Source organism: Lolium perenne, chromosome 7 (assembly GCF_019359855.2).
Source record: "Lolium perenne isolate Kyuss_39 chromosome 7, Kyuss_2.0, whole genome shotgun sequence".
Lineage (NCBI taxonomy): Eukaryota > Viridiplantae > Streptophyta > Magnoliopsida > Poales > Poaceae > Lolium > Lolium perenne.
The window spans coordinates 223970884-224042972 of record NC_067250.2 but is presented as its reverse complement, the minus strand read 5'-3'; the positions used below and the strand labels follow the sequence as shown (position 1 = coordinate 224042972).

The 72089-nt window shown below is 45.9% G+C and overlaps 2 protein-coding genes and 1 pseudogene across 2 annotated transcripts; 2 read left to right on the top strand and 1 right to left on the bottom strand.

Moving 5' to 3' along the window:
- The first annotated feature begins 24699 nt into the window (after positions 1–24699).
- Positions 24700–25804, top strand: LOC127315417 (BTB/POZ and MATH domain-containing protein 1-like). The gene has a single exon (XM_051345907.2). It carries the CDS (start codon positions 24700–24702, stop codon positions 25777–25779), a length of 1080 nt encoding a protein of 359 aa, XP_051201867.1. The 3' UTR covers positions 25780–25804.
- Positions 25805–30571: 4767 nt separating this feature from the next.
- LOC127315415 (BTB/POZ and MATH domain-containing protein 1-like) lies at positions 30572–31660 on the top strand. Its single transcript, XM_051345906.1, has one exon. It carries the CDS (start codon positions 30572–30574, stop codon positions 31658–31660), a length of 1089 nt encoding a protein of 362 aa, XP_051201866.1.
- Positions 31661–42654: 10994 nt separating this feature from the next.
- LOC127315414 (probable indole-3-pyruvate monooxygenase YUCCA10) lies at positions 42655–55376 on the bottom strand (annotated as a pseudogene).
- Between the last annotated feature and the right edge of the window lie 16713 nt (positions 55377–72089).

Below are 72089 nucleotides of genomic sequence, written 5' to 3'. Positions count from 1 at the left end.
ATTGCCCCCTCCCACGCCGTCTAATCATCATAAAAAGCAAAACCTCTTCCCTCCAACCCACGCATCATATTCCCACCCACATAGCTATTTGTCTGTGCTACTGAGCATAGTTGCAACATTTCAACACATGATGGGTCAAAGTATTAGAACAATGGCGCATCATTTTGGATAAACCAATGCAACAAAAAAGTTTGTACATGCAGAAAAATCCACAATAGTCGTAGCAAATCCCCATCCGTCATAGAAAACCCCCTGAAAAAAGACAAATAAAACATGCATGAGAGATCATTGTTTGCACTACCTTCAAAAAACATTTGCACTAACCTTGCAATATGGTGTTGGCAACAGTTGATCCATTCAAACTCGCTGAAGCCTCGGCCCAGCATCTCTCCTTGACTCAGCACACAACACACTAGAGACCCTCATATTTGGTCTCCTCTCTCCCATCCATTGCATGTGTTCACATCTCCAAGACCAACTACGGAGGAGAACGGGAAGTAGTAGCATGGGGTCAGACAAGGAGCCGGCCTCCGGGTGTCACAGAGGATCCACGGGAGCTGGGTTGGGGGCAGCGAGAAGCTGAGAATGCTGGTAAGAGAAAAGGAAGTGAGTGGAGTCGGCGTTCTCGTGATTACTACCCTTTTTCTAATACTCCCTCAGAACCTTAATAAGTGGTGTGGTTGTAGTCCGAATTTGGACATGTGTGCAATCATCAATGATGTGAAATCATCAATGAGAAACTCTTCTGGGGGCGGGTAAAGTACTTTCAGAGTGCTCAATTTGTTCGTGTTGACCTCAAATTTGAACTAAACCACGAGGATGCTTATTAGGGATCGGAGGGAGTATTAAACATCTGGTGCATGATAATAATAATCAAATCCAAAAAAAGGCTCGAGCATTATACAAATATTCAGTAGGTGATAGTTACAAATGTAAAATAAAAAAAATACATTATATAGAGAGGTATTAAGGTATGCCAAAAGTTCAACCATGCTGGCATAAATGTTTGGTAAAAAATAATGATCCAAACAACCGAGAGAAATACAATCAACATGCTCACAGCAAGCTACCTCTCCCCTCTTAGTATATAGGTTGTGTTCTATCCGGTTAGACCTCTATGAGTTGCATCAAGAAGCATGTGGGACATCTCCACCGTTAATATGTGATATGGATACAGAGTAGTGATGCAAGCGACGTCCACTTGCATTGAAAATAAGGGGCTCCTTACTTCTAATAGGGCATTCTAGTATTATATAACCCAATGCTCCATTCGGCAAACAAATACATGCCTTGAAACACAATATAATGCACATGACCGTCTATTAACAGTCACTCAAAAAAGCTAGTCCAACTTTACTGGCTTACTAATGTTAAGTTGAGGTTTTTTTTCTCAAAAAGGAAAACTTAGCAACCACTACAGTGTCAAAATTAGTATTAGCCTTATCCCAAGGTCACGGGACGGAGTTTTTTTCAGATCACACTATTTCTGGTCATGTCGAGTTGGAGAAAGTAAAATGAATGTTACTTTGTTCCTGAACAATTGCCTTCATGGAGTGATAATGAGAACGCCTATGCCTCGGTGGCATGTGTTTGAGCATTATATGGAAACAGATGTTCGGTATATGTGTCTCGGGACACAATTTTGCGTATGAAGGAGGCTCATAAGTGTTGTACATGTGTGGAAATGTACACGTGCAAAATTGATACAATCAACTCTCCGAATATGAGTAGGTAAGTTAAGTCCCATGGTTAAGCTAGGACTCACAAATTACTTCAAGTACTTATGTCGTGCAAAATAGACTAGACTTGCTTGTTAGTTTGTTTTTGGTTTTCAAGTACGTTCAAATTTCTCATGGGGTTTCTAACACGACCAGAACATGAAGCTCTCGCCTTTGCATACCCAACATATGAGAATTAGGAGTTCCCTAGTCATAACCCTCAAGGAATGAGGACGCGTGTTACGTTAGTAAGGCTTTAGGATTAAGCTAATTCACTATGAAGAACATGAATTCATCTCTTCACTTACCCAAGGAAACTTGAAAACCCTGATGCCGTTGTTTTTTATCAAGTCTTCCGCTGCTGAATTATGGGGCCTTTGTTGGATACATAATGTCAATATTGTTTTGTGTGCATGTTGTGAGAGAGTTGATGTCTCCACTCATGTTGTAATATGTGAACCTTTTGGATCCTGAGCCATAATGAAATATATTGGTTTGGACTTTGTTTATCAAGTGACATAATTCCTATTTTCTTGGGGATGGAATATGAGATAATTTATTGTCGGGTGAATCGAGTTGCCACATTACTCTTTGAGGGTGACCTCCTAGCTAGATGGTTCGTACCACAATGATCTCTTCGTGGAAGATGTTGAAGAGGACCGTGATACGTCTCCGACGTATCGATAATTTCTTATGTTCCATGCCACATTATTGATGATATCTACATGTTTTATGCATACTTTATGTCATATTTATGCATTTTCCGGCACTAACCTATTAACGAGATGCCGAAGAGCCAGTTGCTGTTTTCTGCTGTTTTTGGTTTCAGAAATCCTAGTAAGGAAATATTCTCGGAATTGGACGAAATCAACGCCCAGGGGCCTATTTTCACACGAAGCTTCCAGAAGACCGAAGATGATACGAAGTGGGGCCACGAGCTGGCGACACACTAGGGCGGCGCGGCCCAAGCCCTGGCCGCGCCGGCCTAGCGTGTGGGGCCCTCGTGTGGCCCCCTGACCTATCTCCTCCGCCTACTTATAGCCTTCGTCGCGAAACCCCCAGTACCGAGAGCGACGATACGGAAAACCTTCCAGAGACACCGCCGCCGCCAATCCCATCTCGGGGGATTCAGGAGATCGCCTCCGGCACCCTGCCGGAGAGGGGAATCATCTCCCGGAGGACTCTTCACCGCCATGGTCGCCTCCGGAGTGATGAGTGAGTAGTTCACCCCTGGACTATGGGTCCATAGCAGTAGCTAGATGGTCGTCTTCTCCTAATTGTGCTTCATTGTCGGGTCTTGTGAGCTGCCTAACATGATCAAGATCATCTATCTGTAATGCTATATGTTGTGTTTGTTGGGATCCGATGGATAGAGAATACTATGTTATGTTGATTATCAATCTATTACCTATGTGTTGTTTATGATCTTGCATGCTCTCTGTTATTAGTAGAGGCTCTGGCCAAGTTTTTGCTAGTAACTCCAAGAGGGAGTATTTATGCTCGATAGTGGGTTCATGCCTCCATTAAATCTGGGACGTGTGAGAAAGTTCTAAGGTTGTGGATGTGCTGTTGCCACTAGGGATAAAACATCGATGCTATGTCCGAGGGATGTAGTTATTAATTACATTACGCACCATACTTAATGCAATTGTCTGTTGTTTTCAACTTAATACTGGAAGGGGTTCGGATGATAACCTGAAGGTGGACTTTTTAGGCATAGATGCATGCTGGATAGCGGTCTATGTACTTTGTCGTAATGCCCAATTAAATCTCACAATACTCATCATATCATGTATGTGCATGGTCATGCCCTCTCTATTTGTCAATTGCCCAACTGTAATTTGTTCACCCAACATGTTATTTATCTTATGGGAGAGACACCTCTAGTGAACTGTGGACCCCGGTCCATTCTTTTACATCGAATACAATCTACTGCAATACTTGTTCTACTGTTTTCTGCAAACAATCATCATCCACACTATACATCTAATCCTTTGTTACAGCAAGCCGGTGAGATTGACAACCTCACTATTTCGTTGGGGCAAAGTACTTTGGTTGTGTTGTGCAGGTTCCACGTTGGCGCCGGAATCCCTGGTGTTGCGCCGCACTACATCTCGCCGCCATCAACCTTCAACGTGCTTCTTGGCTCCTACTGGTTCGATAAACCTTGGTTTCTTACTGAGGGAAAACTTGCCGCTGTACGCATCACACCTTCCTCTTGGGGTTCCCAACGGACGCGTGCTGTACGCGTATCAAGCAGATTTTCTGGCGCCGTTGCCGGGGAGATCAAGACACGCTGCAAGGGGAGTCTCCACCTCCAATCTCTTTACTTTGTTTTTGTCTTGCTTTATTTAGTACTTTGTTTGCTGCATTAAATCAAAATACAAAAAAATTAGTTACTTGTTTTACTTTACTTAATTCCATGCATGTTTTTATTTCACTAGTTAGGCTTAATGGAAAACAACAAAAATATTAGAGATCTTTATAGTATTTATCTTGAGTTAGGACATGAGGTGTTTGAAGAGAAAATTAAAAAACCTATGGAACTTTATATGCGTGATAATGGAAATGTTATTAGTATGAATGCTTTGAACACTATTATTGCTAATGCTATGGAAGAATTTAAGCTTGGGGAAGCTGGTTTTGATGAGCATGATATTTTTAGTCCCCCAAGCATGGAGGAGAAAATTTACTTTGATGATACTTTGCCTCCTATTTATGATGATAGTGGTATTTTGGTGCCACCTACTATGGAGGATAAAGTTTATTATGATTATAATATGCCTCCTACATTTGATGATTATGGTGATGAGAATAATAATGATAGCTACTTTGTTGAATTTGCTCCCACTACAATTAATAAAAATGACTATGCTTATGTGGAGAGTAATTATTTTATGCATGAGACTCATGATAAGAATGCTTTATGTGATAGTTATATTGTTGAGTTTGCTCATGATGCTACTGGACATTATTATGAGAGAGGAAAATATGGTTGTAGAATTTTTCATGTTACTAAAACACCTCTTTATATGCTAAAAATCTTGAAGTTGCGCTTGTCTAGTTTTCCTATGCTTATTGCATTATGCCTACATAACTTGTTTATTTACAAGATTCCTTTTCATAGGAAGCATGTTAGGATTAAATTTGTTTTGAATTTGCCTCTTGATGCTCTCTTTTGCTTCAAATACTATTTCTTGCGAGTGCATCATTAAAACTGCTGAGCCCATCTTAATGGCTATAAAGAAAGCACTTCTTGGGAGATAACCCATGTATTTATTTTTCTACAGTAATTTTGTTTTATATTTGAGTCTTGGAAGTTGTTACTACTGTAGCAACCTCTCCTTATCTTAGTTTTGTTGCATTGTTGTGCCAAGTAAAGTCTTTGATAGCAAGGTTCATACTAGATTTGGAATACTGCGCAGAAACAGATTTCTTTGCTGTCACGAATCTGGGCCTAATTCTCTGTAGGTAACTCAGAAAATTATGCCAAATTACGTGAGTTATCCTCAGATATGTACGCAACTTTAATTAAATTTGAGCATTTTCATTTGAGCAAGTCTGGTGTCTCTTAGAAATTCGTCTTTACGAACTGTTCTGTTTTGACAGATTCTGCCTTTTATTTCGCATTGCCTGTTTTGCTATGCTTGATGGATTTTTCGATTCCATTAACTTTCAGTAGCTTTGTGCAATGTCCAGAAGTGTTAAGAATGATTGTGTCACCTCTGAACATGTAAATTTTGATTGTGCACTAACCCTCTAATGAGTTGTTTTGAGTTTGGTGTGGAGGAAGTTTTCAAGGATCAAGAGAGGGAGATGATACAATATGATCAAGGAGAGTGAAAGCTCTGAGCTTGGGGATGCCCCGGTGGTTCACCCCTGCATATTTCAAGAAGACTCAAGCATCTAACCTTGGGGATGCCCAAGGCATCCCCTTCTTCATCGACAACATTATCAGGTTCCTCTAGTGAAACTATATTTTTATTCCATCACATCTTATGTACTTTGCTTGGAGCGTCGGTTTGTTTTTGTTTTTGTTTTGTTTGAATAAAATGGATCCTAGCATTCTTTGTGTGGGAGAGACACACGCTCCGCTGTTGCATATGGACAAATATGTCCTTAGGCTTTACTCATAATATTCATGGCGAAAGTTTCTTCGTTAATTTGTTATATGGTTGGAAACGGAAAATGCTACATGTAGTAATTGGTAAAATGTCTTGGATAATGTGATACTTGGCAATTGTTGTGCTCATGCTTGAGCTCTTGCATCATATACTTTGCACCTATTAATGAAGAAATACATAGAGCTTGCTAAAATTTGGCTTGCATAATTGGTCTCTCTAAGGTCTAGATAATTTCTAGTAAAGAGTTTGAACAACAAGGAAGACGGTGTAGAGTCTTATAATGTTTACAATATGTCTTTTATGTGAGTTTTGCTGCACTGGTTCATCCTTGTGTTTGTTTCAAATAGCCTTGCTAGCCTAAACCTTGTATCGAGAGGGAATACTTCTCATGCATCCAAAATCCTTGAGCCAACCACTATGCCATTTGTGTCCACCATACCTACCTACTACATGGTATTTTTCCGCCATTCCAAAGTAAATTGCTTGAGTGCTACCTTTAAACATTTCAAAATTTATCACCTCTGATTTGTGTCAATGTTTTATAGCTCATGAGGAAGTATGTGGTGTTTATCTTTCAATCTTGTTGGGCAACTTTCACCAATGGACTAGTGGCTTCATCCGCTTATCCAATAATTTTGCAAAAAGAGCTGGCAATGGGATTCCCAATCCCAAATTAATTAACAAAAAAATAGACACTCCTCCATGGCATGTGATTGTTGGACGGCACCCGAAGGATTCGGTTAGCCATGGCTTGAGAAAGCAAAGGTGGGGAGGAGTGTCATCATAATAAAACTAAAATAAAAAGGCACTCCTTCATGGTATGAGATTGTTGGCAGGCACCCGAGGATTCGGTTAGCCATGGTTTGTGAAAGAAAGGTTGGAAGGAGTGCCACACAAAAATAAAATAAAATGGGAGCCGCTCTTTGAAGGTTTGTCTGGCAAGGGGGTTAGAGTGCCCACTACCATTCGTTGACAACAACAAATACCTCTCAAAATTTTACTTTTATGCTCTCTATATGTTTTCAAAACCAAAGCTCTAGCAAAAATATAGCAATCAATGCTTCCCTCTGCGAAGGGCCTTTCTTTCACTTTTATGTTGAGTCGGTTCACCTATTTCTCTCCATCTCAAGAAGCAAACACTTGTGTGAACTGTGCATTGATTTCTACATACTTGCATATTGCACTTGTTATATTACTTTGCATTGACAACTATCCATGAGATATACATGTTACAAGTTGAAAGCAACCGCTGAAACTTAATCTTCCTTTGTGTTGCTTCAATACCTTTACTTTAATTTATTGCTTTATGAGTTAACTCTTATGCAAGACTTATTGATGCTTGTCTTGAAGTACTATCCATGAAAAGTCTTTGCTATATGATTCAATTGTTTACTCATTGCATTACCATTGTTTTGATCGCTGCATTCATTACATATGCTTACAATAGTATGATCAAGGTTATGATGGCATGTCACTCCAGAAATTATCTTTGTTATCGTTTACCCGCTCGGGACGAGCAGAAACTAAGCTTGGGGATGCTGATACGTCTCCGACGTATCGATAATTTCTTATGTTCCATGCCACATTATTCATGATATCTACATGTTTTATGCATACTTTATGTCATATTTATGCATTTTCCGGCACTAACCTATTAACGAGATACCGAAGAGCCAGTTGTTGTTTTCTGTTGTTTTTGGTTTTAGAAATCCTAGTAAGGAAATATTCTTGGAATTGGACGAAATCAACGCCCAGGGGCCTGTTTTCACACGAAGCTTCCAGAAGACCGAAGATGATACGAAGTGGGGCCACGAGCTGGCGACACACTAGGGCGGCGCGGCCCAAGCCCTGGCCGCGCCGGCCTAGCGTGTGGGGCCCTCGTGTGGCCCCCTGACCTATCTCCTCCGCCTACTTATAGCCTTCATCGCGAAACCCCCAGTATCGAGAGCCACGATACAGAAAACCTTCCAGAGACGCTGCCGCCGCCAATCCCATCTCGGGGGATTCAGGAGATCACCTCCGGCACCCTGCCGGAGAGGGGAATCATCTCCCGGAGGAATCTTCACCGCCATGGTCGCCTCCGGAGTGATGAGTGAGTAGTTCACCCCTGGACTATGGGTCCATAGCAGTAGCTAGATGGTCATCTTCTCCTAATTGTGCTTCATTGTCGGGTCTTGTGAGCTGCCTAACATGATCAAGATCATCTATCTGTAATGCCATATGTTGTGTTTGTTGGGATCCGATGGATAGAGAATACTATGTTATGTTGATTATCAATCTATTACCTATGTGTTGTTTATGATCTTGCATGCTCTCCGTTATTAGTAGAGGCTCTGGCCAAGTTTTTGCTAGTAACTCCAAGAGGGAGTATTTATGCTCGATAGTGGGTTCATGCCTCCATTAAATCTGGGACAATGACAGAAAGTTCTAAGGTTGTGGATGTGCTGTTGCCACTAGGGATAAAACATCGATGCTATGTCCGAGGATGTAGTTATTGATTACATTACGCACCATACTTAATACAATTGTCTGTTGTTTTCAACTTAATACTGGAAGGGGTTCGGATGATAACCTGAAGGTGGATTTTTTAGGCATAGATGCATGCTGGATAGCGGTCTATGTATTTTGTCGTAATGCCCAATTAAATCTCACAATACTCATCATATCATGTATGTGCATGGTCATGCCCTCTCTATTTGTCAATTTCCCAACTGTAATTTGTTCACCCAACATGCTATTTATCTTATGGGAGAGACACCTCTAGTGAACTGTGGATCCCGGTCCATTCTTTTACATCGAATACAATCTACTGCAATACTTGTTCTACTATTTTCTGCAAACAATCATCATCCACACTATACATCTAATCCTTTGTTACAGCAAGCCGGTGAGATTGACAACCTCATTGTTTCGTTGGGGCAAAGTACTTTGGTTGTGTTGTGCAGGTTCCACGTTGGCGCCGGAATCCCTGGTGTTGCGCCGCACTACATCTCGCCGCCATCAACCTTCAACGTGCTTCTTGGCTCCTACTGGTTCGATAAACCTTGGTTTCTTACTGAGGGAAACTTGTCGCTGTACGCATCACACCTTCCTCTTGGGGTTCCCAACGGACGCGTGATGTACGCGTATCAGACCGTACTTTCCCCTTCATCAGATTTGTGAAGAGGTTTTGGAGCTCGTCTACTCAAGGGTGGAGGACAAGCTAACCATAAGATGGGGCCCTAACTTCGCGGAGCATCTCAAAGTACAAGGTGACAAGGTATCAACTTGTCAATGCCTATGGATTGTAGGCTAGGGTTTAGTTGGAAGTAGAGGGTAAGTAGATCTCGAAGGTTTCAGCCGAAAAGTACTCGACGATTATGAAAACTAGGGTTTGTAGACAATGATTCGATCCTCTCTTCGTCCCTCGACTCCCCCTTTATATAGGAGGTGGAGCCGAGGGATTCGTGCTATACAAGTTACAGAGTCCGGGACGGTTTCTAACTCATCCCGCCAGATTACAAATAACACTTCCTATTACAACTCTTGACTTTCCTTGATATATCTTGGGCTCCCGAATCTTCTTATTCTTCGGGTAGTGGGCCTTCAGTAAACCCCGGGTACTATCTTCGGCAGGCCCATTTGGGATGCCTATGTCAGTAGCCCCCGAGATTTTGCTTGAATCGTAGAATCAGGGAAAATCTCCACTATTTATTTTTATTCGAAAGCTTCAACTTTTTTATATTTCTTCACATAAAATTCTATATTGTACAGGGATAATGGTAGTTGGGGCTAGTTCATCTGACGGATCAGGTACTAGTTAACTGCTCTAGTGGCAATCCGCAAAAACCTACTTCAAGATCACGTCCCTGGACATGATCTCGGGATACTGGTGTAAACTTCGACAGGTGCCGCTTAAGGTCTTACCATTCTGTCGAGTCCCAGTCAAATTTATCGGGTACCTAACGCGTCCGTTAGGATTTTTCTTCGTATCTGTTGATACGGATAAAGGTAGCAGACGCGATCTTTAGCGATGCCACGCCCAGTGAAACGGATACGGGGTCTTACCTTCGCAAATTTGCGGCATTCAGAAATTGATCGCAACTTCGGCGTTCTGAGAATATATTGTCGAGTGCTTTTCCGGCTGTTGGAATGGCACATTTTATCGAGTCAATTTTGACTTATATTGTTCTCCCGATGGGAGTATATGTAGAGTTAATTATAACTCGAAATATACTCTCTTGCTTTTCTATCTTTTATTTTTGAACTTCATCGGATACGCGAACAGCGTTCCCGATGGGAGTAGCCCCCGAGGCTACAACCAAGAACTTGTGCTTGGTTGTAGGCTCGACATTTTAGTCCACCTTGTCGCTATATTGTCATTATTTCCCAATATGATCTCTCTCTTCTTTTTTTATCTCTCGGGTGCGCGAACAGCGCTCCCGATGGGAGTAGCCCCCGAGGCTACAGCCAAGGACTTGTGCTTGGTTGTAGGCTCCATAATTTCTATATTGTCATACTCGAAATTTTACTTTTTGTCGAAGTAGCCCCGAGCATTTGGGCAAAAACTTGTATTTGATCAAAGGCTCCCGAAGTATTTAATAATTCTCCCTGTCGCCAATCTTCTTTTATTTTCCTTGTCGACATGCTTCCCTTAACCAAATTTACTTCATCCTGTTGAATAGTCGTGATTTTTCTGCCTGTGGGTCCATTGCTTCCACCACGTTGACACGTCGTGCAAGTGGGGGACACACGTCCTCCGCTTTTTCGGCGCACGTACGGTAACGCCTATCTCAGTAAAAATACCTTTTTACCCTTGTATCTAGGAGATCTTTTTTCACCACACGATTTCTTCATCCAACGGCGCACTGCTTCACCCGATTCTTATATAAACCTTTCTTCAACCTCCGTTCATCCCCTCGCTTGCGCCGCTCATCTGTTCCTCTTCGCAAAAGCTTCCCCTGCGCCTAACTCTCTCTGATCGTCCGCACTCACGAGCATTGCTCTGCCCATTGCCGTTGATGCCACCGCGCACGCGACTCACTCGCCACAGTACTCCGGAATCCAAGATGGCCGCCGAGGATCTTGAGTGGGAGAGATCTAAAATCTCCAACCAGGACATCAACACGCTGAAGAGGCTTGGCCTCATGAAGAAGGAAGACGCCATCCGCTTTCCCAGCGAAGAAAGCTACCCCAAGCCTCCAATGGAGTACCGGGTTAGTTTTGTTGATCACCTTATCCGTGGTCTTTCGACCCCAATTCACGATTTCCTCCGCGGCCTTCTTTTTGTTTATGGGATTCAAGCGCACCGTTGACCCCAATTCCATCCTTCACATTTCTATTTTCATCACACTTTGCGAATGCTTCCTCGGAATCCCTCCCAATTGGGCTCTGTGGAAACGCATTTTCTGCCTCCGCCGCAATGGCTCCCACAACGTCACTTATAACATAGGTGGCGTTGTTATCTGTGTTCGTACTGATGTCGATTATTTCGACGTCAAATTTCCTAATTCTGTCCAAGGATGGCGCAAAAAGTGGCTCTATATTCACGAAGAAAGCGCCAACTCCGTTGAACACAACATAGTTCCTTTCGACGGAAGTGCCAGAATTCAGCGCCGCCGCTCCTGGGATGCCGAAGCTTCTGAGGAAGAGAAAAAGGCGACAGAGGCACTCATGTCTCGTATTCATCAGCTTCAAAACACTCGAGGCAAAGAGCTGTCTGGTATTCAAATCACTGCCTACTTCCTTAGGATTAGAGTGCAGCCTCTTCAGGCTCGCAAAAATCCCCTTTGGACGTACTACGGCAAAAACGACGCCAATGAATCTCCAACGATCTTTCTGTAAAGGACTTGGAGAAATTGGTTCGAAGAGTTTCTCGACTAGCGAAGAAGGATCCTATTCCCTCCTCTTGTCAAGTAGAACCATACAGTGCTTCCAATCCTCTTCCCGAGGTATTTTGTCTTCTCGAGTTTTTGTCTTGTTCTAAACTTTTCCTTGCATCTCATTGTATTGGTATCTCGCTGATTTTCTTTTGTCACTATTTTCTTGCAGAACCATCCTACTATGGCTTCCCTTCCTCCTCTTCCTGAGGATGGAGAAGTCGAAGAACAGGCCATCATTGCCGAAGATACTCAAGGTTCTTCTATTCCTGAAAGTGAAGTCGCGGGTTCTCACAAATCTGCGGCTTCTCACGAAAAAGAAGTTGAGTCTGAAGCCAGTGAGTCAACGCAATCCCTTCCTCCTGCTGTTTCTCCAAGGAACAAAAGGAAAAGGACTGATGCCGAGGATTCTGGCACTTCTAAGGCTGAAGAAGTTGTTCCTTCTCATCCGAAGGCAGCTTACGATCCTTATGTTGAATCCCTCGTCAGCTCGTAAGTCGTCTTTATTTCTCCCCCTCCTTTTTTTTTTTTTTACTCGAAATATTTATCTTGTCTTGCTTTTTATGCTGCCGATTTTTTGATCAACAGTGATGACGAGGAAGAAGTACCAACTACTGACGTGGCTCCTCGAACAAGCACGTCACGTACTGTAGTTGCTTCAGACACGCTAGTTGAAGGAGAAGAAACCTCGCCTCCTCAACAAAACGTCGTCACTACTACTCCACCATCAAGCCCCCTTGCTCCTTCACCAAAAAGGACAAGGGTTGAAAAGATTGTTGAACCTGCCCCTCAGTTGGGCAGTTCGTCGACTCTGCTCTTAGATGATGTAAGCTTGTCGACATCTATATTTTCCTTATTTTGTTTTTTCACACCTTTTCTCTTTTTCATGCCGATGTTTCTCTTGCTGTGTTCACCTTGAACAGCCTATGATCAAAGATCTTCTCCGCATCGGTTCCCAATTTATTGGATACCGTGAATCCGCTAATAGACTCGAAGGTAACGTCTTTTATACTTGCTGTTTTTCCTTGATTTTTTACTCCTGTTGCTTTTCGCGATTTTGATCTTTCTTCTCTCTCTTTTCCATATGTCGACAGAGAAACTTGCAGAGGCCAACGAACGCGCCAACGCACTTGCTCGAAAACTTGAGCGAAGTGAGGCGGCTCGCAAGAAAGCCGAACTCGCTGCTAGCAAAGCCGAGGCCGAAGCTGATGAAGCCAAGGCGAAAGCTGCTGGTGTCGAGGAACTGCAGAAAAAATTTGAGGATGCTACAGCTGCCTTGGATGAGCACAAAGCTGCGCAAGCTTCTCGTGAAGAAGGAATCCTCAAGCGCACAAAACTCGAGTCGCCGCACTGTCAGTAATAGTGCTGATCCCTTCTATTTCTATGACGATCGTTGTTTCTTGTCTTTTCACTAATGCTTTGTTTCCTTGACAGCCCAAACAAACCAGGATTTTGATCTGACGAATCCTGTCAATGACCTGTCCTTGACGCACTTTCCTATACGGAGCTTCATGGATCCGAGATTCGTGAAGGTGTGTCGAATGCTAGCGCAGTGTTGTCGGCATTGTTCCCCTACTTCTTCCCGAAGAAAGAGGAGCCTGCGACTTTCCTCAACCTTGCCAAGATGTTCAATACACCGGAAGACCTTGGACTGAAGATGCGCCAAGAGAATATGAAGGTTGCCGTTGAGAACACTGTCGCGTTGGTTGCTGACAGTCGACAGACTATTGACTGGATGAAAGTTGGCGACACCGAGCAGATAGAGCAATCAAGATGGAGGTCGTTGATTAAGGCAGCCAAGCCCAACACGAAGAAGATCTTGGCCTATCTCGGGATCAAGCCAGCGTCGACTCCTAGCTCATCAAGGCCGGAGGCCTAGTTGCATGCCTCTTTATTTTTCTTTCTATGTTTCTTTTGCTCTTGTCGCCAAAGTAGCCATTTGGCGACACGTACTTCCTTCGCTCCACTGTAATGCCTTTGTAATTATTCCGAGAGATCAATGAAAACTCTATCTTTGCTTGTTGTTTGATGTTGTCTTGTTTAAATTTCAGTTGATATTTGATAACTATACTCCATCTTCCGCTCCTTCCGATGTTTCGCCTTCTTCTCGCGCGAGGAGAACTTTTGCGATCGCACGACGATACCTTGTCGCAAGAACTGGATGAGCTTCGACGGCAGCTTCCGGTATGCGAAGAAGCAAACACTTGTGATGATGGAGCAATCTCGTAAGTCATCTGAAGCCGAAAAAGTTGCTCTTCAGCAAGCTCGCGAGGCCGTGGCTGCTAAGGAAATTGCTGCTTCCGAGGCTGAAAAGGCAACCACTCGAGAGAATTTCATGCTCGAATTAATGAATGAAGCCAGTGCAGATATGTCGGGTATGCTTGCTTCATCCTCCGATATCTTTCATCCTCATGCTATGTCTCTTAAAGGTTTCCCCTTCGTTGTTTTGATAGGTTCCTTTACTGATGCTGCTGCCGAGGAAGAGAGGGTACATGCTAGGATGAACCTCCTTGTTAACCTTTCCCTGGACCATGGTTCTTTGTTTTGGGCTACCCCAGAGAGGACCCGACAAATTGTCAGATTCCAAGATCGCACCTCTCAAACTCGCGATTTCCTTGACTTCTGTACCAAGACCTTGTCCATGGTTTACAACTCCATGTTTCCTCGGAACGTCCAACCAAAAACTCTCCCTGAATTGATGGAAAGATTCAAGGATGCTCGCAGTATCCATGATTTTGTCAAAGCTCAACCGGTAGGCTGGCGCTGATTTGCTCTTATCATGCTCCAGATCTGCCACTCAAATCTTGACCTTACCCAAGTTGTCGCAAAAGTTCATCAAAAGGTACAACGTCGAAGAGTTGGTGTTGACAGGATTAACACGAAGGTTACGCCTATAGCCGAAGAAATGATTGAGGACCTTCTTCGGATGGACGCCGACTTTTTTGCCGATGGCCATTATGCCGATTTTCTTGGTGCTGCTCCTGAAGAAAACAGAGTTACTCTTGATGACATATTGAATCAAGACTAGTTATTTTCCTCTTGTAGATACTTCTTCTTTGTAATCCATGACTATATTGTAAAGCAATCATTATATTTCTCTGTTCGTCTAGCCCCAGAGTGTTTCGGTGACTCTTTACTGTATTTGTATATTTGCGAGGTTTTGAACCAAGGCATTTATATATTTATGGCGAATATGAGTCCCCGAGCTTCTTTATTGAGTACTATTTTGTATTTTTACTGACTCACGAGGTATTTTAATACCAAAGCAAGGTTTTTCTTTTTCGATGGACTATATTGAAATTCGTCGAACCGAAGACTTTGAACATGTCGATAAAGAGAAAGGTATATTGACACTATCTTTATTATATTGCAGCACCGCGAGCCCGCCTCATTAAAAACCTTCTCCGGCCCCACTCGGTGCCCCGAAAAAGGAAAAGAGTGCGTCTGAAAACTCGCGGGCGTTTCGGTATATTGAAGTTTTACACGGACTATATTTCGATTCTAGGCGTAGTACCGCACGAGTTGCGCCACGTTCCAGGGTTTGGCTCCTCCACCCTGTCTTCTTGTCCTTTATCCTGTATGCTCCTCCTCCGATTACTTCCGTGACAATGTAAGGGCCAAGCCATGGTGACTCGAGTTTTTCATGACTTTTTTGCGTGAGCCGAAGAACTAGGTCTCCCACCTGAAAAGATCTTGGCCGCAAACGTCGACTGTGGTAATTCTTCAAGTCCCGTTTGGTATTTGGTTACCCGAGCCACTACTCCGTCTCGGGCGTCAACAAGAGCGTCCACGTCGTCTTCTAGCGCTTTTCTCGACATTTCTACGTCAAATTCGACGATACGTGGAGAGTTGTGCTCTATCTCGATTGGTAGTACTGCTTCGCTTCCATGAACCAAGAAAAACGGCGTTTCCTGTGTTGCTGTGTTTGGTGTTGTTCGGATGCTCCACAACACACTTGGTAGTTCTTCTGGCCAGGTATGCCGAGCTTTTTCCAGTGGTCCTAACAAGCGTTTCTTGATGCCATTGCAGATGATGCCATTGGCTTTCTCGACTTGCCCATTGGTTTGAGGATGTGCAACTGACGCAAAGTGCAACTTGATGCCCACCTCTTCGCAATAATCTTTGAATTCGTGGGATGTGAAGTTACTGCCGTTGTACGTGACGATCTTTGTGGGGCACTCCAAATCTGAAAACGAGGCCTTTTATAAATTTTCTGCGGATGCTCCGTGCGGTGAATTTATCGGCTTCGCTTCTATCCACTTTGTAAATTTGTCGATGACTACTAGCATATACTCCTTTCCTCCTGGCCAGGATTTGTGTAACTTGCCCACCATATCAAGTCCCCATTGAGCAAAGGGCCATGACAATGGTATTGGTGCTAGCTCGCTGGCTGGAGAGTGAGGTTTTGCGGCAAACCTTTGACACGCGTCGCAAGTTCTTACTATGTCCTTGGCGTCCTCGATTGCTGTCAACCAGTAGAATCCTGCCCGAAAGACCTTGGCTGCAATAGCTCGACTACTCGCGTGGTGGCCACATATTCCTTCGTGTACGTCCTTCAGAATTATTCTTCCTTCTTCGGTGTGACACACCTTTGCAAGACGCACTGAAATACTTAAACGCTTGTACAATTCTCCTTTGACCACCGTGAAAGCTTTGGAGCGTCGAATTACTCGTCTTGCCTCAACTGGATCATCGGGTATTTCTTTCCCGAGGATGTATGATATGTACGGCTGCATCCACGGTATCTGTATCACCATGACCAGGTCCTGATCTTCTTCTTCTTCCTCTTGCTTTTCCTTGGTAGCCCCCGAGGGTTTCTTCTCCTTCTTTTTTGATTTTGTTGATTTGGTGGACCTCTCTGTTATCTCTTCCCAGAATACACCTGGCGGGACTGCAAGGCATTGCGACCCGATGTTTGCAAGAACGTCGGCTTCGTCGTTGCTCAATCTGCTAATATGATTTACTTCGCATCCATCGAACAACTTCTCGAGCTCGTTGTACACCTCCTTGTACGCCATCATGCTATCATTGACTGCGTCACATTGGTTCATAACTTGCTGAGCCACCAACTGTGAGTTGCCAAAGATTTTTAGTCGAGTTGCACCGCAGGCTTTCGCCATCTTCATCCCGTGTATGAGAGCCTCATATTCTGCTTCATTGTTAGATGCGTTAGGGAACGTCATCCGAAGGATGTACTTTAACTTGTCGCCTTCAGGTGATATGAGTACTACTCTGCGCCGACTCCTTCCGATCTTTTGGATCCGTCAAAGTTCATGTTCCAGGTTCTCGACAAATCTGGAGGTCCTGTATTTTGCAACTCCATCCACTCTGCAATGAAGTCCGGCAGTATTTGCGACTTGATTGCTTTTCTTTTTTCATACGTGATGTCCCGAGGGGAAAGTTCTATTCCCCAAAGGGAGACACGACCCGTAGCTTCTGGGTTGTTCAATATATTTGACAAGGGAGCTTCATTGACCACTATGATCGGATGTGCCGAAAAATAGTGGCGCAATTTTCGTGCTGTCGCGAACACTCCATATGCTATCTTTTGGTACTGAGGATACCTTTGTTTTGAGGGCGATAAAACTTCGCTAACGAAGTATACTGGCCTTTGCACGCCGTGGAGTTTTCCTTCTTCTTCCCTTTCAACAACTAGCACCGTGCTCACCACTTGGGGCGTGGCTGCGATATACGACGGAGAGGTTCCCTTTCTTTTGGCGCCACCAAAATTGGTGGAGTCGAGATAGTGCGCTTCAAATCCTCGAAAGCTCTGTCGGCTTCTTCGTTCCACTGGAATTTATCTCCTTGCTTTATCAAAGCGTAAAATGGTAACGCTTTTTCACCCAGCCTAGCGACGAATCTGCTCAAAGCTGCGACTCGCCCAGTTAGCTGTTGTATCTCCTTCAACTTTGTTGGCTTCCTCATTGTTATGATAGCTTGTATTTTGTCGGGATTTGCTTCAATCCCTCTTGCTGAGACTAGAAACCCCAGAAGTTCTCCTATTTGGGACGCCAAAGGAACACTTCGTCGGGTTCAGCTTCAGGCAGAATTTGTCGAGGTTATCAAAAGTTTCTTTGAGATCCTCGATCAGCGTTGCCCCCTTTTTTGATGTTATGACGACATCATCAATGTATACTTGCACGTTCTTCCCGATCTGTGTCGCCAAACACTTCTGCATCATCCTCTGATATGTTGCTCCCGCATTTTTTAAACCAAAGGGCATTGTTCTGTAGCAAAACACGCCGTAAGGTGTAATAAACGCGGTCTTTACTTCATCTTCTTCTTTCAATCTGATCTGGTTATAACCAGAATATGCATCCAGGAAGGAAAGACGTTCACATCCAGCTGTGGAGTCGATAATTTGATCGATCCTCGGGAGGGAAAGTGATCCTTTGGACAATGTTTATTGAGACACGTAAAGTCGACGCACATGCGAAGGACCTTAGTGTTTTTCTTCGGCACCAAAGACAAGATTTGCTACCCATGTGGCTTCGTGAATATCTCTTTGATAAAACCAGCTTCTTGTAGTCGATTGATTTACGACGGCATGGCTTTGCGGTTTGGTTCAAAAACGCCGCAAAGGTTGTTTGATTGGTCTCGCTAGTGGATCCAAGTTTAGGTGGTGCTCGGCAAGTTCCCTGGGTACACCTGGCATGTCAGGTGGACACGATGAGAATATTTTCCAGTGCTCACGGAGGAACTCGACGAGCGCGCTTTCCTATGCGATATCCATGTCGTTTGCGATAGATGTCGTCTTTTTCGGGTCTGTCGGGTGAATCTGCACCTCTTTTGAATTTTTCTCGGTACTGAAAGTTGATTCTTTGTTTGGCCTTCCAACGTCTGGTAGTACGTCGTAATCAGTCATGCTTTTTGACGCCAAGTACTCGGCTTGCATCCCGAAAGTTTCTGACAGCCGGTGAAAATCCTTGTCGCATTTATCGGCTAAGGCAAAGCTTCCTTTGATCGTGATTGGTCCCTTTGGCCCAGGCAACCTCCACAACAGGTATGTATAGTGTGGCACCGCCATAAATCTAGCATATGCTGGTCGTCCCAACAGAGCGTGGTGCTGCGACGGAAAATCCACGACTTCAAATTCGAGCCTCTCGATTCTATAATTTTCTCGGGTCCCAAACTGAACGTCGAGATTGATCTTTCCCAATGGATAACTTGGTTTCTCCGGTGTGATGCCGTGGAACCTTGTGTCTGTTGGTTTCAAGTTTGCTAAAGATATGTTCATCTTCCTCAATGTATCTGCATACATAAGGTTCAAGCTGCTGCCGCCGTCTATGAACACTCGAGAGACATCAAATCCCGCGATAGCTGGCGCGAGAATAAGTGTCGATCGCCACTGGTCGAGGAACTTGCTGCGGATGATCTGCTATTGTGAAGCCGATATCTTGTCCTGACCAATTAAGGTACTCAACTGTTGGTGGAGGTATTTTCTCTGCCATAAACACCTGTCGTGAGATTACTTTCTGAGCTCTATTGGACGGCCTTCCCTTCTGAATCATCGACACTGCTCCATTGGAGTTAGGATCAACATAAGGTGGTGGTGCAGGTGCTGCCGCTATTCTGAGCTGATGCCGATTGTCTTCTGTGATCGCGGGAGGAGGCGGCAAGTGAATCTCGCTTCTAGGTTCTCGAGGATTTCTCTGTGCTGCCCGCGCGTTAGCGTTTTCTGCGCACCGCAACATTGCCTGAAAATTTCGACAGTCTTTACGCAAGTGCCATTGTCTTTTACCATTCTTGTCGAGGAAGAAGTGCATCGGCACGGTCCATTCATCATCTCTTCGGGGGACACGAAGGGTCTTGGGAACCTAGGCCCGCTATTTTGCCTATTGCGTGAATCATCCCTGTTATCACCTCGCTGTTCATTGCTTCTCTCGGTAATCATCTCTGTTGCTTCCTCCACGTATTTGTCCGAAAACCTGCCGAAATTTGTCTGGAGCGTCATAGTTCTGGTACTGCCGAGGAAATCTTCGTCTCGGTTGATAGTTTCGACCACGGTCCTCCTCTGGCGACCTGTGCCGTTTGTTGTGGACAGCGTCTTCTCCATCTGCCCATTTATTTGCTATCTCCATTAACGCGGATACTGTCTTTGGATTGGTCCTTCCCAAATTCTCGACAAAATCTCCACGCCTGACTCCCGCGACAAACGCATCTATCGCTCTCTCGTCAGATATATTTTCTGCTGAATTTTTGATGATATTCCATCTTTGGATGTACTTTCTCATTGGCTCATCTGGCTTTTGTCGACATGCTCTCAACTCCTCTAACGACGCGGGTTTTTTGCACGTGGATCTGAAGTTCTTGACGAACACGTCCTCGAAACTTTCCCACTGTCGATAGATCTGGAGTGAGTTTCTTTATCCACGATCGTGCGGCTCCACTCAAATGCACCTGAATGCTTTGCATGGCTGTTGCCCTGGTTCCTCCCGTGAGCTTCACTGTCTCCAGATAGTCGACTAGCCAATCCTCTGGATCTTGAAGGCCGTCGAACTTTTTGAAATTATCGGGTAGCTTGAATCCTGAGGGGACTCGAGTTTTTCGGACTCTCCTCGTGAAGCATGGCAAGCCGCACATATCTTCGTCGTTAAGCTCCGGAGATTGCCGATGATCCCTTCTGCTTTGTCGTGCTCTGTCGACTCTTGCTTGTGCTGCCGTATCTCTTGCTCCACTTGGTCCTTCAGGGGCTGCCGCCGTTGCCGCTGCAGGTCGTGGACTATTTTGCCTTCTTGTTCCTTCGGGAGGCGTTGTAACGAACGCTGTCCCCATAGCTCCAACTCCTGCTATCGCCATATTGTATAGTGTTTCCCTTGGATCACCTGGAGGTGGTTTAGACGCGAGGATAAAAGCTTGTGTCGCCATATACCCAGCTTCTGGTGTCTTAGGGATAATGTTTCCTCTTGTGTCTATCGACATAAAGGACATGTCGAGGTTTTGAACCAAGTGCTCTCTTTAGGCTTCGGGTATGTGTTGTAACCTTGATCTTCCTCTGTTAGAGCCTCCTGTGGCTATCACCCGAAGTTCTAGATTGTCGACTCAGATCTGCCCTTCTCCTGCTGGATGCGAAGCTGCTTCCTTCCTCTGTTCAACTCAGCTGTCTGTTTTTCCAATTCCCTCGCAGCTCGTGCGAGCCTATATTGATATGCTTGCAATTCCTCTGGTGTGGCCGTGGTAGCCATTGGTTCTGTGCCGTTCATAGCTCTCGCGGCTCTGTCCCACGCTGCTTGTGAAAGTTGAACTCTATCTCGCGGCTCTGGCCCGACGTATTTGTTGCCCAGGCCTTGTCGCAGATTGGAGGGATCGACGTATGGATTTCCCAGACTGTCGAAAGCCTCAGATGTCTCCTCTTGATCTTCAATGGCGTAAATCTGATGATACTTTGTACTCAGATCTACGTTGGGTTTGGTGACATCATCGTTGAGATTGATGAAGACCTTGCCCACTGTGATAGATTTGTCGATGAAGTCGTAACTGTCGACATCGCTTGAGCCATCGCTTATATATGAGTCCGCAGATGACTCAAACGACATGTCGTTGAAGATCTTGGCGAGTTTCTCTCTTGTTCTGGTGCTGATGTAGCGTGTCGCCGAAGTTTCTTCTTCTCCTGACTCGGTTGACGACGCATAGCTTGAAAAATCGGTATCGGCCTTCGACGATCCCGACGAAATCGGAACCTCGACACGATACGATCCTTCCTTCTCGACGCGAAAGTGAAACCTTCCGAACGTCATCTCCATGGGCTCCGCCAGATACGCATATGCATCCAAACGGGAGGGTGGGTGAGGAACAAAATCGACAAGACCAGCAGCGATCTGTTTACCTCGATCCATTGTGTTGCTTGCAGTTGATGATGTCGAAGATCTTGAACGTGCCATCGAGATCAGATCCTTACGCCTCTAATTCCCACAGACGGCGCCAATTGACAAGGTATCAACTTGTCAATGCCTATGGATTGTAGGCTAGGGTTTAGTTGGAAGTAGAGGGTAAGTAGATCTCGAAGGTTTCAGCCGAAAAGTACTCGACGATTATGAAAACTAGGGTTTGTAGACAATGATTCGATCCTCTCTTCGTCCCTCGACTCCCCCTTTATATAGGAGGTGGAGCCGAGGGATTCGTGCTATACAAGTTACAGAGTCCGGGACGGTTTCTAACTCATCCCGCCAGATTACAAATAACACTTCCTATTACAACTCTTGACTTTCCTTGATATATCTTGGGCTCCCGAATCTTCTTATTCTTCGGGTAGTGGGCCTTCAGTAAACCCCGGGTACTATCTTCGGCAGGCCCATTTGGGATGCCTATGTCACAAGGTGAGCTTTCGTAGCATTTAGGGGTCCTTTGTGGTAGCCAACATCTCTTCCAACGGTGAGCATTTTCCATTCAAAGAAGTGAACATCCGGTTACACATATTTATGTGTCTTGATTCTCTATACCCAAGTTTATTTTCTTGTCATATCCTTGGAGAAGTTACATATATCTTGCTTTTCACTTGTGAGATATATCTTGTGCTCATCTTGTTTATCTTAAGTTGTTGGTGCACTTTGTTGACCTAGCTTATTTGGATTTGTGCTTGAAAAATAAGATTAATTTAGTTCTGCATTTATGCAAGTCAAACCTGTAATAGCCCTTAAAAATGCATATCCACGACATCATGATCATTCATATGAGACAGTAAGTTGAACCCATAGCTTGAGGAGCTCGTGTAACGTGACTGTAGTAGCTCGCTCGGTATTGGATGCCCTCCCTCACGTATGGCGACCAAGACTAGACCTTTGTTGCACAAGCAGGGAAAGATCGAATGAGATGAGATGAAATGTATGAGATAAAGAGTAGTACAAGAGAGCATCTGGTTCTACATCATACTTGGGTTCTGCTTGATCATATACATCAGATAACACAGAGTAATAACCACTGCACAACAACATATTTTTTTAATAAAGTGAATACGTTAGTATCAAGAAGATGTTAGTTACACTCAGTCCATGCAGTCACAACATTAATAATGCATAGAGCTAGAAAGACATAAAAAGGAAAACTAAAATGGAAAAAACATAACCCCACAAATGTGATTAATGACTCATTGCAAAAGAACTATCAACTCATCATTCTCTTAAGTTAAAATTCATGGATTGGATCATTTACATTTGTTATGGTCAGATACGCACTGAAATACATGTATATTTCTGGACCGGTATTATCTTAAGTGAATAAAATGTCGAAGATAGAATCATAGCCAGGTTCAGATACAAGGTGTTCTTATCGACTAGAACAGCCCATTCGACTCAAGGACGACCTTTATGTCGCCCTTCTCCTTTCTTCGTCTTCGACCTTCTACCTCCTTTCACCCCTCTCTTTCTGTTACCAAACAAAAGTGAAAGGGGATGCTCTCGACCGATGGAAAGTTTGTCCCTCCTCGCTCTTCCCACCGGTGAAGTAATCCCTTGGGTTCGAGTGATCTTTGTCTAGGAACACCCAAAGTACTAATAGTTGACCGATGACTGGGAAGTCTGAAAACCGAATCCAGATTTAACCGATGCTGAAGCGGAATTGACGGAAACCAAGAAATTCTCACCCTAATTCAGTTTTCATTAGGTCTCAAAAACCGAACTTACATTTTTTTAGCTTAAGACCGTTCTTTATTGTTGAATAATATTCAGAGGTACAAGAATAGGATCTAGGAAATTTCCAAACCAGACATGACGTCCCGTTTCTAAACTAAGTGCACTCCCTAAAAAATTCTCTCCCTAATTCAATTTTCATTAGGTCTCAAAAATTGAACTTAAGGTGGCATGGTGCATTAGGTTTTACTATTTAAGACCTTGGTTGATGGACTGGACCAAAAAAACGTGTAAGTAGGGCAATCAGCCCAGCCCAATAGCTCACTGCGAGAGGCCTATCAAGCTCTCCTGCGCTCCCGCAGCTCGCAGGCCAGCCCCAAACCTCCAGGGGGTGCTGTATGCCGACCTGGTCCGCACGGACCAGGCGCCGCACACACCCCAGACGGATGGTTTGGGCCGGCCCAATATTTCCTTTCATTTTCTCTTTATTTTTCCGATTTTTTCTTTTCTTTTTCAGTCTTTTCTTTTTTACGTTTTTGAAAAGCATAAATTCTTATAATGCGAAGTTTTACAATTTTGTTTTAAAAATATTTTTTTCGAAAATTCGTTCTTTTGTTCTAAATATTTTAAAATTTATAACTTTTTTTCCAAAATTTTAATGTTTGATTTCAAAATTTGAATATTTTTGTATACGAACAGAAACTTAATTTGAACATTTTTGAACACGAACAAAATTTTAATTTGAACAATTTTTGATACGAACAGAAACTTAATTTGAATATTTTTGAACAGGAACAAAATTTTAATTTGAAGATTTTTTAATATGAACACAAATTTAATTTGAACATTTTTTAATACAAACGAAATTTTAATTTGAACATTTTTTAATATGAACAAAAATTTAATTCGAATTTTTTTAATACGAACAAAAATTGAATACGAAAAAAAATTAAACAATTTTCCCAGTAAAATATTTTCGATATTTGAAAGTTTTTCAAATTTGAACAAAAAAACCAGAAAAAAAAAAGAAAAACAAACAAAAAAAGGAAAAACACATAAACAAAAAAATAAAGAATCGAAAAATGGGCTAGGCCCATACCCGACCAAGGGTGTGCGGTGCCTGGTTGGCACCGACCTGGTCGGTGTATAGGAATCCCGAACCTCCACGATCTCGTCTCCCCATATCGCCCCAACTCTTCTTACCCGCAGCCCCCAAATCCCTCAAGCGCAACTCTCTAGCCCTAGGGCGCCGCCCCTCACCTCTCCTTCTGTAAGTCCGTCCACCGTGTAGAGCGGAGCACGGAAGCCACCACGATTACCCGGAACCGCAGTTTTCGGTGCACCTGAGCCTCGGTTCTTGTTTTTCCCGCGAATTTTTCTGGGAAAGGATTGGCAGCCGGCTTACACTGTTTCCTAAAAAAGAGATAGTTTTGCCATGTCCTTCGCCGAGAAGTCATCGCCGCCAGCCTCCGCCATTATAGCCAACACATCCAGGGGCTACCACATCCTCAAGATCGACGGCTACTCTCTCACCAAAGGGACCCCCACGGGTGAGTCCCTCTATTCCTGCCAGTTCACCATGTGCGGCTATCGCTGGCGCATCCGCTACTACCCCAACGGCGACCGCAGTGACTACGCCGATTACATATCCCTTTTCCTCATGCTCGACCAAACCGTCGCCAAGGAAGTGAAGACGAAGTCCAGGATCCGTTTCGTCGACTCTACGGAGGAGCATCCTTCTCTCACATCGAGTAACGTTGAGTCCTTCCATGGCCAGCATCGTTATTCTTGCTGGGGGCGTAGCAAGTTCATCAAAAGGGTCGACTTCGAGAAGTCCAAGCACCTCGTAGACGACTCATTCACCGTCAGGTGCGACCTCGCCGTTATCAACCAGATCCGCTCTGAGGAGATGCCTGCACCGAAGTTCGTGTCCGTGCCGCCGTCCGACCTGAACCAGCACCTGGGTGATCTCCTCGCGACTGGGAAGGGTGCCGATGTGGTCTTCGAGATCGCCGGTCAGACATTCGCCGCGCACCGGTGGCTGCTCGCTTCACGATCGACGGTTTTCAGGGCAGAGCTCTTCGGCTCAATGAAAGAGAGCGGCACTGCAGATGTCATACGCGTAGACGACATGGAAGCGCAGGTATTCAGAGCGTTGTTGCATTTCGCGTACACCGACTCACTGTTGCCGGAGACGCAAACAAAAGAGGAAGAGGAAGACGTCATGTGTCAGCATCTGCTTGTCGCCGCGGACAGGTATAGTTTTGAGAGGCTAAAGCTGGTCTGTGAGGAGAAGCTGTGCAAGTACATCAATATAAACGCGGTAGGGACGATCCTGGCGCTTGCTGAGCAGCACCACTGCGACGGGCTGAAGAAGGCATGCTTCCATTTTCTCAGCTCTCCAACAAATATGACGGCAGCCTCGGCCACTGACGGCTTTCAGCATCTGAGTAGGAGCTGCCCCTCTGTTATGATACAGCTGATTGCCATGTCTTCACGCAGTCACTCGGCCTAATTCTGTCGTGCCGAACAGGTGGATTACTATCGGATATACATATTGCTTTACATCTATAATTATGTAAAAGAAATACTCCCTCTTTATACTATTATAAGATGTTTTAGGTTTTTTTTTCCGAAAATGAATGCATATGGACGTGTTGAGATAATGCCACTTCTGTAGCCAAGATGACACAGTTGACCATCTCTTGTTTGGCTGCTCCTTTTCCAAATTAGTTTGCCACAAGTGGTCATTTGTGCTTTTGGCTTGGTGAGGCCACCTGAGAGCGTTGATGACATGGATGTAGCATTTGGAAGACGAGAAATGATGCATGTTTCAGGAATCTCTTTCATGATGATTCTGCGAGTGTAGTTTACAGATTAACTTGTGGCTCCTTGCAGCAAAAGCTAGGACAAAAAAAGCGGTGTTGGGCAGCTCAAGATGGTGATTCGTGAAGCATATGCCAGTTCTCATGGTTGGTCGCCGGCTATTGCAAGCCAAGGAAGCATAATATAGGGTTTTTTTATTTTATTCTAAATTCCAAGATAACTCATTAGAGTTATTAATAATACAGTCCTGATATACTAGCGATATTTAGATTGCCCCTATTTTTTTTCTTTTTATTCACTTTATTACTTCTATTATAGACCCTATCCCTATGGTTTATCCTTATGAAATATCAGATAAAATAGAAGTCTGGTGGTTTTTGTGTAATATGCTATCTAGAGGAAAATTATAGTGTAGTCTTTTCGTTTCCTATATCTTCTGTTTGCTTGTAAGACATTGTGGCGGTTTCCTTAATGGAGATCGGGGCCCGACTTGAAAAAAAGGGACCCAATAACTATTGAAGCTTCGGCTCTCAGAGATGCTTTTAAATATGCTACAGAGAGAGGTTTTACTCAAGTGATTTTTGAGGTTGATTGTGCCGAGCTGGTGAAGTGTTGGCAAAAAAGTCAGTTGGATAGATCAGTGATTCATCCAATCCTGGAAGAGATTAGGGATATTAGTTTATCTTTCATCTTTTGTAATGTAGTTTCGGTCAGGCGAGAGGCAAACCAGGTGGCTCACTGTTGCGTAAAGTTTGCGTTAGTTCAGGAGGGGTCATTTACCTGGAATGTCGAGCCACCGGATTTCCTTGTTCACAGCCTTAGTGCTGATTGTAATCCTGCTATGTAACGGTTTGTGTAAGGTAGCAAGTTTCTGATGCACTCTTTTCCTTCCAGGGTAACCAAGGGGGGACTGAAAGGTTTTAATGGGGCGGCTTGCTGACCTAATATATATTGATTTTCAAAAAAATAAGATTAAAGGGTGACGATAAACTACAGGACAAGAAAACAAAACCATAGGAAGATAAAGAAAAATTACACTGACGTGAGAGTGAGACTGATGACACAATTGCAGAGCTGACTAAAACAAGTTAAAATACACTTCTCAGCACCAACTCACAAACCTTCTGCCCGAGCCAATAAGAGCATCTCTAACACAGCCCGTAAATCCCGCCGGAACCAAACTTTTCCGGCGGATTTACGGGTTCGGGCCGAAACTGTCGCCGATTAGTGATCGAAAAAGTGGGCCGGCCCGAATACGGAGTTCGGGGGCCCGAGAAACTCCCCGCACGGCCCCTATTAAAAGGGAACGCGGAGGGGAGTTCGGTTCGCAAACCCTACTCCCCTCCGCCGTCTCATCTACCTTCGCCACCGCCAGTCCTCCGCTCCTACGAGCAATCCACGCGCAGCTAGCCACCAATCCTCTACCCGCCGCCGCGCAATGGCCTCCCGTGGAGGTGCGGGCAGCCGAGCCGCGGGATTGGGCGGCGGCGATTCGCCGCCGCGTCCACCCGTATTCTGCAGCGAGGCGGAGCGGCGGAAGTGGAACCGCAGCGAGGGCGCGCGCAAGAGGAGCGCTCGCCGGTGGACCAACTGGGGGCTCTCGCCCCCAAGGAAGCTCGCCCACTACGGCAACCAAGCCGAGAGCTCCTCCTCTAGGCAGTCGAGCCGCGCACCGCGGCTGCCCGTGGCGGCGAGCTTTGAGGAGGACGACCTCGTTCCCGCTCGATCTCCAACCTTCTCCGCCGGGGACTACGTCCACGGCAGCGACGAGGAGGAGGCGGTGTTGGCGCAGACATTCGCCATCAGCGAGGCGGAGGCGAGGGCCCGCTTCCACCGGGAGGAGGCCGACGTCGTCCGCTAGGTACGGGAGTACGAGGCGGCCCGCCGGGAGGCGTCCGCAAGGTCTTCGAGCTTGACAAGAAGGACGCGTGAAGACTTCACGCCGCCGACGATCTCCGCCAGCACCGGCACCGCCGTGCGCGCCATAGCTAGTAGGCCGCATTTTTCTCATTTACCTAGGTTATTAGGTTGCCGGTGACAAACAATGATCATCACTAGTAGTAATGTCAATTCCCCCCACTATGTAAGTATCGATGCGCAATCGTAGCATCTATTTCATCTATGAACTATGATCATGGCCTAAAATTACCTGCGCCAATTCGAATTCCTATTTTCAGTTTCATTTTACGGGTTCTATTCTGCGTCACTGCTAATTTCGTCAGAACTTGCGTTTTCGGTGAACTGAACTCGCGCTTTTCGGTTTGCATTTTTTCGGGCTCTGTTAGAGATGCTCTAACAGCACCCACTCTCACACCTATAACTATTTTTACAGGGCACGATTGGTCCTGCCTGCCGATCTGCAGCAATCCCCCAGGACTCGTCGAATCGGCTGAGTCTACTACAACACAATAGGGTGAAGGCCAGCTCACAACCCCCACTCCTCCCCCCGCCCTCCTCCCTCTCGAGCGTGAACATCAGTTTTGGCACTCTCCCTCTGCCGGTCGGGCCGCTCCGATGCCCCCTCCCCCGAAATAGCTGGCTGGAGTTGGCATTGGATGGGCGCTAGAGTAGATAGGTGTAGTATTAGGGTTTGTAGTTCGTCCTTTATGGCCTATGGCATTGATGCCGGGAGGGAGGTGCCGGATCCTTGCATCTAGATCTGGCGGTGCATCGTCTCCCTCCTCTGCCTCTCGGTGCTCCGGTCGTTGGAGCCGTATGCGAGGCGGAGGAAGGATGCGAAGATCTCCATCTATAAGGTGATATTGGTCAGCGATGCTGATTCGGAGGCATATCCACTAGTCAAGGTTGGTCTTCTTGTTCGACGTGGGGGCGGGGCAAAGTTCGAGCCTGGGCTGCATCTGCTGCCTGGAGCGGCATCGTGGCGGGAAGGTGAAGCATGTAGATCCATGCACGTTCTTGAAGTTGCGCCGTGTGGAGATCCCAAGCGAAGGCCAAGATGCCGATGCTATTCAGGGCTAGAGAGGCAACTCCACGCTCTGGATTGCTCTAGGCGAGGAAGCCGATGCGGAGAATCTTCAGCCTCGGTACGGGATACAACGCCAGCACCACCCCAAGTGTTTTTGTCCCTGACGGTGGTGTAGGCGCCCATGCTTTGAGGCTGATGGCCGGAAGTGAAGACGAGGGGCCTGATGGTGTTTTCTGGATTTATTCCAAGATCTTGTTTGCGAAATGGAAGTACTACTTTGTAATTTTCCTTTTAATTTGGATCCTTCCTGTAATTTGGTACCTATACCTCATAAATAGAGCAGCTTCTCGGCCCTTCGGGGCCATTCTCATTTAGAAGAAAAAACTACGGCACACCTGGTACACCAGACTCGTTTCCTCTCTATAAAGGTAGACTAAACTTACGGACTAGTTTGGCTACAGAAATTTTACGGACAAACCGTGGAGTGAATCAGTTGGTTGAATCGCTCCCACCTTTCATGATTTTAGGACCAGAAATGCTAAACTTAGGGATAGAATCCTACGGGATTTCTTCTACGAACAGACGTGTCACTCATGCAACTGCCGCGGAGATTTTTCAGCAATCACCCGAGGTGAAATGCTACACTTACGGAACTTTCTTACGGAGGAACCATACGGACTCCGTAAGAAAGTTCCATAAATGTAGCATTTCTAAAACAGAAATGCTAAACTTATGGAATTTTTGACAAAAGAGACCACTTAGCCCAGTGAATTGTCAAAAAGGACCACCTTCAAAAATTATTGTCAAAAAAGACCACCTACGTCGTGGCGGCACGCGTGCCAGGTGACACATGTAGCTTGCCGCCACAGCCGGAGGCGGCAGGGCCTGCCGCCACAGCCGGAGGCGGCAGGGCCTGCCGCCACAGCCAACGGCGGCATGTTCACAGTATCGTGATCCATGAACAGTAGTCTGTTTTGAATTTTTTAAAACATCTAAAAAAATTCAAAAAAAATACCTACATGTAGCTAACTCTATGCACTACAATCGTGCAAAAAATCACTGTAAAATACGTTGTATTTTGGGCTCAGTAAAAAAGACAAATTCAACAAATTTTGTAGCTAACGTGTACTGTTCATCGATCAGTATGCTGTTTGTTGATCACCGTGGACATGCCGCCAGGGGCAACGGCGGCAGGCCCTGCCGCCTCCGGCTGTGGCGGCAGGTGACACGTGTCGCCTGGCACACGTGCCGCCATGACGTAGGTGGTCCTTTTTGACAATAATTTTCGGAGGTGATCTTTTTTGACAATTCACTGGGTTTAGTGGTCTCTTTTGTCAAAACTTCAAACTTATGGACGGAAGGACTGCAATTCCTTTCCTAATTTCCTCCACGTCAGCGCGTAAGGCTGATTCCGTAGGAAATCATCCAGTGTTCTTCGAGAAAGAAACCAAACCGGACTCGTTTCCTTTATTTGTCGGTGCGTCCTCAGCTTTTAAATAGCCGCAGCCGCCACCGCAAGTCCGCAAACCAGGGGTCCTAAATTATTACGTTTGCCATGGTGTCCGCCGCTGCCGCCGAGAAGTCGTCGCCGTCAGCCTCCGCCATTACGGTCGACATGTCCAGGGGCTACCACATCGTCAAAATCAATGGCTACTCTTTCACCAAACAGATCCCCACCGGGAAGAGCCTCGATTCCTCCCGGTTCACCCTGTGTGGCCATCGCTGGCGCATCCTCTACTTCCCCAACGGCGACCGCAGCGACAGTGCCGACTACATATCCCTTTTCCTCCTACTCGACAACGAAGATGTCTCCAAGGAAGTGAAGGCGCAGTCCATCTTCCGTCTCGTCGACACCGTCACCACGGACGAGAAGCACCATTCTCTCACAACGTTGTCGGTAAACACCTTCGGTAGCAAGAATCGTTCTTGGGGAATCACCAAGTTCATCAAAAGGGAGGACCTACACAGGTCCGAGCACCTCGTAGACGACTCCTTCACCATCAGGTGCGACATCGCCGTTATCAGCGAAATCCCTGTCGAGGCTCCCAAATTCGTCTCGGTGCCATCGTCCGACCTGAACCAACACCTGGGAGATCTCCTCACCACTGCCAAGGGTGCCGATGTGGTCTTCGAGGTCGCCGGGGAGACGTTCGCGGCGCACCGCTGGCTGCTCGCGTCCCGGTCTTCGGTTTTCGATGCGCAACTCTTCGGCTCCATCAAAGAGAGCGGCACCGCCGACGTCATACGCGTAGACGACATGGAGGCGCGGGTGTTCGCAGCTCTGCTACGCTTCGCCTACACTGACTCGTTGTTACCGGAGACGATAACGCAAGAGGAAGAGGAAGCTGCTGGCATGTGGCAGCATCTGCTCGTCGCTGCGGACAGGTACAGCTTTGAGAGGCTAAAACTGGTTTGCCAGGAGAAGCTATGCAAGCACATCGATGTAAGCACCGTAGGGACGATCCTGGCGCTCTCTGAACAGCACCGCTGTGACGGGTTGAAGAAGGCGTGCTTCCATTTTCTCAGCTCTCCAACTAATCTGATGGCAGCCACGGCCACTGACAGCTTTCAGCATCTGAGTAGGAGCTGCCCCTCTGTTATGATACAGCTGATTGCCATGTCCTCACGCAGTCACTCGGCATAATTCGTCAGGCCGACCACGTCTTGTTGATGGAGTAGTAATAATTATATAAAAGAAATACTCCCTCCATCCCAAAATGTAAAGCATCTAAGGACTGGTTAAAAGTCAAACTTTACTAACTTTGACAACATATTTAGAAAAATATATTTACAGCTACAATATCGAATGGGCATATTAAGAAAATATATTTATGGTGAATCTATTCATGTTGATTCAGTAATGTTTATATTTGCTGTTGTTAGGTCTGTGATACTGTAGCGGGACTTTTGTTTCTTAGTTTTCTTTTCCTTTTTTTTGTGCATCCGTAGTACCATTAGGGACCATTAGGGTGGTGCGTTGTTGCAGAGGCTAGGTGTAATTGGTATCTTTCGATATTAATATATTCCCTTTATCGAAAAAAAAAGTTTATATATTTTTGTGTATAGAGTTGGTCAAACTTAAAAATATTGACTTTTGACTGATCCTTAGACGCCTTACATTTTGGGACGGAGGGAGTACAACTTTTCAATTTTCCGAGCGGCGAGGGATGGATACGGTGATTGGGCGGTACTACCGAGTACTACCCAGTACTACCGCCATGATTTATTCTAACCGTCCGATCTAGCCACTTAATTTTGCAATATAATTTAACGTTCGAGGGGTATTGTGGTAACTTTGCATGGCAACCGCCCCACATCGCACGACCACACCTGTAGCTCCATCTGCCTTTCCCCCGATCCTATCCTCTGCCTCATGGGCGATCCCTGCCACCGCCGATCACCGCGGCCATGGAGACCGTGTAGCCGAACCCCTGCCGCGGAGCACCTGCAGCCGTTTCCCTGCCTCTGCCGAACACCTTCCGCTGCGGCAACCCTTCCACGGAGCCCCTGCAGCGACGGCGCCCACGGCCGGACACCTCTGCCGCGCGCAGACCAGTGGCCTGCGACGGAGGTGTATTCGGAGCACCTTTAATCGTTCCCCTGCCGCCGCCGAACACCTTCCGCTGCGGCACTCCTTCCGCGGAGCCCCTGCAGCGCCGGCGCCCACGGCCGGACATCTCGGATTCGTAAGCCTCGTGGACGCACACTTCGGCAGGTGAAACCCCGCGCCGGCGTCGCCCCTGCACCCACCGCCACCTCCGCGCCGGTGGTCTCCACCTGACAGTGAAGAGCACCTCAATCACATCTAAGGTACACATTCCACCTAAATTGCTCGATTCTTGAGTAACAGTAAGCCCAGTTGTTTTCCAGTTGAAAGTGCTTGGTATGTACTGGATGATGATCAGTGATGGTGTACCTCCTTTCTCCTCAAAGTAAATGGAATAGCCTTGTTTAAAAAATGATTCTATCCCTTCAAGTGCAAAAATAGAAATTGCACAAGAACTTTGTAAATTGAGTTACAACTTTGACAACTTAAGAGAAGAAAGAAGAAATTTAAAACAGGAGGCACAAAAGGGAAGTGACACAGTTGCTTGATTTAAACATGAAGGCAGCAGTGCAACATAGTTGACAGTACTCGGGTAGTTTTTCATGTCATCTGTCCCATAATAGCACCATAAGGAACTTTGTTTCCCAACCATGATAGCTCACCGCTTTAGACCGTCCAGGGGCATGTGGTAGCATGTAAATCATCACACCAGGATCCGTTCCTCTCTGGATGCTAAGCACACCATTTATCAGCGCCCTTTCATAGACAGTGTAGTGCTGCACAAACATGTTTTCGGGTAAGAATAAAAGCAATCTCTAGATATAACAACAAACTGGCAGAACCTTGTTAACTAGCTGGCAGTGTTTGCGCTGCAATGTGTTTGCCTGATTTGCCACTCATTTGCCATATTGCCTGATTTGAGTTCTCCAATCTATGTCCTTTCATTATTTAAAAGTGTGACCAACACAAATTGATTGAATTTATGTTCAGATAAGGGTGATAGGCTTTTGCAAAACATCCTTCGAAAGAAGTGGACCCTCTATCTAGTCTAGAACTATAGATTTTTGTTTGTTTGCCTCCTCAGAGCCCCCTCCAAAACACCATTTTGGATTGGTCTGAGTTCTTACTGGAGTTCCGCTTCCACACATAATCCTGCATGTATTCCTTAGAGCAAGTCTAGGAGTTCTTACTGGTTAGTCTGACACATGTCTTTTCAATTCAGCAAAATCTTCCATGTTTGCACACTACAACTAACATACAGGTTTCTGCTCTACAGAAGAAGGCCTACAAAGCTAGAATGGCATAGCTTGACGAAGGCAATGCTGCAGGCGATGACATCCAGGTAATCAGTGATATAAATGATGCCAGCAAAAAGGAAGAAAGCCCTCCAGATGATGCCAACAAAAAGGAAGAAAGCCCTCCAGATGATGCCAGCAAAAAGGAAATCAGCCCTCCAAAGCCAATTGGCAGCCAAAAGCGGGAACGTGGGCGTCCAAGGAAGATTGAAATTCCTAAACCTACCTGTAAAGGATCAATATACATTAGCCAGAGATGCTGTCACTGGGCTTGCGGAGAGAACAGCCCAGCAAAAAGGAAATCTGCCCTCCAAAACCAATTGGCACTCAGGAAGTCAAATCCTAGGCCCCAACAGGTGAGCCCATACAAGGATCTATGAAGCTCACAGGGAGTGGCTGTCAAGGGTAGTTTCAGACGAGCTGCTCTTATAGCATGTGACAATTTAGAAACAGTCATATTCTTCAATTTATGGCTATACTTAACTTTTGCCATGTTCTCATATTGCTGGTGAACTTGTAATTTAAAGTTCGAACCGATCTAGAGTGTTGTTACATTTTATTTTGAGACAGCTGTTTCGGATATCTTCATTTAGATCAGAGATGTAATCTATCTGAATTTGAAGAGCACACTGATCATACTGAAGACAACTTTATCTACTCGTGTTTTATCCTGATCAAGGATCATCTAACATAGCCCTTTCAATTCATGAGTTATATAATAGCTAGGACTAAGACAAGAGAATGTAGCAGCGAGTTACACAGCCTGCTGTTCGGCAACTAACATCCTAATGCAGAATGAACACAACAGTTTAAACTTCACAGAACAACTGAAAATGGCAAAGTTCAGCATGCTATACTTTGAATACTGGACCTCCAATATGAAAAGAGAACCAAGCTAGGATAAAAAAAACACAATCCTAAACATAGATAAGCACCGAGATCCAAACTATCCATTTGCTAGTGATGCAAATAATAACTAAGCAATGATCATAAACATCAGCAAAACAACTAGTACAATTCTGAACACTGATCCTCTGAAGTCTGAAACGACTAGGGTATCGCTCTTGCCCGAGAAGCTGTCGAGTCAGAGCTTGAGCAAGTCGCGCTCGCACACGACATGGTCGTTGGCCCAGCTCGGCCGCACCACGTCCTCGAACTTGCTGGACGCCGCCTCCACCCCTTCGGCGAGGTGGGGGACGGAAAGCCGACGGGAGTGCTTTCCGCCGCCGGAGATGGAGTCAACAAGGTGCACGGCGCCTTCTAGCTTGTCACGCTGCAAGAGCCGGCGCAGAGTGCAGTGCGCCGTCCAGCTAGCCGCGCTGCACGAGGCCGCGCAGTATGTTGGCACCGCCGTCACTCCGTGCTGGGGCGCTTGGCCACGGCGTCCTCGCTCGCTCAATCGGAGATCACGCCGGCGGCGCTCGTCCGCGTCACCCTCGCTCACGCGAGCTCACACCATGCACCCCTTCGTGTCAGCGCCGAGAGCGTGGAGAAGAGGCAGAACGCGGAGGTGGAGTCGGAGGTGGGGAGTCGCAGCATGCCGTCCTAGGCGACGAATCTCGTGCGGATCTGCACGGCATGGAATGAGGGTCGGACGCCGGCCAGCACGGTCCCGGAGTGGCGGCCGGAGAGGGCTGCCGGAGAAGGGGATTTTTTGCACATGTTGGGGGATGTCTGAGCGAGCACGAACGGGCAGCGAAGAAGTATGCCGGTGAGGAGAGGGACGCGTTGGGAGGGGAGATAGCGCGGGCGTCGGGGCGGCGACGCGGGGAGGCGACAGGGCGGCCACCTCCACCATGGCGCGACGACATCGAGCGGCGACGCGATGAAGATCAAGTTCAGATGAGGAATGCCATCTGAACGCGAAGTTACGAAACTACCCTTCTATTAAATTAAAACAAACGAGAATTCCCAGTACTTTCCAGTACTTTCCGGTACATAATTTCTAGTACTTTTCAGTAGCACTGATTTTTCCACCGTTGGATCAACTAGCTTGAACGGCTCCTAAATTTCCCAATCACAGTAAAAGTTGTATTTCAATTTTCCTACTCTTCCACGGGTTTGAATATTTGTCTTGCACGGGGAGGGATTTCGTGATTCTCTACTTCTTTTTCCTCGTGCGTTGGTGAGTTGGTTAGTCATCAAATGTGTATTTGGTGACCCAAGTAGCCACTTAATTAGTTGAACCGGCTCTAATACAATACTGGTCACAAGACTTCTGCATATACAATTAGAATTAAATAAAATATGGTCACAGGAATTCTGTATTTGACTGAGGTGCAGGGCCCTAGGGCAAGAATAATACTCAGGGGCCCCTATATAGTCATCACAACAATTATAATGAATACACTTGTAAAAATATAAGTTTTCAATAATGCTTAAATGATCCGAAAGAGTAGCTAGCATATCAAATAATTCATAAATATTACCTAATTTTTTTCTAACATTCCTTCATGCGAAGTCACTTATAATGTGATCGATGTCGATATCATCTAATAATTTCTCTAGATCCATAATGTTGCCAAACCATTTAAATTTTGTTGAGTCATTGTTGATCTTAGATAGTTCTTCAATAATTTCAACTTTAAAAAGATTCTTTGAGCCAATGCCGAGTTATTATGAATATCTTATCTCTGTCATTGTATGAATTCTTCCACTTATTTTAAGCTTTTCTTTTGGTGATACTAGATGGATACGACGACATGATACCACGGATAGCTGGGAAAAAAATATGTCATATTTTGAAGGTTAAAAACTATGCATCACTTATGAGAAAGTAGAGATTAGGGAATATAGTACTATAATATACCTTAGATTGATCAAATCTGCAATGGCAAAAATTACATCGAAATCGGCTAGATGATAAATCGATGAATTGACAATAATCTATACCTAATAATAAAGAAAATAAGGTTTCTTGTTGGTCCGTTTTTTGTTACCCCTAGAGTTGAGCTAAATTACAGCAATCTGCCACCGCTAAGTGAAATAATAAACGGTTCCATCCAGACAAACAAAACAACACATCACCCGACCCTGCCATCATCCTCTTCTTTTTTTTTTTTTTGAGGAACACAGTACAAACGCAGACGCTCACATACACGCGCATACACTCACCCCTATGAACGCACACACGCACACCCTACCCCTATGAGCACCTCCGGAAGACTGAGCCAGCGGATTAGATCTTGAAATTGACGAAGTCACCACAGGCGCCTCGCTGTCGACGGGAACGTCGCCTCCCACTGAATGAATATTCCGCCTTTATGAGACACATATATCGAAGCGCGGGGTTTGAACTGCAGTGGTGGGGATACAACCATCCTCCTAACCACCCAACCTTCCTCTTCGGCACGGAGCGCCGCCGGCTAACGTCCAAATCGCGCGCGCGAGTATCCATGGCGAGGAGGCAGCTCCTCACGTCCCTCTGCTGCTCGCAGTGTTGCCGGCGGAGACCGGGAGGAAACGCCGTCTCGCCTCAACGATACCCGAGGGATCCGGCCTTGGAGGGTTCCGATCCGTGCTCCTGGCCACGCGCGAGTATCCATGGCGAAGAGGCAGCTCCTCACGTCCCTCTGCTGCCTGCAGTGTCTGCGCCATTTAATTTTTGTGTCCGTCTCGCCAGCAATTGTTGGTCTTGAATCACCTGCAAGGCTGCAACCGCGACAGTATGAGATACGGTAATTACTTAATTTGTGGCAAAGTTATGACTGGCTTGGCCAACAAAATTTGCCCGTTAACGAGTGCGTTTATCTTAGTTGAGACATGTCCCGATTTTGAATTGCCACGATCTACTACATGCTTGCTTTTCCCGATATCTATCGGGCAGATGTACCTAGGAGAGCTACAAAGTTCAAGTGAATTTTCATGGATCAGATTGCACTTGCTCTCTTCAGATAATAGTAGTATGTATATTTACCTGCTACATATCCTCGTGTGTCGACGTCCTCCATCTTCAAGAGTTCAGTTTGCTAAATATTATTTCGCGTCCTTCTAATTATGTTTTTTCGCTGTTTGTTGCAGGTATTGCTTGTTCAAGTCGTCCAGGCTGGTTATGGTCATTTGGTTCGGGGGACTTTTGCTGCTTGGTCCCTCTTTGGAAATCTTCAGTAAGGGCATGTCCAGCGCGCGACGCATTTTATTGTCCGCGAGCGTCCGTTTGTGTCGCGCCGTAGACGCTAAAATGATCGTTTTTATCCGCGCGTCTGTTTGCGTCTGGGATGGCTCCAACGGGGCGACGCATTTTTTTTCTCTTCTCTATTTAAACATAGTTCCAAATATTATATATTGGAACATGGTTTTACAAAAACTAATACATAATTGGGAACATGGTTTACACAAACTAATACATAGTTTGAACTATGGTGGACACAAATAAAACATTGCAAAATGAGGAAACCAGTTGTGTTGATTTCCGTATGTTCGCTGCCAAGAAAGAACATTCGAGGGCACACACACAGTCACCCAAACTGGAAAATCCAGCGGGAGATGGTGCCCTTGTTGGTTCTACCGAGGACGAACATCCAGAAAACTCGACTACTGGTTTCGTCTGGCCCGTAGCCAGATTCGCTGCAAAGAAAGAACACTCTAAGTTCTAAATATCGGTGTCCGAGACATCACCATTAACGTGGCGCAGACTGCCGAAGCGACGCAGCGGCGCCAGTCGCTGGCGCGTTTGAGAAGACGCATCGACGCAGTGTCGCTGCCAGGCGGGCCCAACGAAACGTCCGCCAGACGCGAGCGGACACTTTGCGCGTCCGCACAGCGTCTGCAGAGACGCATCCGAGACGCATATTTAGGCCAGGTTTGCGTCTCCGCAGACGACCCGGTCACTTTGCGTCGCCCCGCTGGAGGTGGTGCCAGATGCATTTCCGGTCACGACGAACGAAAACGGTCGCTCAACATCCGTTTGCGTCGCGCCGCTGGAGATGTCCTAAGGTTGGCTACCAATATCTGTCGATGTAGGCATATGATTGATTGGTTTGGTGTCCGGGCAAAGCCTCAAATATCTGTTCTGGTTAGTTCTAAAAGAGCATTGTGCATAAATAATTTAAAGGTAAATTGTTAACCACACTTGATGTCTATAACTGTGTTTTTTGCAGTGCAGGGACGTGTTCACGTTTCTGAATTCCCGTGTCCACCATTACATTTTGTCTAAGTCTTGGATTTCAGCAATCTTGTAGTGATTGTAATGTTTGATGTTCATATACTGGCCTATTATTTATTGCAAAAGATACTGAACTTTCGTTTAATGAAAAAGATATAAACTGCACTGTAATCATGAATTCAGTAACATGTGTATCTTTCCCAAGCTGGCTCTGAAGCAGATGAAATAACATGTGTTCACTTTCGGCTAATGTTCTTTCAAGGATGTAATAATATTGGCGCGATGTCGTCCCGTCTCAAATTAGCTCCGAAACGGAGGGAATTTACAGTTTGCTTTGAATCTTTATAAACGTTAAAAACTTAAAATAAACGTCAAATTAGCTCCGAGAGCACGAGCGGACATATCTCAAGTTTATCCAAAGTGGGCCACAATAATTTGATGAATCACCTGTCTATTTTGAAGAAGAAAATCCTTTCACGCTATGGTGTTTGAATATGCTCCAAATGGAACTCCTTTTGAAGCATCTCTACGGTAAATCTGTACCGATTCTCTAATTTTTATCAATAGCATGTTATGCTTTTGTCAAAACATATAATATTGCTTTCTATGAATTTAATGCAGATACATCAATTTTGTAGAGTTGTAAAACCTCAATTTCACATGCTTTGTGTTGTAATTAGAGAAGCAGAGAACTTAATTAGACAGGATATCGTGAGTTCGTGACTGAGGATATTGATGAGGGTGGCTTGTTGTGCATAAGCTGACACACGCATTAGCTAAATTCACCTGTTGTGCCAAGGAGATTCAGCTCGACAGCTATCTACCACACTAATAATAATTATGCTGCAAAGGTTTCCGATCTTGATTTTCTACAGCAATAGCAATATATTCGATTCTGTCAACGGTGATTACACCACGTTAGACACAAATGTTGTTGTACCTCTCACATAGATTATGTATTTCAGTATTTTATTTTGTAATAGAACTATTCTTCAGCTGACAAGCAGTTCCTCGCGAACGAACCAAAACAGCCTTTAGTCACCCCACTCACACAGTTCTCGGCGATTTGCTCCAGATGCACCTTTACCGAACTTCCAATAAAGGAGGAAAAACACGTCTAAGTTGAGCTCCCAGCAAGGAAGGAAAGGCGCACCTCAGTCAAGAGTCGAGCTCCCAACAGAGGAGGGAGGTTAGATAGAGAGACTTGTCAATCTACCCGGTGCAATGCAAAACGACAACCAACAATACAGACCAGCCGGGATAGATTTCCATTTGGTCCGTAGCGAAGCACGGGCTTTGTCCTATGATTTCTAAATTAGGAGAAAACAGGAACCACCAAAATCGTAAACTGACGTACTGCTTTTATCGTGTTGTGGGCGGGCGCTCATGGATGTGTCAAACTATGTAACTGCGGCGAACTGAAGAAGGCATTAGCCAATCGCTATCGATAGCCGAGACGACGAGGCTGGCTGCCTGGCTGGGTCGCTGGGATCGCTAAACTGATTCGTAGCTCGAGGCAACTAGCGATGCGAGTCGACGACCCGGACGTTTGGGACCTGGCAACGCGCGAGGTCGATATCCCACGCGTCCATGACTGCCGCGAGATTAGCACCTAATATAGGGATTAGTCTATAGGCGCTTTTACTGCACCCGGACTTTTGGCTCTCGGGTGTAGGCGCACCCTATATATTCTAAAATATGTAGTAATTTCAAAAAAAGTCAAAAAAATTCGAATCCTTTTGGGAATCAAAGATAATCAAGTATTGTACTCGTATAAATTTGTTTGGCTAAAAAATGTTTCACATTGACTTCAGGCAAAAAAAACAAAGCTATGACGAATATAGCGTGAATAGTACTTTAATATAGGACCTTCAAGTCTGTTTTTTTCACCCACGAAACAAGAGAAGTTATTCCATGGTGAATCTTTCGTATACGAGTACAATACATGATCATCTTTGATTCCCAAAAACATTTGAAATTTTTTGATCTTTTTCTGAATTATTATATTTATTTTCCATATAGGGTGCGCTTGCTCCCAGGTTCACCCATGCAATTTCGCGCTTTTACTCTCCTTTAGTAAGCCAGATACACAGGTTTATACATCCCGGTGCGTATGCATGTGCCAGTGCTTTAATAGCAACGGTACGGTGAGGACTGTACCATGGTGCAGCCAGTCTCCCCGTACAAGAATGATTAATGAGAGAGAGCTGTATAGCTTAAGGAGAAAATGCCTGCCGACAAATAAGTTGGATTGCTTCCTTAACTACACATAGTATTAGTAGTAAACACAGATGGCTAAGAATTCTGCATCTAGTTTTTTTTCCCTCAAGGAATTCTTAAATAATTATTTTATCTTCGATATTTTACTAGCAGTAATTTGGATTTGTAAGATTAACCTTACCTTGTAAAATATTAAAGTCTTAAAAGACAAAATATTAAATATAAAAATGTCATTCCTACTGACCCAAATTAAACATTTTATACCAATGGCTCTCCCAATTATAACAATAACAAAGCATTATGTTTTAGTATATGGAAAGATTTGTTGGCAGCTATGACAATTAACAAATGGTGGAGATAGTCAAAATGATTAGTTTGAAACACAAATTCTTAAACACACTTTTTTTATCAATGGTACAGATGGAAAAAAAAATCCAAATCAAATATATTTTACTAGTGGTGCAAATAGTAAAAAAGTTAGTTTGGACTAATCTAAAATGAACATTTTTGTACTAATGGTGCAACTGGTAAAAAATGTGATTTTGTACTAGTTCAAATCAAGTATTTTGTAATAATGGTTCCTGTTATAACAATAAGTTGTCAGAGTAGTGCAATGTCCTTTTATTTTACATAGGAGTTTCTGAATTGATTATCAGCTTTGCACGCGAGGAAAAAAGTTGATCAAAATATGAGGCTGGATTACTGAAAATGATTACTTGCAAGACAACATCATTATTAGCACATTACACATGTAAACTAGGGGTTATGAATCTGACAACATTTCCCTAATAGACTAATTATAACTTTGAATAGTCAAACAGAGACCAACTGAAAATGAAAGAACTAAAAAAATTGTTGCTAATTTTCAGATTAATGAATATGTGATGCTTTCTGACAATGGGATCCATTGATTTTTCAGAGTTCACAAAGCAATTGCTAAGCTGTTGCTAGCTAATCAGATGCACGCAGTAAGCCACAAATCCAAATATAAGAATATTACACGCGAACATCATGAGAAAGAAAAGGGATTGGAGAGGATGCAGACGGACATCCTGACCGAGAGGAGAACAGACTAAACAGCTAAAAAAGTTACAGACAATTTCCATGTACCAGGTCGCCCGGCATTCCCGCTGCCGTTGGTCGTTGAGCCACTCCACGGCGTTCCCGTGGCCGCGCCCGCGTCCGCGGCCGGCGGTCCTCAAGCCAATCACCGAAACCAGTCGCTCGGCGTTCCTGCGCCCGCGCCTGGTGTTCCCGCTGCCGGCGGTCCTTGAGCCACTCCACGGCGTTCCCGCGGCCGAGAGGCGCGCTGGAGCTCGAGGGCGCGCGTGCCGGGGAGTATCTGGACGCGGCGACTCACCGTTGACGGCCGCTACGCCCCGCCGAACACCACCTTGATGGCCGCAGCGCCCCGCCGCTGGCCTCCGCCACCAGAGCTAGATCGGCCAACAATCCCTCCTCCGCCACCTGACCTAGCCCACAGCGTCGTACTGCTGCTGCGGCATCACCGCGCGCTGGAGCACTCCGGCCGCTAGATCCTGAGGGTCAGGGTCGCCCTCTTCTCCGCCTGGTCTGGGGCCGAGCAGGAGTTTCGCGTGGGAGGAGGCACTTTTGGTCAGCCTGCTTGAGGACAGCAAGGAGGAAGAGGGGGTCTGGTTGAGGAGGGCCATGAGGCGCGCTGGAGAGAGACGGCGAGCAGGTGGTGGTCTGAAGTGGGAACAAAGAGATGGGGAAAGTATGGCCTGGGGGAGGAGGAGAGGGAGAAGTTAATGCGTGTTGTCAGACATGGTGGAAATACACTTCATATACGTTACGAGAATACATATGCTGATACACACGTGATGCTACCTGATTGGGTGGTTTTCATCCTCGCGCGTTGCCAGGTTCCGTTCGCCATTTTCGTGCGAGTCCATCACTAATTGTGGGCATGCGGCTTGCCGTTCTGCCTCCCAGGATCTACAGGAATACATGATCGCACGCATGGGCCATAAGCTTTTTCTTTTGCTGGACTGGACTGCTAACATGGCAGTATAACCATAGAAGTATAAAATGCCTAAGATGGGGCTCCTGAATTTTTGGGGCCTGGGGCGACCGCCCTGCCTGCCCCACCCAGGGTTGGTTCTGCTGAGGTGAGTAGGGATTCGTCCTCTCATAGATAATAGTATGCTCCACACAAAAAAATCAAATTCGTTGGAAAAATAATCACCATCACGATTAGATCAAAGCCGTTTAATCTTTCAATCAAGTTGATTTTCTCCATCAAATTTATAGATTTTGAAGTGATTAAAAGCTTCATCTTTAGATTTTAAAAGGTACACATAACATGATCGAGTGGAGTCGTCAATTAAAGTCATGAAGTATCTTTTTCTACATTTTGTCAACTCGTCGTTCATTTCACAAGGATCTGAATGTACGAGTTCTAGTGGTGACAAATCTCTTACCTGAGCAGTCTTGTGGAGATTGCTTAGCTTGCACACATATTTCATACTGTTGGCGTCCGAAACTCACCGGCGAGCTACGGCTGGCAACACGAAGAGCCGGGAACAACCTTAGGGCTGCGGCTGGCCCTGGTCCCTCCGAGCGACGGCCCGCAAAGCTCCTGGTACACACGTCCCGATGCTGGTGCAAGGGCGTGCCACCTGATCTATACCTGATCAGGAAGGTAATGGATTTGCTTCGCTTAGTTTCCTGCATGGCATACATGTAAACATTAAATATGAGCCTCGATCGACTCTCAGGTTGTCCTGTGAATCGGCTCAAGGAGCCGATCCACCCATGGTTCGTATGAGGTCTACGATCACATGGTGGTCCTGCTTGATCAATATGTAGCTAAAACGACCTACGACGATTTAGGGTTTTCACCACATAATCGGAACATCCTACTCGTGATTGAGCCTGGCAGCTACGCACGGTGATAATAAACCGACCCTAGACAAGGCCTAAAAACCAACATTAAGTTGATCCCCGGAACATCTTATCTAGGGTTAGCAAACTACACCCTACGTACCACTGGATCCTTCAACCCGTTTGTAAGGCCTAACTATACAGATATTAAACTAATCCCTGAAGAATCAAGGAGCAATCATAACGGATCGGATCTACTAAACAATGATCAAGCAAGGTGCCGCCCTTACACCTAAGAAAGGTGTAAGGACGGCTAGACGTCTAAGGGTTGCATGGACGGAAGCATGTAGCACGGTAGAACAATGCTAACCCTAACACATCTATGATAACTACGTTGCTCGCCATCAAAAAGGCTTCAGTACGAGCAACGCATGAACGACGAATAAACGTATACTGCCTAGATCGCAAGATGCGATCTAGGCAGCATGATGCTTACCCGGAAGAAACCCTCGAAACAAGGGGTCGGCGATGCGCCAAGATTGGTTTGTGATGAACGTGATTGTTGTTTTTCTTGATAACCCTAGATACATATTTATAGTCCGTAGACTTTCTAACGTGGGAATAATCCCAACCGTGCACGAGCCAGATTCTAACTAACCGACACGTATCCTACTATATTTACAGATACAAGGGCAAACTGCCCAATCTTCGTGTATAAGGCCGGTTCACGTATTTCTTCTATGTATATTCTTCAAGCCCAATCTTGATCGCGGCCCACCTCTGACTCGGTCAAATTCTGGTGATAACACATGCCCCCCTGGTTTTGGAATTGATAATTCCAAAATCACTCTGCTTTTTCTTCGTCGGATCATGTCGTGGCAGGGCAAAAACCGTCGCAGTATCCTACATCATGATGCCTTGCCTTCTCAACTTCTCCGCGTGATTTGACCGTAGTTTTTTTTTCTTTGGGCACCACCTCCTCGGAAACTGCTGTGGCATTGAATCTACTATATCGCCTCTATTTTAACCGCAACCTGTAGTTCACTTCTTCATCCCCTTCGCATTAGTACTCCAAAAGCCCTCCTCTGCCACCATGTCTTCTTCCTCCTCTGCCTCGTCGGGTCTTTCCACCCAGTCTTCCCCCTCCCGCGAGCCGACGCCGGAGCGGGACCCAAAGGAGGCCCATGAGGCCCACATTCGCCGCGCCATAGAAGACGGGGACGAGTCCAGTCACGACTTCTCTGTCTGGTCCGAGGACGACAAGTCCTCGACCGACGGGGAAAGTGACCTCCGCTTCCTTGCCGACGGGGAAACGGAGGAGGAGAGCGATGACGATCGCTTCTCCTGGGACGACTTCACCTCCTTCGAGGAGGAGGAGGAGGAGGAGGACGACACCTCCTCCGATGAACCGCCAGCCAAGCGCTTCTGCCCCTGGCCGGGGAACCTCAGCGACTTCGACAGCGACGACGACGCTGACGAGGAGGACGAGGACAACGAGGGCCCTGCCGGTGGCCGCGGCAGCAGCGACGACGAGTCAGCCGGGAGTAGCGCCGACAGCGGCGACGACGGCAGCGACGGCCCATAGATAGGACCCTTAGTATAGGATCAGCAGTAGTAGATGGGGCAATGTATCCCCTGGTACTTCCTTTTGAGAGCAATCAGATTTTTATGTAAGGAATCCCGTTATCAATGAAGAATTTTCTTTAATTTGATTTTGCCGATTTCCTTTATGCTAATTTAGCCGATTTCCCCTCATACCGACTTTGCCGATTGTCAACCTAACCAACACTCAATGAGCCGATGGCAACGCATCGGTCCCTCACAATCTATCCTTCAAGGCGCGATTGTCAACTCGGTCAATGCTCAATGAGTCGATGGTAACGCATCGGTCCCTCACAATCTATCCTTCATCTCTTCGACTGACGACTTTGAGATCTGGTGTATAATGTGGAAGACCCATGCCTTCAGGAGAGCCCTAGGACTGTTGCTGAAACAACTTGACGCTGAAGCTGATACTTCTGCAGAACAGGTGCCACTTGCTCGCAAATCTCCCCGCGATAGTTTCCAGTGATGCTTTATAACCCTGCTCTGTTTCTTTGCAGCAACAAGATGGCCCAGAGCCTGTCAATGATGATGAATCCCCTTTCAGATTCCTTTCAGCGGCTCTGGTGGTCTTCTCCTGCAACAATTCACCACTTCGGAAGAAGGTTATGATGCAGGGCCAGCCGACGACACTCCAATCGTCTCCCAAAACAGAGTGTCTACCAGATCAGCTGCCCCCCGAGCCTCAGTTAAGGCGAGAACAGCGGCGAGGACACACAGTTCAGTCGAAGGGCCTCGAACTCAGGCAATCCTGAGACAGTCACCACGCAGAGCCAGCCAGACTTGCCACCGTCGGCTTCCAAGAAAAGGTCAGCCCAGCTCCATCCTCTCCTCGGCTCATGTTGCATGCTGACCCCTTGTCATTCTTATCGGCTAACCTCTTCCTCTGCAAACTGATGACACCTCCAGTGGGGATGTCGAGGAGGCACCCACGCCATCCGCCACTCTGGCCTTAGCAACTTCTATGAATGCAGTTGAGAAGGTGGCCAACTTGGCCAAACCGACAGCAGAAACACCAGAGCCAATCACCTCTTCTTCCGTTGAGAACCGATATTGCAGACGAAATGCCAACGGCTTGATGAGCAAAAGGCTGCCTTGTACGCCCAAACTGACACCTCTAACAGCACTGCTGAACTGGCGACCTTGCACAAAGGGTTGGAGGTCCTCGAAGAGAAGGTTCGGGCAACAAAACAGCTCATTGAAGCTGAGGAAGCTCTCATCGTTCACTCCCCCGAGGAAGCAGAAGGCCTAGGGGCTGAACTGAAGACCGACTTGGTCGAAAATCCGCGTCTTGAACACGCGGCTGGTAGATCCTGTGTAATTTGTACTAGAGTCGATGGCTGTGCATCGTCTTTGTTTCTTAGTTCTAAAGTCGATGTCTGTGCATCGGCTGTTCATCATAAAAAAAAAAATTTACTGGCCGATTTTTCTATCGGCCCCTCACATTTCACTACCCATGTATCTCACATGTTCCTCTGATTATGTGCCCCCCGAGCCGAATCTGTCAGGTTACTGCAGATATCGGCTCTGCAGTTATCCAAAGAACTAGTCCTGAACATCGGCTCTGCAGACATGACCAATGCCGATTTCTTTGAGCTCACAAGCCGATGTAAACCCATACCCTAGCTTTCCGTCACCTGTTAGATCGACGCTGAACACAGGCAAAACGTATGGCAAGGATAATATGGGCCGATTGCTGGAATCGGCCCCCATCTTGATTGCATTGCTCAAAAGAGGTTTACATCTTGTTCGTGCTTCACTATGACTACGTGACATGCTTGAGACAAGATCATTACTGTTCATTTTTTGGGGCCGATCACAAGGATCGGCCTTCCCATGTACGTTCATAGACTTTGTTCTTGTTACACGGTCAGGCCAGTGGATAAGACCAGCCTCACCCCGTTTTTTGACACGTCGATATACTCGCAGTCATCCAAAGTGATGCCTGAGAGTGGCTCTTGGCCTTCCGTCTCCCAAACGTTCATGCCAGCCGTTGAAATCTCGGTTGTATCGTCTGCATGGACGACTTCTACTTCGTCTCCATCCCACTGTATTAAGCATTGGTGCATCGTAGATGGAATGCAACAGTTGGCGTGGATCCAATCTCTCCCTAGCAGGACAGCGTAAGTGCTCTTGCTGTCGACAATGAAGAACGTCGTAGGGATGGTTTTCCTCCCCACGGTCAGATCCACGTTCAGAACACCTTGTGCATCAGATGCTTAGCCGTTGAAATCGCTTAGTGTCACGTTGGTCTTGATCAGATCCGAGCTAGAGCGTCCCAACCGACGTAGCATGGAGTATGGCATGATGTTGACTGCCGCTCCGGTGTCCACCAGCATCCTATTGACAGGCTGCCCATTGATATAACCTCGTAAGTACAGGGCCTTCAGGTGTCTGTAACTTCTTTCGCGTGGCTTCTCAAAGATAACCGGCCGTGGGCCGCAGTCAAGTTGTGCCACAGGTGCTTCGTCTAATCCTGGAGCACAAAACTCCGCTGGAAGGATGAACACCATGTTTGTACTAGCCGATGTCTCATCATCGGCTTTCCTTTGCTTGGGGCGCCACTCCATCTTTTGTGGTCGACCCTCTTCGTCTAGGGTTCGTTGAATTTTCGCGGCCAGATCGGGCCGCGCCTTCCTTAGCGTGTGCAGGTATAACCTTTCGGCTTCCTCCAAGCCACGCAGTCGCTGAACCCTACGCTTTTGGGAACGGCTGAGTCCATCAGGGCACCACCTTGGCCGGTGGTACTTGTCCTCTTCTTTTTCATAGTCATCTTCCAACTCCTCGAGGTCTTCTTCCCGAGAGGACTCAGTTCGCTTGTTCCTAGATGGGAGAGGCCCAAGACGTTTGAACACTGACACGTCTGTTGCACCCTTCTTCTGTCTACATTCTGGGCAGTTGCCGATTGTAGGCAATCGGCTCATTCCTGAATCCCAGCAGTGTTTGAAGAAAGGACAGTCCCAGTGCTTGTCCACGTCGTCTTGTTCTCTTGACCTTTCCTTGGCACGGCGCTCGTATCTCTCCTCATTGCGATCATGCCGACGATGTCTCCTGGCGTCCCTGCTAGCTAGACGATCCCTTTCATCGTCGCTGTTGTACCACCGGCGTTGGTCGTACTAACTCACGTATTTGTTGAGGAGATGATCAGAGAGAGGTCGTTGATATCGCACATTCTTCACTTCTCCCTCTGTGATGTAGCGTTTGCCATCGTGCCGGAGCCGATCGCGTGGAGCGGCTTCCTCTTTGTCCTTGCTACGAGAGCGGCTGCCCTCGCCTTTGTCCTTACCAGAGTGGTGCCCAGGCTCGACCATGTTGATGCTCAACGAGAAACCTGGCTGGCACCCTTCGGGGTAAGCGTACTCCACCGTGTTAACGGCGGGGAAGGGGTGTGTGTCGACTTTCATGGCGTACTGGTTGAAAATTAGACGTCCTTGTTCTATCGCCATTTGGATCTGCTGACGCCACACCCTGCAGTCGTTGGTGGTATGGGAGAACGAGTTATGCCATTTGCAGTATGGCTTTCCGTTCAGCTCCTGTACCGTGGGGATTTTGAGGCCTTCAGGTAACTTCAGTTGCTTCTCCTTAAGTAAGAGGTCAAAAATTTGCTCAGTTTTAGTTACGTCAAAATCAAACCCTCTGGGCGGACCTGGTGGCTTAACCCATTTGCAGGATACGGGGGTTGCCCCCCCCCCCCCCCCGAGTCCATGTAGCCACTGCTACCTCTTGATCTCCCGCAGACCCTTCATCTTCCTCTGTCTCAACCAGGACTACTGCACGTTTGAATTTGTCCTGGTACAACTCTGGGTGGCGCTGCTCATATAATGACAGTTTCTGAACCATGTGCGCCAGTGAAGGGTAGTCTGCTTGGGAAGCCATATCCTTGATCGGTGAGGCGAGACCCACCACCGCCAACTCGACTGCTTCCTTTTCGGTCAAACGAGCCGAATAACATCGGTTCCTCATGGTCCTGAAGCGCTGGATGTACTCTGACACTGTTTCTCCGCGCTTTTGACGTACTTGTGCTAGATCGGCAATGCCAGCCTCGGAAGCTTCTGAGTGATACTGCATGTGGAATTGCTCTTCCAACTGCTTCCAAGTCCGGATCAAATCTGGTGGCAGCGATGTGTACCACCCAAAAGCCGATCCTGTGAGGGACTGTGCAAAGAACCTCACGCGTAGTGCATCTGCAGCTGAGATCGTGCCCAGCTGCGCCAAATATCGGCTTATATGCTCGATAGAGCTGGAGCCATCCGACCCACTAAACTTGGAGAATTCAGGGAGCCGATACTTGGGTGGTAGTGGGATCAAATCGTAGTCGTTGGGATACGGCTTGGAATAGCCGATTGCCCTCCTTTTCGGCACCATGCCGAATTGGTCTCTCAAGATCGTGATGATCTGATCCGCGGTGCTAGCTGCAGGAGTGGAGCTCTGAAGATTCACTGGCGTGGCATATTTAGCTAGCCACGCTTGCTTCTCAAGATCTGAGCTAGCTACAGGAGTTGGGCTCTGGACGTTCGTCGGAGTGGCATACTTAGCTAGCCACGTCTGCTTCTCAAGATCTGATCCAGAAGCTCCTCCTGCTGTTCCGAAGTCCTGCTTTGTTGCAGCCTGGTTCGTGAGCGCCCGATTCTTGCTATGCAGCACGTATGTGCACGTGTATCCGTGAGGGATCTCCTTAGGCGCCTCATACAAGAACTGGTAGTCGCTAGGATCGCCACCGATCTTGTAGACGACGAATGCCGGTGTACTCGGCACCTCTGGTGCTGCCAGCGCGAATGGCAGCGGTGGTCAGCTCTGGAGTGGTAGCTCTCCTTGGTGAGTCCCTAGAGCAGGTCCTGACGGAGAGTACTGATGCCTCAAGATTTCATGGAGCACCCGAAGGGCGACACGCTCCAAAGTGTTCACCAGGCTCTCAGAATGGCGGTGTAGCGAATGAGCTACCATGAAATTGATCTCCTGACGCAAGGACCTGGTGCGTTCTTCTGAAGGGGTGGACAGGTCAATTCCGTCGAGCGCGCCTTCAGGTGTGAACCCTCTCCACCTGATGCCATGCGAGCGAGTCCTGTGGAAAGAGCCGATGAGGTCGGCCTCGAGGATAGCTTTGACGTCGTCATACTTCTTCTTGAGCTCCTCGGGCAGATCCTCGTACGTGACTGGAGTACCTTCCGCCATCTCAGATGTAGATGGCGATGCAGTTGATGTCGAAGACGGTCCCACCGGGCGTGCCAGAATGTGTTGGCGTCCGAAACTCACCGGCGAGCTACGGCTGGCAACACGAAGAGCCGGGAACAACCTTAGGGCTGCGGCTGGCCCTGGTCCCTCCGAGCGACGGCCCGCAAAGCTCCTGGTACACACGTCCCGATGCTGGTGCAAGGGCGTGCCACCTGATCTATACCTGATCAGGAAGGTAATGGATTTGCTTCGCTTAGTTTGCTGCATGGCATACACGTAAACATTAAATACGAGCCTCGATCGGCTCTCAGGTTGTCCTGTGAATCGGCTCAAGGAGCCGATCCACCCATGGTTCGTATGAGGTCTACGATCACATGTTGGTCCTGCTTGATCAATATGTAGCTAAAACGACCTACGACGATTTAGGGTTTTCACCACATAATCGGAACATCCTACTCGTGATTGAGCCTGGCAGCTACGCACGGTGATAATAAACCGACCCTAGACAAGGCCTAAAAACCAACATTAAGTTGATCCCCGGAACATCTTGTCTAGGGTTAGCAAACTACACCCTACGTACCACTGGATCCTTCAACCCGTTTGTAAGGCCTAACTATGCAGATATTAAACTAATCCCTGAAGAATCAAGGAGCAATCATAACGGATCGGATCTACTAAACAATGATCAAGCAAGGTGCCGCCCTTACACCTAAGAAAGGTGTAAGGACGGCTAGACGTCTAAGGGTTGCATGGACGGAAGCATGTAGCACGGTAGAACAATGCTAACCCTAACACATCTATGATAACTACGTTGCTCGCCATCAAAAAGGCTTCAGTACGAGCAACGCATGAACGACGAATAAACGTATACTGCCTAGATCGCAAGATGCGATCTAGGCAGCATGATGCTTACCCGGAAGAAACCCTCGAAACAAGGGGTCGGCGATGCGCCAAGATTGGTTTGTGATGAACGTGATTGTTGTTTTTCTTGATAACCCTAGATACATATTTATAGTCCGTAGACTTTCTAACGTGGGAATAATCCCAACCGTACACGAGCCAGATTCTAACTAACCGACACGTATCCTACTATATTTACAGATACAAGGGCAAACTGCCAAATCTTCGTGTATAAAGCCGGTTCACGTATTTCTTCTATGTATATTCTTCAAGCCCAATCTTGATCGCGGCCCACCTCTGACTCGGTCAAATTCTGGTGATAATAGATACTTAGAACTCTTTACAATAGTAAATTTCGGAATTAAATTCATATTAGCTAGCCGCGTCATGCACCCAAAATTAATATGATAAAGTGGCGAATACCAAATATTGGACTCACTATCATTGCAAATATGATTAACAATTTGAGTACATAAATCTGACAAGGATAAGCGAAACAAGCATCTGCACTCACAACCTTTTCCGAAAAACTGTATATACTTACAAATTACAACTTTATTTGACTAAAAAATTAACTTAAAACCATCTCGACATAAAAGTGACCCGTTGACGAGATTCTTATTGATGGAGGGAATGTGGTGCACATTCTTCAACTTAACGGTATTTCCCGAAGTAAACTTTGGATTTACCCTACCAACACCGTGAACAGAAGCACGTGAGTCGTTTCCAATCGGCACGGAAAAGTCCTTGCGACCCAACATCCTTCATCTCAGTATCACCATCAATAACAACTTTGGCAGTCTGCCACCGTTTCCATGCTTGTCATAGTGGTTCGGGCAATTAGCAGCCAAATGATTAAGCTCACCACAAACGTGGCAATCTCCTTTCTTCTTACCAGTCTTCTTCTTGAAGTTGGTTGAGTGCGAGGCCTTGTTCTTTCCATCAAACTTGACTTTGCATATTTGTTTTTGTTCTTAAACTTGTGGGATTGGAAGTTTTTCTTTTGTACCACATTGGCACCAGAATATGCCTCAAATCCTCGAGCGTGTGTGTCCTTTTCTCTCGCCTTTTGTTCCAGATGAAGAGACCCAATGAGATCCGAGATGGAAAACTCTTGTCTCTTATGTTTCATATAAGTAGCCAAGTTCCTCCACGAGGGACGAAGCTTGGCAAAAATGCCACCGGCCACAAGCTTGCTCGGTAAGACACTTGAACTACTCAAGTTCTTTGGCAACTTGTCTGGTGTTGCCGCCCATGTTGAGGTTGCCGAAGTGGTCGTAGATCTCTAGGAAGAAGTCAACATTCGGGAACTCGTCGTCGGATAATGTCATGTTGCCAGTAGTTGCGTAATAGCTCCCCAAAAACCCTAATTTCCGCTCACCTATATGGGTTTACGAGAGCTTGTTGTCCCATCGGCCAGTGCACGCCGAAGGACGGGATAAGCCAGACGAAGGCGGCGGCGCAAAGTACTGGTAAGAGGTGGTCGCATATGTGTCGTACATGCGTCTAGGGTTTGTGTCCACGCTTATATAGTGCAGTTTGGGAAGGTAGTGGGACGCATCCCACGTTCGAGTCGGCACAACCACGAATATAGAAAAACCGGAATGAAACGGTTGCATTAACGCGTCCGTTAATAACTCGTAATAAATATTTCCTGAATAGCAAAAAGATAAGCTCGGCTCGGTGAGATCCACAACCCGCGTCGTGACGTGTGACGAGGAGAGGCGTGGAGAGGAGAGCGGTGGAGGAGTGCGCAAGGGATCTCTCTCTTCTCACTCACCTACTAGGACTAGAACAACCCCCTTATATACCACTCCAACTCTCTCTCTCTCAACTAGCAATGTGGGACTAAACTTTAGTCCCACCCTTACCATACCCACATGTGTAAGAGTGGGCGATGAAGGCTCAAGACCAAAATTCCAACAGTGATTACCTCCAGGTTCACTGATGGGGATAAACATGGCACTGAAACTTTTTATACGGAAACCAAACTACTGATCACAAGACTTTTGCATATACAAATTCAAGTAATAAGTACACGGTTGAAAACTGTAAGTTCAATAAAATTTATGAAGCTCTTTTACACAACGAGTATTGGACTAGAATGCTCTTGTTGACAATATTAAAGAGGAGAGCTTATTCCTAGCACATACTGACATATGAGCCTTGGCATGAAAATGTTTCAGAAATATGATAGTCTAATGCACTTGCCTTTGGAACTACAATATAAAAGATAATTTACCTGCACATAGAGCCTATCATAGATTTAATGTCATCAACGATATTCTTAGCATCTGCAGCAATACCAGTCAATCCTCTCCTCGCCAACCCATCACAGTAGAGTCTGTTTTCACCTTTCAAATGATTCGGATATTCTTTGGTAGGCAGTCCATAGTCATTTAACATTCTCTCACCATTCTGCACTCAAAATAGCATATTGTCCGATTAGGAGATTTAACAATTGTTGCACCAAAATGAATATGACTTAGGAAAATTCAATAATCAGTGTTAGTACCTTTAGCCACAGATTTGTTGTGCTTTTGTATCCAGTTGCAAACACAATTGCGTCAAATGGGATTTCATCCCCAGATTGAAATTTTACTATGTTGCCCATGATCTTACTAATGCTTCCTCGAACCTGTGAGAGGTAAAGTAAATATTAATAAACTAGCATAGTAAATGAACATATGGTACATATAAGGTTTATATAATGTCACAGGATATACTTACTTGGATGATGCCTCTTTTTATTAACCCAACAGTGCCAACGTTAATCACAGCGGATCGGCCGGTTTTTGACTTGAGGGTCATTGGACCCATTTTTGGCATTCCGATGCCATGCCTTGATAGGTCCCCAAATATGAATTTTGTCATCATAACAAGGAGGTTATCCACTAGATTCAGGGGAAGATGGTGGGCTAGTGTCATCCCCAGCTGGATTAGTTCCTCTATCATTACATGAATCTGCAGCCACAAAATGCATCTCGCATCTGTTACAATATGCTAGAAATAAAATGTCATTCTAGTAGTAATAATACTAAGAAATTGTATCCCTATTACCAGATAAAATTATATAGTGCACATACCAGACTTCGTATAACAATCGAAGTATTGGCACCATAGGTCGCAAAGTCGTAAGCGATTTCCATCCCAGAGTTGCCACATCCAATGACCAACACTCTCTTACCAGAGAAGCTCTTGCCTGACTTGTATATTGATGAGTGGATGGCCTCACCTGGAAAACTGAGAAGTCCAGGGATCTCTGGAATATTCAGTCAGCAAGGAACTTTGTTATTAAATTTATTGATGTTCGCTTCACCATGTCACGAGCCACGATGGACCAACACTTCTTATCATTGTCATATTTGGATGACTCCACGCTAGTGAGGAACTTTGGTTGAATATCAAAGAGCTCCATATAACCATCCAAGTACTTGACAAACAGGGCTTTTGGTATGTATGTTGGTGCATCTGTTGGGTATGATATGTGTGGTAACTCACAGAACTCCTTTGCAAGATGCAGCTTCAAGCGGTTGTATGTGCGATTGCACCAAAGTGACGCTTTGCAGTCCTCACGCTCGACGATGATGTAAGAAATGGAGAATTGGGTAAGGCACGCTGCTGTTGCGAGGCCTGCTGGACCAGCACCAACAATCAACATGTCGACATTCTCCATTCGGAAGGCAAGATTTGACGAAGTTGTGGGATATGATTGTGGTGGTAGGCTAGAAGACTTAGAACAAGAAGAGGTATTTGTTTGCCTGTTGGGCGAATGAATCTTTGGAAGAGATAGCTGCACGTGGGGCATATGTATATGCTTGTAAATTTTTGTACCTGTTCCGTTTTGTGACTAGGTTGAGATAAAGGGATGCAGAAAAAGGTAAAAATTAATTGACGCATATTACCTACTCTATCTAGTTCCTCTAGAAATTGGAATGTTATAAAGGTCATTTTTGTTGTGAAGTCAACCTGGTAGGGAATAGGTAGGAAAGACAATCTTGGTCGCTTACATTTTTTGAAAATATACACCATCTATGTGTATAGTTGATTTGTGTTTTCTTCCTTTTCTAGTGTCATCAATGAAAATACTCATATGACAAAGATGTATCATCCTCATCTAAATGGTTCTTACCTTTCATGTACCTAGCAGGATAAGGACGAGTCAACGTTTCTAAACATTTTGACCCCAAAAATAATTTCTCAAAATGCATTTGTAGAAATGATATTATTTTATTACCCTAGTGCTACTGACCCCTTTTTCTTGAAGTGGTAGCATCGAAATACTTGTGGATTTGGCATTGTTTTTTGGGCTCCCGGGTTCTCTCAATGACATCAATGTCTTGCTGAGGTCTCATATTTTTACTAGGCTTGCTAGTGGAGATGTTGCGGCTTGCAACTACACAATGAATGGTCACGACTACACAATGAGCTACTATATCTTGCCGATATTATTTCTCCTTCATGGTCTACATTTGTGAGGACCATTCCAAAGCCATCGATAAGGAAGCAAGCTGAATTTGCCAAGGCACAAGAGGCATGCCGAAAGGATATTGAGAGACCCTTTGGTGTTTTGCAAGCAAGATTTCCTATTGTTCAAGGGTCGGAACTTTCTGGAACAAGAAAGCCATCAATAACATCAATGACATGTTGTGTCATTCTTCATAACATGATCATTGACGATGGGAGGGACTTGGACTTAGACCTATCATATGACAATGTTTGTAGTTGTGTGAAGCCAGCAAGAAACCCCGAATGGATCCGTGCCTTTTTGGAGACCTATCGGCAGATTGAGAACAGTGTCACACATATCCAACTTTGAGATGATCTCATTGAGCACCACTGGCATCTTCCCAGACCATTCGTTATTATTTAAATTACATTTGAACTATTGATGTAATTGGATCCTTGTTGTATTCACTGGTGTTTAAAAATTCATAATTCTAGTTTATATTGTTGCCATCTTTACATTTAGCTAATCGTATATACCTGATGAAATGGTGAAAATGCTGAAAACATTGATTACTGTTTTGCATGGTAATTCCGTCGGACAGATCTGGCAAATGAAAACCGTAAAACAAAATATTATGTTTTATGTTTTCCATTTGCAGGATTTGTTCGGTGTAAGCCACGACACCCCTTAGGGCCTCTTTGTTTGGGCTTTTAGCTGCTTTCCACAGAAAAAAACAGGGCAAACGAAACAAACGGGTTAGCTGTGCGGTAGGCTTTTCCAAAAGCAGACCCCCTTTCCACACAGTAGAAAAAACATGGGTGGGAAGTGCTTCCCGAGCTTTTTTTGGGCCTCCCGAACCGTTCCCTTCGTTTGCCCATTTGATTTTCAGAATTTACTGGAAAACTGCCACCGCCCAGCCAGAATCCCTTCCCGTTTTTTTCCTGGGCTTATATTTTCTTCGCCAAGGCCCGAACGGGTTCTCTGCATATACGATAGGGTTGCCGAGTTGCGCGCCGCCGCCCACTGCACCCTGCAGCTCCGGCCGCCCCCACCAGAGACCGGTGTTCTCCGCGGCCGGCCATCTTCCCCGTGTTATCTCTCCCGTATTCCGCGCATAGGTGACCTCGGCCGTCTCCCAAACTCCGTACGGCCGACGAACTCTTCCTGGCGGACGAAGTCCTCTGCACGAACGACCAGCTGGTGAGAATCGTTTTCCGTTTCTCCTCTCCTTGCTTGATACGTTGTAACACAACTGGTCATGTGATGCTAGATGCTTTGGTACACCGCAAGTTCTTTGATAGTTGAGCTGAGAAATTAATCAACCTGAGTGATGTATATGTATACATGCGGAGATAATACATGTGGCATGCAGCTAGCCTTGCGAACACTGAGCTAGTGCATGTAACCGATTGATTAGACATCCGATTGATTAATGCATTGGCTTTAGCCAACAGTCTACTTGCATGTTTGATTTTGTCTCGCGTGTAAGCCTACAAGGCCAGCTATAGCCATGCACCATGACCTGGTTAGATATCATGATTAATTAAAGGAAAAATCTAGCTACTGTATATACGATTAATCAACTGATAATTAATCTCTAGTTAGATATGGTGTGATCCTAGATGGTTTGGTACACGGTTCTGTTGATCCAAATTTTTATTACTATCTATTTTATGTTGTGATTAGAATTCAACACTTTGGTGTCCATATGCATGAAAACAGAATTGTTGCACATTTTCCATGCCGCTGATTTGCACGTACTATTTATTTGGAATATCTTGTAGACCATTATGACCATTATATAACTTTTGCACCATTATGTGTACTATTCGTGAGTGCTATTATTGGTATCATGCATATACTATTGTAGTATGTATGAGTTTTTGACTTGTCTAGTTTGAATTTCGTAGATGGATGGAGATGATAATGCACGTGATGAAGATATTGAAAGGATAAGGCATCTTTTTGGAGTGGCGCATGACTTGGCTGTGTTAGGCTACTATGGTAATCTCTATTCTGAAAAATATTTGAATAAGTCAGCTAGGAGGATCCGCAACAAACTGGACTTGAATGGGTGCATGAACAACTTGATGACAGAAAAAGATGCTACAAAATGTTTAGAATGTATCCAGATATGTTTGAACAATTGCACAACCTCCTAGTTGCTAGCTATGAGTTAGAGTCAACAAGAGATATGGAATCCGTTGAATGTTTGGGTATGTTTCTATGGATGGTTGGAGGACCGCAATCATTTCACCAAGTTGAGAACCATTTCAGTCGGTCTCTTGAAACAATTCATAGGAAGTTCAAGATGGTATTGAATTGTCTGTACAACTTGGGGAAAGATAATATAAAACCAGTGGATCAAAATTTCACGGATGTGCATCCAAGAATTCAGGATCCTCGCTTTTGGCCTCATTTCAAGGCGCCATTGGTGCCATTGATGGCTTGCACATTCCAGTTGAAGTTCCTAAGGAAGAAGAAATTAACTGTAGGGATTCGTAGCATAGAAAACAAAAAATTTCCTACCGCGAAAACGCAATCCAAGCCAAGATGCAATCTAGAAGACGAGAGCAACGAGGGGATGAACGAGACTAACTCTTGAAGATTTCCAAAGCCTACAAGAGGAGGCTCTCGTTGCTGCGGTAGACGATCATTTGCCGCTTTTAAAAGCGCGTAGAAGATCTTGACGGTGCCACAATCGGGCAGCACCTTCGTACTCGGTCACACGTTCGGTGTTGATGAAGACGACGTCCTTCTCCCCGTTCCAGCGGGCAGCGGAAGTAGTAGCTCCTCCTTGAATTTCGGCAGCACGACGGCGTGGTGGCGGTGGCGATGGAGATCTCCGGCGGAGCTTCGCTAAGCGGTTGCGGGAGAGGTGGAGGAGGAGGGGGCGGCTAGGGTTTGGGGAGAGGGGGTGGCCGGCCTCCAAGGGGTGCGGCCAAGGTGGTGGCTTTTGTGTGGCCGGCCCCCTCCCCTTGCTCCTCATTATATAGGTGGAACCCCCAAGTGTTGGACTACAAGTCTTCGAATAAGACCCCATCCCAAAACCTTCCATGTGTAGGGAAACCTACCCAAGGTGGGATTCCCACCTCAAGTGGGACTCCAACCCTTCCATGAGGGGGGGTGGCCGGCCACCCTTGGTGGAGTCCACCTGGGACTCCACCCCCTAGGGTTGGCCGGCCATGCTAGGTGGAGTCCCTCCGGGACTCCGCCTTCCATAGTGATTTATTCCGGACTTTTCTAGAACCTTCTAGAACCTTCCATAAATGCACCGGATCATTTTCAAACTTATAAAATGACTTCCTATATATGAATCTTATTCTCCGGACCATTCCGGAACTCCTCGTGATGTTCGGGATCCCATCCGAGACTCCGAACAAAACTTTGAACTCCATTCCATATTCAATATCTACTAATACGACATCAAACCTTAAGTGTGTCACCCTACGGTTCGCGAACTATGTAGACATGGTTTAGACTTCTCTCCGACCAACAGCCAATAGCGGGATCTGGAGATCCATAATGGCTCCCACATATTCAACGATGACTTAGTGATCGAATGAACCATTCACATATGATACCGATTCCCTTTGTCTCGCGATATTTTACTTGTCCGAGGTTTGATCATCGGTATCTCTCTATACCTTGTTCAACCTCATCTCCTGACAAGTACTTTTTACTTGTACTGTGGTATGTGGTCTCTTATGAACTATTCATATGCTTGCAAGCTATTTAGACGACATTCCACCGAGAGGGCCCAGAGTATATCTATCCGTCATCGGGATAGACAAATCCCACTGTTGATCCATATGCCTCAACTCATACTTTCCGTATACTTAATCCCACCTTTATAACCACCCATTTACGCAGTGGTGTTTGATGTAATCAAAGTACCTTTCCGGTATAAGTGATTTACATGATCTCATGGTCGAAAGGACTAGGTAACTATGTATCGAAAGCTTATAGCAAATAACTTAATGACGTGATCTTATGCTACGCTTAATTGGGTGTGTCCATTACATCATTCATATAATGACATAACCTTGTTTCTTAATAACATCCAATGTTCATGATCATGAAACTATGATCATCTATTAATCAACAAGCTAGTTAAGAGGCTTACTAGGGACTCATTATTGTTTACATAACACACATGTATCAATGTTTCGGTTAATACAATTATAGCATGGTATATAAACATTTATCATAAACACAAAGATATATAATAACCACTTTTATTATTGCCTCTTGGGCATATCTCCAACAGTCTCCCACTTGCACTAGAGTCAATAATCTAGATTACATTGTAAGGTACCTAACACCCATGGCATTCTGGTGTTGGTCATGCTTTGCCCTAGGGAGAGCTTTAGTCAACGGATCTGCTACATTCAGATCAGTGTGTACTTTGCAAATCTTTACTTCTCCATCTTCGATGTACTCGCGAATCGAATGATAACGCAGCTTGATATGCTTCAGCCTCTTGTGTGACCTTGGTTCTTGTGCATTGGCGATAGCACCCATGTTTTCACAGTAGATGACTAGTGGGTCCAATGCACTAGGAACCACACCGAGCTCTACAATGAACCTCTTCATCCATACCGCTTCTGATGAAGCCTCTGAAGCCGCTATGTACTCCGATTCTGTTGAAGACTTCGCCACCGTGCACTGCTTCGAGCTTGCCCATCTTACTGCAGCACCATTCAATATAAACATGTACCCAGACTGAGACTTAGAGTCATCAGGATCAGTGTTCCAACTTGCATCGGTGTAACTGGTTACAACTAGCTCTTGGTCACCTCCATAACAAAGAAACATATCCTTAGTTCTTTTCAAGTACTTCAGGATATTCTTGACCGCTGTCCAGTGTTCCATTCATGGATCACTTTGATATCTGCTAGTCAAACTAACATCATGTGCTATATCCGGTCTAGTACATAGCATGGCATACATGATAGAGCCTACTGCCGAGGCATAGGGGATCTGACTCATCCTTTCTCTTTCTTCTGCCGTAACCAGACCTTGAGTCTTACTCAAGACCTTGCCTGGTAACATAGGTAAGAATCCTTTCTTACTTTCGTCCATTCTAAACTTCTTTAGAATCTTGTCCAGGTATGTACTCTGTGAAAGCCCTATTAGGCGTCTTGATCTATCTCTATAAATCTTGATGCCTAATATGTACGATGCTTCACCAAGGTCTTTCATTGAAAAACTATTATTCAAATAACCTTTTACACTGCTTAATAGTTCTATATCATTCCCAATCAATAATATGTCATCTACATATAATATCAGGAACGCTACAGAGCTCCCACTCACTTTCTTGTAAATACAGGCCTCTCCATGACAATGTATAAACCCGAAGTCTTTGATCACCTTATCAAAGCGTCGGTTCCAACTTTCGGATGCTTGTTTCAGTCCATAGATTGAATGCTGAAGTTTGCATACTTTGTCAGCATTTTTAGGATTGACAAAACCTTTGGGTTGTACCATATACAACTCTTCCTCAATGTCTCCATTAAGGAACGCTGTTTTGACATCCATCTGCCAAATCTCATAATCGAAAAATGCAGCTATTGCTAACAAAATCCTCACAGATTTTAGCTTCGCTACAGGTGAGAAAGTCTCATCGTAGTCAACACCTTGAATTTGTCGGAAACCCTTTGCGACAAGTCGAGCTTTATATACAGTAATATTACCATCAGCATCTGTTTTTCTTTTGAAGATCCATTTATTCTCGACAGCCTTGCGGCTATCAGATAAGTCTACCAAAGTCCACACTTTGTTATCATACATGGATCCCATTTCGGATTTCATGGCTTCTTGACATTTGTTGGAATCTGGGCTCATCATCGCTTCTTCATACGTCACAGGGTCTTCATCATTGTCGTCCACAATCATGACATTTAGACAAGGATCATACCAATCAGGAGTGGCACGTTCCCTTGTCGAACTGCGAGGTTCAGTAGCTATTTCGTTCGAAGTTTCATGATCATTATCATTAGCTTCCTCTGTTACCGGTGCAGGCGGCACAGGAACAACTTCCGGCACTGCGCTACTCTGATCAGCGAGAGAAGATTCAGTAATCTCGTCGAGTTCTACTTTTCTTCCAGTCACTACTTTAGTGAGAAATTCTTTCTCAAGAAAGGTTCCATTCTTAGCAACAAAGATTTTGCCTTCGGAACTGTGATATAAAGTGTACCCTATAGTTTTCTTAGGGTATCCTATGAAGACACATTTCTCCGCTTTGGGTTCTAGCTTGTCCGGTTGTAACTTTTTTACATAGGCTTCGCAACCCCAAACTTTAAGGAACGACAACTTAGGTTTCTTATTAAACCATAATTCATACGGTGTCGTTTCAACGGATTTAGATGGTGCCCTATTTAAAGTGAATGCAGCTGTCTCTAATGCATAACTCCAAAATGATAACGGCAAATCAGTAAGAGACATCATAGAATGAACCATATCTAAGAGAGTTCGATTACGACGTTCGGACACACCGTTTCGTTGCGGTGTTCCCGGCGGTGTCAATTGTGAAAGTATTCCGCATTTCTTTAAATGCATGCTAAACTCATAACTCAGATATTCACCTCCACGATCAGATCGTAGAAATTTAATCTTCTTGTTACGTTGATTTTCTACTTCACTTTGGAATTCCTTAAACTTCTCGAAAGTTTCGGATTTATGTTTCATGAAATAGATATACCCATATCTACTCAGATCATCTGTGAAGGTTAGAACATAACGATAACCACCGCGCGAAGCTACACTCATTGGTCCGCATACATCGGTATGTATGATTTCCAATAAGTCTGTAGCTCGCTCCATAATACCAGAGAATGGAGTCTTAGTCATTTTTCCCATTAGACATGCTTCGCATTTATCAAGCGACTCAAAGTCAAGTGATTCAAGTAATCCATCGGTATGGAGTTTCTTAATGTGTTTCACTCCAATATGACCAAGACGACAGTGCCACATATAAGTAGAATTATCATTCAATTTAATTCGTTTAGCATCAATGTTATGAATATGTGTATCACTACTATCGAGATCTAACAGAAATAAACCATGCTTTTCAGGTGCTCGACCATAAAAGATATTATTCATAAAAATAGAACAACCATTATTCTCAGACTTGAATGAATAACCGTCTTACATTAAACAAGATCCAGATATAATGTTCATGCTCAACGCAGGTACAAAATAACAATTATTGAGGTTTAAAACTAATCCCGAAGGTATATGTAGAGGGAGTGTGCCAACAGCGATCACATCGACTTTGGATCCATTTCCAACGCGCATCGTCACTTCATCCTTCAATAGTATTCGTTTATTCTTTAGTTCCTGTTTCGAGTTACAAATATGAGCAACCGAACCAGTATCAAATACCCAGGTACTAGTACGAGAACCAGTAAGATAAACATCTATAACATGTATATCAGATATACCTTCTTTCTTCTTCTTGACAAGGCCGCTCTTCAGATCAGCCAAATACTTGGAGCAATTACGCTTCCAGTGTCCTTTCTCCTTGCAGTAATAGCACTCAGCATCAGGCTTAGGGCCATTCTTAGGTTTCACAGGAGGCGTAGCAGCTTTCTTGCCACCCTTCTTGAATTTACCTTTAGACTTGCCCTGTTTCTTGAAACTGGTGGTCTTGTTGACCATCAACACTTGGTGCTCTTTCTTGATCTCAATCTCAGCAGATTTCAGCATGGCGAAGAGTTCAGGTAACTCTTTGTTCATGTTCTGCATATTGTAGTTCATCACAAAGTTCTTGTAACTAGGTGGCAGTGATTGAAGGACACGATTAATCCCCAGTCTGTTAGGAATCACTATTCCCAAGTCACTGAGTTTCTTCGCATGCCCGGTCATGGCGAGCATGTGCTCACTAACGGAGTTGCCTTCTTCCATCATGCAGCTGAAGAAGTGTTTTGATGCTTCATAGCATTCCACGGCCGCATGAGTTTCAAAAATAGCTTTCAGCTCATTGACCAACTCATGAGGATCGTGGTGCTCAAAACGTTTTTGAAGATCGGCTTCCAGACTGCATAGGATGGCACACTGAACATGAGAGTACCGAGTTTTCCGAGTCGCGTAAACATTCTTTACTTCATAGGTTTCAGTTTCTGCAGGAGGGTCACCTAGCGGTGCATCAAGCACATATTGCAGGTTTCCACCAGCGAGGAAAATCCTCACATGACGGAACCAGTCAGTGAAGTTGCTACCGTTGCTCTTAAGCTTTTCTTCCTCTAGGAACTGGTTAAAATTGATTGGGGACGCCATATCTACAACATATATTTGCAATAGTTTAGACTAATGTTTATGACAAATTGAGTTCAAATTTTAATTCAATAAAATTAAAAAAACTAGGTGAACTCCCACTCAAAACAATATCCCTCGAATTGTCTTAGTGATCACACGAACCAAATCCACCACACCAAGTCCGATCATCACGAGACAAGATGTAACTTCAATGGCGAACACTCAAAGTGTTCATCATATCAATCATATGATTCATGCTCTACCTTTCGGTATCACGTGTTCCGAGACCATGTCTGTACATGCTAGGCTCGTCAAGGCAACCTTAGTATCCGCATGTGCAAAACTGGCTTGCACCCGTTGTATGCACTTGTTGATTCTATCACACCCGATCATCACGAGATGCTTCGAAACGACTGTCTTGGCAACGGTGCTACTAAGGATGAACACTTTATTACCTTGATATTTTAGTGAGAGGGATCATCTTATAATGCTACCGTCGCGATCTAAGCAAAATAAGATGCATAAAAAGGATTAACATCACATGCAATTCATATGTGATATGATATGGCCCCTTTGTCTTTGCGCCTTTGATCTTCATCTCCAAAGCACGGACATGATCTCCATCATCAACGGGCATGATCTCCATCATCGTCGGCGTAGCGTCAAGGTCAATGGCGCCGTCTTCATGATTGTTCTCCCATGTAGCAACTATTACAACTTCTTTGAAATACTACTCATCATGAAATTTAAAGACAACCATAAGGCTCCTGCCGGTTACCATAATACAATAATGATCATCTCATACATATTCATCATCACATTATGGCCATATCACATCACCAAACCCTGCAAAAACAAGTTAGACATCTCTAATTTGGTTTGCATATTTTACGTGGTTTAGGGTTTTCGAGTGAGATCTAATCTACCTACGAACATGAACCACAACGGTGATACTAGTGTTGTCAATAGAAGAGTAAATTGAATCTTCACTATAGTAGGAGAGACAGACACCCGCAAAGCCACTTATGAAATACAAGTTGCATGTCGAGCGTGGAGTAAATCTCATGAACGCGGTCATGTAAAGTTAGCCCAAGCCGCTTCATCCCACTATGCCACAAAGATGCAAAGTACTCAAACTAAAGACAACATAAGCATCAACGCCCACAAAACAATTGTGTTCTACTCGTGCAACAATCTATGCATAGACACGGCTCTGATACCACTGTAGGGATTCGTAGCATAGAAAACAAAAAAAATCCTACCGCGAGAACGCAATCCAAGCCAAGATGCAATCAAGAAGACGGGAGCAACGAGGGGATGAACGAGACTAACCCTTGATGATTTCCAAAGCCTAGAAGAGGAGGCTCTCGTTGCTGCGGTAGACAATCACTTGCCGCTTTCAAAAGCGCGTAGAAGATCTTGACGGTGCCACAATCGGGCAGCACCTCCGTACTCGGTCACACGTTCGGTGTTGATGAAGACGACATCCTTCTCCCCGTTCCAGCGGGTAGCGGAAGTAGTAGCTCCTCCTTGAATTCCGGCAGCACGACGGCGTGGTGGCGGTGGCGATGGAGATCTCCGGCGGAGCTTCGCTAAGCAGTTGCGGGAGAGGTGGAGGAGGAGGGGGCGGCTAGGGTTTGGGGAGAGGGGGTGGCCGGCCTCCAAGGGGTGCGGCCAAGGTGGTGGCTTTTGTGTGGCCGGCCCCCTCCCCTTGCTCCTCATTATATAGGTGGAACCCCCAAGTGTTGGACTACAAGTCTTCGAATAAGACCCCAACCCAAAACCTTCCATGTGTAGGGAAACCTACCCAAGGTGGGATTCCCACCTCAAGTGGGACTCCCACCCTTCCATGAGGGGGGTGGCCGGCCACCCTTGGTGGAGTCCACCTGGGACTCCACCCCCTAGGGTTGGCCGGCCATGCTAGGTGGAGTCCCTCCGGGACTCCGCCTTCCATAGTGATTTCTTCCGGACTTTTCTAGAACCTTCTAGAACCTTCCATAAATGCACCGGATCATTTTCAAACTTATAAAATGACTTCCTATATATGAATCTTATTCTCCGGACCATTCCGGAACTCCTCGTGATGTTCGGGATCCCATCCGAGACTCCGAACAAAATTTCGAACTCCATTCCATATTCAATATCTACTAATACGACATCAAACCTTAAGTGTGTCACCCTACGGTTCGCGAACTATGTAGACATGGTTTAGACTTCTCTCCGACCAATAACCAATAGCGGGATCTGGAGATCCATAATGGCTCCCACATATTCAACGATGACTTAGTGATCGAATGAACCATTCACATACGATACCGATTCCCTTCGTCTCGCGATATTTTACTTGTCCGAGGTTTGATCATCGGTATCTCTCTATACCTTGTTCAACCTCGTCTCCTGACAAGTACTCTTTACTCGTACTGTGGTATGTGGTCTCTTATGAACTATTCATATGCTTGCAAGCTATTTAGACAACATTCCACCGAGAGGGCCCAGAGTATATCTATCCGTCGTCGGGATGGACAAATCCAACTGTTGATCCATATGCCTCAACTCATACTTTCCGGATACTTAATCTCACCTTTATAACCACACATTTACGCAGTGGTGTTTGATGTAATCAAAGTACCTTTCCGGTATAAGTGATTTACATGATCTCATGGTCGAAAGGACTAGGTAACTATGTATCGAAAGCTTATAGCAAATAACTTAATGACGTGATCTTATGCTACGCTTAATTGGGTGTGTCCATTACATCATTCATATAATGACATAACCTTGTTATTAATAACATCCAATGTTCATGATCATGAAACTATGATCATCTATTAATCAACAAGCTAGTTAAGAGGCTTACTAGGGACTCATTGTTGTTTACATAACACACATGTATCAATGTTTCGGTTAATACAATTATAGCATGGTATATAAACATTTATCATAAACACAAAGATATATAATAACCACTTTTATTATTGCCTCTTGGGCATATCTCCAACATTAACCACACCGGAAGACATGGTTACACATCACAAAATCTTCTTGCGATATGTGACTTTGATCTTAGATTCACGTTTGTAGTTGCCGGATGGCCTGGTTCGGCACATGATACACGCAGGCCCGGCCCTGAGGGGGGCGAGCGGGGCGGCCGCCCTGGGCCCTCGAATCCGAGGGGCCCCAAGTCCCAACTTTCTAAGGGTTATGCTAAAGCGGAGGAGATGTGAATTATTTGCGGCGGTGCCATTGGAGTCAGACGGAAGTTTCTGTCGAACGCAGACGACGAACGAAACGTTATGCTGCTTTCTACTGGGCTGCACGTTGGGCCTATCTTTTCCCGTTGGCTGGCTTAGTAGTTTTCTTCTTCAGTTCGTTTGGGCCCTTTAAATTTTAGTTATGACTGTTGTAAAATGATTAACTGGGGTGGGCCGGTGGGACCATGGCAAATAGATTGATCCAAGAAATTTAGCGCCTTCACTTGAAATATGTCAAGAAAAAGGGAAAGAAATGTAGCGCCCAATTGACATCTTTTTCTTTTCAGTCGTTGATTGATTTGTCTCATGGCTTGCTAAGGAAAATTTCAAGCCATTGTTAGTACGTGTCTAATTCTCCTTCTTCCTACATATGTGTGTGACGATTGCTGACGTTCTATGACAATATTGAGAAGCCAGAGGAGATCGCACTGCACCCACGGCTTTCACGATAGCGCAGTTGCAAATAGTTTCCGGGTAGAGTTTACAAGGTAATCGTTACCGTCAATATTTATATATTATTATCACCATGGCTTTGCACCTATTAATGCCAGAACAATTCTTCAAAATAATATGTATTATTGTACTCCTTCCCTCACATGAAACTTATCTTAACTTTGTACATCCAAATTTAGATAAAGTTAATAAAAATTACATAGAAGGGAATAAGTATATCAACAATTTTAGTATTTATAGGGCCCCGTGCTTTGATTTCGCCCCGGGCCTCTAAATTCTTAGGACCGGCCCTGGATACACGCATACTGAACCACAGCATTGTGAAGTATCCACAACAGTTTCCAATGCCTCCTGATGGTAATATTCTATCTTATTATTCGCATGAGTTACATATGCATTGTTCTATTCATGTCTCATATATTTATTTTGTGTGCGCAGATACATACTATCTAGTTGATTCTGGTTATCCAAATAGAAAGGGGTTCCTAGCTCCGTACAAAAACAACACGTATCATTTACCAGACTTTCGTAGAGAAGGGCTACCAACAAAGAAGGAAGAAATTTTCAACTATGCGCATGCTCAGATTCGAAATGCTATCGAGCGTAATTTTGGTATCTTGAAAAATAAGTGGCGCATGTTGAAGGGTATCCCTTCTTACGGTTTGGTTACACGGAAGAAAATTATCCTAGCTTGCATTGCTCTTCACAATTTCATTAGAGACTCTCACTTACGTGACAAGCAATTTGATCGGTGCGACTCTGACGAGAATTACATCCCTAATGTGCAAAGGCAAACAATAACGACGGCAGGTGATAGTGCTCCGGATGGACAACACAGCAGAAGCATGAACTCGACACGTGATGACATAGCCAACGCATTATTCAATGCTAGAGAAACCTAGAACTATTTGTACTACATAGGAAAATGTTATTGATACGTACTTTTCATAAATATATGTGTGTAATGCATATGTATTTGATGGATCCATATGTTATTTATTACGCGTAAATCAATAACAATACATTCTCATGTCTCTAAGGTTATTTTCGACAATTTTTCAGTTTACTGCTTAACAGCCAGCCAAGTTGCCAAATGCTACAACTCAGAACAGCTGCTTCTCCTGCACAGCAGCTTTTCCTGCACAGCAGTACAGCCAGCCACAGCCAGCCCAAACAAAGAGACCCTTAAACGCGTTTTTCTGTAATCCTTATCGGCGTTTTTAAGGTGGCAACATTTATAGGATCTGATATATCTCCTCTAAGATTTAAGTCGAGTCATTCCACATGATACATCATCAGGAAGGTCCGCCAACCACAATGAATCGTTGGTCTAGTTCTCATGAGAAGTATACTAGCCAGCACATGCGCTGGTTTAGGGCATCTCCAATCGGCCGACCCAAATAGACGCGCTGGGCCGTCCGTTTTGGGTCGTTTGCGTGGCCGCTCGGACACGCGGACAGCGCCCCGCGTCCGCGTGTCCATTTGGGTCGCACGCGGCGTCCAACGCGGCGACCCAAAGAGACGCCACGTGGTTCGTCTTCGTTGCGCGGCGCTGCGCCATGGCAGGCCTTGACGGGACAACCATGGTGGGCGGTGGAACGCGCGGGAAAGATCCCGCGCGCACCAAGGTTCCTGCGCGCGCGAAAACGCCATTGGCGCGCGCTCGCGCCCAAGTTTCCCGCCAGACCGCCGGCTATAAAAGACGGCGGCGGTCTCACACAGACCGCATCACCGTTCTCTCCCCCTCCACCTTCTCCGGCGCCATGCCGCGCACCCTGCAGGCCACGTGGGCCAAGCTCTCCCTCGCCGCCCGGGCCAGGTTCCCGCGGACTCGCGGTGGGTCGCCGACGACGAGGCGCTCCGCGTCGCGGCGGAGGCGGCGGCGACAAAGGAAGGGGATGCGGAGATGGTGGAGGCGGCCGCGGACGGATGGCACAAGACCGCGGACGGCTGGTACGAGGCCGCGGAGGAGGGGACGGCCGCCGCGGAGGAGTCCGTCGACGAGGAGGACCTCGCGCTAGCGAACATCAACGCCGCCATCGAGGAACGTCTCGCCGACCTCACGCGCATGACGAAGGAGCACGAGGCCACCTGCCGGGCCGGCCGCCGCCGATTAGGCGACCTCCTCGGGCAGAAGAACCAGCTGCTCGCTATGCGAGCAGCCCGTCACCTCGTCCAGATGCCCTCGCCCGAGCGGCGCGCCCGGGAGGCTGCTGCATCGACGGAGCGCGGCCGGCAAGAGCGCATGCGCCGGCGCACAGGGAACCACGAAGCCCAGGCCGCCGGCCGCGTCCGCCTGGAGGCGCGCACCGCTGTGGAACGCGCGGCCCTGCAGGAGCTGGAGCTATGCGGGAAGCGGATGGTGCCGCAGCAGGAGGCGGAGCGCGAGCGCGCCCGAGGCGCGCGGACGGAAAGGAGAAGGATGAAAGCCTCCGCCGCCGCCGCAGCCGCCGCCGCACCACCCAGCTCGTGAGCTGGAGTGGAATCCTCACGCGTACAGGCCGCCCGCGTCGAGTGAAATCCACGGCCCCGACGGCGAGCCGGCGAGGAGCCGCCGGCGAGGCCGCCGGCCCCGTACGTAGTAGGATAGAAGTAGTAGTTTAAAAAAATGTAAAAGGTTCTTCTAAGTGAAAACAAATGTTTATGTCTATGACACGCGGGCTAGGGGCGGACAAGGGGCGGACGCGAGCGACCAGCCTTTCGCGTCCGCGGCCACGCAAACCCGGCCCAGATTTAGACCAGGTTTGCGTCGTTCCGGACGCCGCGGCCATCCGTTTTAGGGATGGGTCCGCGCGCTGGGCCGGGTTTTTATCCGTCTGGACTCATCCGGACGCGCGGACGCGGGATGGGTCGCCCCGTTGGAGATGCCCTTGTTACATAAACGAGGACAAAGTTCTAAGCAATATTCGTTGAATCCTAGCTGGAGTTGAAACTTGATTTCTCTAGAAAGAATGCCTAGTGGAAATCGATCATACTCATAGGAAGAGGTAGCAAACTTGAAGCTGGCAGAATCTGTGGCAAAAATGACTCGTCCCCTGACATAATGCTCTGCTAGAGTGATAGCTTTAAGCATAGCCACACTTTCGGAATGTAAAGCAGCATTCGAGAGATTGGAGTAACACCAATTGCAGCAAAAATAACGCTGCCCTGCAATACATGTTGAATAATTAGGCACAATTTTTATGATTAATTTTAGAATATTAAGTATGACAACAGCAACTATGAACATGTGAAACTCGAACATACTAGATGCATTAATCAACATGAACAGTGGCATAGCAAACGGTACAACATCCATCGCTAAACAAATCGAGATATGTTACACATACCACTCTGGTGGAGGTGGTGGTGGCGGTGTAGCAGTCGTCGTTGCACCAGTAACGTTTTTGATGACAATGTTGTTGACGACAGGTCAAAGTAGACAGCGGTGAAGGCGACGGTAGGCAGCATCGCCAGACTTGGACGAAAGACGATCTGTGATGAAGACTTGAGCAGTCGCGCAGAGTGATTCCCAAAAACCTAATTCGCCCTCTCCCGTACAGGATCGCAAAGGCGAGCAGTTCCGAAGACCTGCTCTCCCGTTCGTCGGTGCACGCCGACATCCGGGGTGGAGTAGGCTACGATGGCGGCGCAAGCAGAGAGAGATGTGAAAACCCTAACTCGTGTATCATATGTGTTTCTGCGATAGCCGGGCAAGTGATTATATAGGCTCAAAAAATCCTAGAAAACGTGGTTCATGTCCACGTTGCATGTTTCGAGTCGGTTACAGATAGCCCAAGATCCAAGAGCGACCCAAACCGACTAACTACGACGTGTTCGTCTAGAACTCCGTTCGTTTTCCTGAACTGCAAAAAAAATAAAGTCTCGGCTTGAGGCTCAATCTACTCACCATGATCGCGGCGCGGCGCGACGAGTCGAGACGAGCGAGGAGGAGGAGGAGTGTGCGTGTACCACTCCTCTTCTCACTCACTTA

Excerpts from the sequence above, each read along its gene's own strand:
- LOC127315417 (XM_051345907.2), top strand. The coding sequence starts at position 24,700 with ATGTCCTTCGCCGAGAAGTCATCGCCGCCAGCCTCCGCCATTATAGCC.
- LOC127315415 (XM_051345906.1), top strand. The coding sequence starts at position 30,572 with ATGGTGTCCGCCGCTGCCGCCGAGAAGTCGTCGCCGTCAGCCTCCGCC.